Source organism: Dermacentor silvarum, chromosome 6, assembly GCF_013339745.2.
Source record: "Dermacentor silvarum isolate Dsil-2018 chromosome 6, BIME_Dsil_1.4, whole genome shotgun sequence".
NCBI classification, from domain to species: Eukaryota; Metazoa; Arthropoda; class Arachnida; order Ixodida; family Ixodidae; genus Dermacentor; species Dermacentor silvarum.
The window spans coordinates 166054520-166126608 of record NC_051159.1 but is presented as its reverse complement, the minus strand read 5'-3'; the positions used below and the strand labels follow the sequence as shown (position 1 = coordinate 166126608).

General features: G+C 43.8%; 2 protein-coding genes across 2 annotated transcripts; both read right to left on the bottom strand.

The window, feature by feature from the left end:
* Positions 1-43729: 43729 nt before the first annotated feature.
* On the bottom strand, positions 43730-49109 carry LOC119455212 (uncharacterized). The gene is made up of 3 exons (XM_049669182.1): positions 48591-49109; positions 46179-46338; positions 43730-43902 (listed from the first exon to the last, which is right to left on the bottom strand). The coding sequence occupies exons 1-3, from the start codon at positions 49107-49109 to the stop codon at positions 43730-43732; spliced, it is 852 nt and encodes a 283-aa protein (XP_049525139.1).
* Positions 49110-52227: 3118 nt separating this feature from the next.
* On the bottom strand, positions 52228-60717 carry LOC119455211 (uncharacterized). Its single transcript, XM_037716632.2, has 4 exons — positions 60629-60717; positions 57944-58537; positions 55061-55220; positions 52228-53990 (listed from the first exon to the last, which is right to left on the bottom strand). Exons 2-4 carry the CDS (start codon positions 58514-58516, stop codon positions 53818-53820), a joined length of 906 nt encoding a protein of 301 aa, XP_037572560.1. The 5' UTR covers positions 58517-58537; positions 60629-60717; the 3' UTR covers positions 52228-53817.
* Positions 60718-72089: the final 11372 nt, after the last annotated feature.

Here is a 72089-nt window from a genome sequence, read left to right as displayed (position 1 = left end):
CGCGTGTGGACAAGCAACGTTTAAGGAATCTCATATGCCATGGGATATGTGGCAAGATGCACGATTGAGTGCGCTGTGGTAAAATTTATGAAGTAATGATAAGCTGGCAATTAAACAGCGGTGGGAAAGGGTTTGTATGCCAGATTCCGCTTTTAACGAAGTTACGCTGACATCGTATGAAAAAGCAGAGTGAATGAACCGGATGGCCCGATTCTGAAATGAGGAAAGTCTGTCGAGGGCTCCAAATGGCTGATGCGTAATGTGGTTTGGGTCGTATTAGTGTCTTATAAGCTAATGGTTTCACATGCTGTGGTGAGTTTTTCAAGTGACGCAGTAAGAACTCAAGCGATTTGTTAGCTGAGGAGCTAACATTAGTGACATGCATACACCAGTCGAGATCACTTGACATTACCACCCAGGTACTTATATTTGGTTATACACTATCAATTTGCTGGTTAGTAATTTCGTATTGAAATTCTAAGAAGTTACAATGGCGAGTGAATGACATTGCTTTACATTTGGTAGGGTTTAGGACTATTAACCAACGTTGACACTAATTTTGAATGTTGTTTAATTCTTTCTGAAGGGCGATTTGATCATTATTGTTAGTAACTGAGCGATAAATGGCAGAATCATCAGCGTACATGCAGATTTTGCACGATACGTGTAAGGGTAGATCATTATTGTATAATAAAAATAGGAGGGGGCCTAATACAGAGCCCTGAGGGACGCCTGACGTTATGGGTCAGGAGTCCCTCAGACACCGACTGCATGCGATTAGTAAGGAATGGTCCGATCCATGTCAAAATTGCACGATGTAGATTTAATAGTGAAACCCTTAAAAGCGGCGACCTCTCGGTTCAACTTCGGGCTGTCCAGAGGGCCTGCGAGAGGGCGGAGGGCCACGGTCTTCCGGTCCCTGCGTGGGAGCGGCCCGCGACTGCTACCGACTCCCCCTGAAAGGGGGCGTCCAAAAGCAGTTCCTCAGGACCTGAATAAAAGTTCTTTGTCTGTCTGTCTGTCAAAGCTTTAGGAGCAGTCGTTGATAAGCTACTTTATCGAATGCTTTCGCGAAGTCAGGAAAATTGCGTCAATTTGTATGTTAATATCGAGATTTGAATGTAGGTCATGAAGAAAATACCTAATTGTGTTTCCCAAGTTAGTCCATCGCGCAATCTGTGCTGGGATTGGCCAACGAAATTGTTAGTATCAAGAAAGTTAATTATGTGGGTGTATATGACATGTTCCATAATCTTACAGGGCACCGACGTGATGGAAATGGGGTGGTAGTTCACAGGCAAGCTTTTATTGACCTATTTCTAGACTGGAACGATATTGTCCACTTTCCAGTCTCTTGGTCTCGCAAAATATTATCTTGGCTTCGCAAAATAATGAACTGGTCCTAACACGTGTAAAAACACACACGCACACGCGCGCACACACACGCGCGCGCACACACACACACACACACACACACACACACACACACACACACACACACACACACACACACACACACACACACACACACACACACACACACACACACACACACACACACACACACACACACACACACACACACACACACACACACACACACACACACACACACACACACACACACACACACACACACACACACACAGAGATGTGTTCCGCCACACAGTTCTGCACAGAAGGATGCTTATTTTCTTCTTTCATCCGGTGCCACATTTTTTGTTTGTTTTTTATTTCGTGGTTAAACGCAACTCGTTTCAAGTGGCCAACAGCGTACCTCAGCTAACATGCATCACGTTAACAAATGCGAAGCCTTCTTAGCGATTGAAATTAACTGTATAACTATAGCAAACCCAAAAGGCTTAAACTATTTATTACGTTCCTCTTATAACACATCTGTAGTCATTAACGAACTTTTGACAATAAATTTACGACCATAACACGAACACTGACATACCGTCACGCGCGTGAAGAATGGCGCGCATTCGCAGTTCAAATTTTTTTCCAGTGGCTCACAGACGTGGCACAACTGCGCCATCAGAGCGCAGCAGAAAGTCCATAAAATGACGAAACCATGTCAAGCCCATAGTCGGGGTGCTTTGCGTAGATCCGCTAGCTCCTCTGATCAAGCGGCCGTTCATAAACAGTGTTGGCGCGCGCCAGATGCAGGTGCCTGCGCAGAAAAAAAAAAAAAAGGAAATAAAAGGTCAACTTCGTCGGGAAACTAGTTGGCGGGGTAAAGGGGGAATGGCTCGGTGGTGCTTCCGGGAACAAAGTTGTCATAAACCTGACCTTTCTCTCAGCCACTTTCCAGCCTTCTATGTCCACAGTTGTTATTACAAGTGACGCACCCTCCCCGGCCCGGTTGCCTAATAATGTCATCCGGGTAACGTCGCTGGGGAATGCGGAGTAGAAGAGGGAGTCAGCGTGGCGGTTCTTTTTAATAGTTCTGAAAGGCAGCTAACGATGTCACGGGAACGCTCCCGGCGCTTGTATCCAGGTCGACGCCGCTGGTAAACAGCGCCGCAGCGAAAGCACCTAAACCAAGGGGGCGAGAGCGATGCGCCGGAGCGGAAAGAAGTAGAGCCCGTAGATGGAGGGTCGAAACATCTCCAACTCTTAGAAAAGTACAAAGCATCGAAAAGTGCAAGAAATCACTCCAAAAGTGACCTTCCTTTCGTTCTAGGCAACCACTTCCTGCGTCATCTAAGCTGGCAGGGATAGCAATTAGATTAATATGCATGACTTCCGAGTATTCGGAACAATTTCCGGTTTCCGGAGCTATTCGTGCACGTGTCTGACTATTTGCGTGTTCTTTTTTCTTATTGAGATGCAGTGTTTTTCCGTGTGCCCTGCGCGAAAGCGTGAGTGAGCGTCGAGTTTCAATTACAAAAAATGAAAAGGAGAAGCGTAGAAATATTTGTATATACTTGAAGAAAAGGTCGAGTTAAAGTGTGTTTGTGAGGCACCCAACTGCTCAAGGATGATACCTAGTGAGCAGTCACTGTTATTTAGTCTGTAATATATACCTTATAACTCTCGCATCTATCTCTATGTTTAACTATTCACTCAGCATTTGCAAGGCATGACAAAGACCAAAAAGATCAAGAGAACCACAGCCAAAGGTCAAGGAACAAAGCGTCATTGAGCTTAAATTTGAACATTGCCCCATTTTAACGCTTTCGTGTATTTGCAGAACAAATGGGTAACATACATGACCCCTTATAGTGGGTTAGACATATTGTAAAACAGTGGTTGGACGAACAAGTTCAAGCCATTTGAGATTGTTGTGCAGTCTGTCTGCATCGCTACCCTTCAATATGGATCCGCTGGATCCGCTCCAATGTTTTGTTTGTACACCGATATGCACTAGTGAGACATTTATGCGCTAATGGTGATGTGATGTGGATAGTGCATGAGACATAGCATAATGACACCTATCTTGAAATGAAGCGAAAGTTCTGACAAATTTCATGGCAACCATTCCTCTCTAACGCATGAATACTGAGGACTGAAGTGAAAACATCAAAAACACGGAACCACGCTAGTATAGAATATCTTCATCCACATCTTCTTGTCATTGTAACTATAAAAAAACTGGAGACAGTGACTCGTCAAATGTACGACGAGAAGGTGGAGGGAAAACAAGAGGTGAAAGGCAGAGAGGTTAACCAGATTTAGTGTCCGGTTGGCTACTCTGCACAGGGGGATGGAGTAAGGGCAGAAAAGATAAGAAAACAAGAAAATAAAATAAAGGAATGCATCACTTCGAACATTTTTCAAATGTATCTTTCTTTTTCTCATAACTCAAGCTGGCCTCTTAGCGATGAGACGGCTCTGGAAAGCTTTGGAAGGAGATCACGAGATACTACCACGATTGTGAAATGACGCAGGTACGCAAAAAGAAGAAAACAGTTTGCACACGATAGGACGCGGCGCTTGCGTAAGGTTGTGTCCTGTGTTGCTTTTTTTCTGTGTGTGATCCTGCGTCTTTCTGTGTTACAGCGTCGTTATATTGAATAAGCCCCAGCTAGTCCCTGTTTTCTTTTTATCCCAGCGGTGACGAGAGCTGTAATCACACCCCGGAGCTTCGGAGCACTGGATCTACCGTACTAGCAAATCAGTTGCAGTGCTTAGAGTCACCCCCATTATGCCGGATGCAAATGGAGGTCTCAGCTTATGACAAAACGTTACGTATGTAATTTCTATGCATCTCACTGAGCTTATTGAGGTGGCAGCTTCAGATGTCGAGAGTTGCAAAATCACCATGTTTTGCGAATTCAAGAAGGTGCTACTAATAGACGGCCATGGCGAGTTAATTTTTTCCTCACAGGTGTACTAACTTTAGGAAAAAGCAATAAAGAGGGGGGGGGAGTCACAGGTGGCTAGGGGGGTGGAGCAGAAATGGTGACATCAATAAAGGCTTAAGAACTGTAAACAAACACAACGTAAACGATTGCTTCCCGACTATTGTTGACTTCACAAAAAAAGAAAAGAAAATGTTTTGCCATCATGTAAAATTCGCTGCTTCTTCTCGTTGCAGGTATTGCATGAAAAGGCGCAATTCTGGCTTGAAAACACAGAGACAAGCCAAAGAAAACAGAAATAAACTAAAAAAAAAGACCCAATACCGTATGGTCTTGCACCTTGTCTCATTCACAGATGGACAGAAGCGCCCAGTTGACGCAACACCAGGACCATGTCAATAGCACAGTAGGAAGGACACGTGCTTCTTCATCCTAAGAAGAAGCAGAATCAGTCCGCTTGATCCAGGCATCGTTAGCCTCCGAGTGCGCCGATATCACCTGCGCGACTTCGAGCCATCTTTACAACGCTGGTCAGAGATGACGTCGTAAGTTCGGCACGAACCGTGGAACTTGGCACGTGGAGGGATTGTGACACAACTTCATCGAGGGATTGTGACACAAGGAACTTCACATGCCAGAACAGTAGCATTTTTTTTTCACTATGTGCGGTATTACTTAGAAGTGCGACCTGCTGAATTTCCACCCAAGGAACATATCTTCACTGAAAGGAGGCAGCGCCAACTTGGTCTCTTGAAGCTTAGGTTTTCATTAATGTAAATATGCAAGCGACCTTTCTTTTATTCACCTTTGCAACGCGAGTGCCCTACTCCCCGATACCCTACATTACACAACTTCTCTGGCACCTTTGGAGAACTTCGGCGTAGCGAGTCCTCTTGGGGCATCGCGAAACCAAGCCTTTTCGAAGCCCTCTCATTCCTTCCCCCCTCCAAGGCCCCCCTCCCCCTCCCCCCACGTTTTTCCGTTCCGCCCTCTGGCTGTACACCATCCCTTGTTTCATACAAAGCTCCTGCTGGTACGCCAAGAGTTAAGCGGAGATCACTTCACGTCTGAAAAGTCATGTAGCGTCTATTTTACGCTGAAAACGGCGATTTAGAATGCAAAGAAGGTATTCAGTGGCGCACGCAATATGTACTTACGCAAAAAAAAAAAAATAGTCAAGACATGAGGCTAAAGGAACCGCAAAGAAGCCGGCTGGGTACTCTATTCAACAATGTTCTTCGGAACAATGCAGCAGCTTACCGTGCTTTCTGCCGTTTCATGACAGCGGAATCTATGCCATTTGAAGGACCTCTTTGTCACCAAGCGCCAGACTGGATCCTACGCTTCTTTTCTCAAGATTGGGTTGTGAGGGAGTAAATGCTCCTTCAGCTTCTGCTTTCTTGTCATCGCTGTAAGCGAGAGAATGTTGGGGTGCACGCGTTTCAAGACGTTAAAATACCATGTCTTTGTAGTCAGTGCCTGCTTGTCGATCGTCTTCTCCGGTCCTACGCAGAGTGCATGTGGGATTATTTATTCAAGACAAGGAAAAACGGTGGTCGCCTTTGGCGTTGACTTCGGCTCGCTCCATACATATACAACCATTGAAATTTTGCATTCGAGAAAGTAGGTGCTGGGAGAGGAAGCTTTTGAATGAACGTGAAGAACACATCGCATATGTTGCGAAATTTGGCGCTGCCTTCCGGTAAACGGAATGCAGCACCAGTTTTTTTATACTTGAAAGCAGCCGTTGCCGTCCCGTTAGTACGAGAGCAATGCTATCTTAAGGGTCAAGAAATGTTGCAATGTGTTTGTGCACTGCGAGTCAGACACGTATTCGCTGGGTTCGCTGAGAGGAAGCTTAAAAGAGGAGTCGCGTTCTGATGCAGACAAGATGCCGCAATATTGCAGAACTCAAAAATAACCAAGAACTGGCATTGCCCGCTACAGTTTCTCTATACGAAATAACACCCGAAAGGGTTTGCATACGCGCCGAGTGCGGAATGCCGCCGAAGCTTGGAAGGCAATGGTATCAAATATGGTTAACACTATTAGTTCAATGTATTAAGAAAGCCACAAACCTTGTAGCAAACCCCTAGTTCTTTTTTTCATTCATGTAACAGACGCGAACGCGAAATCAGGCCTGTAAGTGCCCTTTCTGCCACGCAAAGGCACCTGTGCGTCTGCTCTGTACTATTTTAAATGGTTTTTTTTGGAGATATTAAGGTAGAAGGAACCTCGGCTACCCATTTTCTGTTTCATACAGCGAAAAATAAATGCATAATATAAACATTTAATGAATGAATGAGAAAAAGCGATCATGGACATAACCGTATCTTTTGGAATAAGAGCTCGCTTTTCGTCTTCTTATTAGTGCCATGCGCTATACAGTATGCACTTGTGGTCACCTACGTAGTATGGCATCGTTGTAACCAGTATGAGTTGCCCTTGTAAATTGCGTAATCTGCTCTTGAAGAAGCCTCTTTGGTGTGCCTTTGTAGCAAACTAAGCAGAATGCCGTAATCGAGCAAGTTGGGAAAGTTGGTTTCCGTTCATAAGGAAAGTAGAGAGCACTCTCCTCGTTCTTGTCCTCCTTCTCTTAATGAGCTCGGTGCTTTCATTATGGGCGCAATATGCCCTTATAGAAACTTAGGTATATAGCACGCCCTTGTACTAACCACCATAGCATGCTCTAGTGGCAACATACGAAGTGCCCCATAGCCGTAACATACGTAGCATTCCATTGAAGTACGTCCTTGTAGTTCCCGATGTAGTTAGGTCTTATGCTAACCTCCGTAGTATACTCTGGTAGTAGCATACATAGCACGTCATGGTAGTAACGAAAATATTAAGTGGCCTTCTGCCTAAATTATTCACAATAAAAACATTTGCTTTAGTTTTGTCAAAGATTGATAAATGCCATAGCAAATATTTGCGTAACTCTACGTTTCTTCTGAATCTAGTCACCTGGCTTGGGATCCGCATAAACATAACTTGCCTAGTGTGGTCTTGTAGTAACTCACTGTTGTAGTAACCTACGTTGGAGGCGCTGATAGTAACATCTGTAGTACGCCATTGTAGCCAACACTGCAGGCGTTCAACACACACACACACACACACACACACACACACACACACACACACACACACACACACACACACACACACACACACACACACACACACACACACACACACACACACACACACACACACACATATATATATATATATATATATATATATATGTACGTTGTGGTAGTAGTGCCCATAAAAGTAGATTTTAAGTAAAGTCAACCACGGATAAAGTTTACGTAACAGGCAAAGTTTACGGAAGATGAGATCTGAGAAAAAGCTGAATCTCTCCACAGGCTCACACCGCTAGCTAGTATTAGCATTTGCAGTCACAACTAGTATATGCGAACATCATTGGGATGTGTGGTTTTACTGGATACTGTTACATGCTCGTCGGAAATTCCACCTTTTCTGAAATTCTGTCGTCCGTAACCTTTTGTGGTTGACTGTACATTTTGCAGAGCTCGAACTCTTGCTTTCACCTTATGAACCCTCAATTGCTTTTAGTTCACGAAGGCTTACTAAATGCGGTAGCCAGTCTTTTAACGCCCTAAAACATGTTTCTGAATCTGGACATCTGTCCTCAAAACTGTATGCACTTGTTGGTATCTATGTGTGTACACCATGGTAGTTAAATACGTGGAGGGAGACATTTACATACATTTTGCATTACAAAAACAGACATTCACTTTATAAAAGAATATTACATGCGACAGCAAATCTTTACATGCCTCGCACTTATTTCTTAATCTAGATAGTATGCCCTTGTAGTAACCTACACAGTATGTCGTTGTAGTTCCCGAATTTGTAGGCGTAGATGGTAACCTGCGTGGTAGACAAATGTTATGTAACTTTATTTACAAAGTGACACTGGGTGTTGCATTATCCAAACTTACTCACTCTCCCTTACCTATTGAATTATTTTAAATTAAAGCTCATAAAATTCCATACCGTATCTTTCCGTGCCATTAGCCTTTTTCCTGATTATTACCTGTCTTGAACGCTGAACCAACGTAACCATGTGGTATGCCTTTGTAACCTACGCAATATACTGTTCTGCTTATGATGCCAAAACAATATGTGTGACAGGGCATAGTTGGTAATCCTTAATCAACAGGAGATAATATGCCCATTTCTTCTGCTGATGCTCTGTCCATTGGTCTGTTTTTGTTTCTTTTACAAAGGTTAATGTGCCGTTGAGTCACCTATGTGGTATGCTATCGTTGTTAGTAGGCGACTGTTACGTATTACTTTGCAAAAAAAAAAAAACACTGGCTTTCGTAATTCAGTTAGTGGTAGAGCGCCCGCCTCGGCTGCGGGAGGCTATGGGTTCGATTCCCACCACCGCCGGGCACCCACTGGTTCAAATGGGTACAAGCGTGCCCCGGTCTGGCGTTCGGCTTTCTTCAGGTGTGATGCGCTTGGGAAAGGAGCCTGCGCCCTGAATTCCCGTCGAAACCAACGTGAGCACGGAAAAACAAGTGATGTCTGGGCCGCTCCCATGGCGGCCATTTCCCATGTGGCGCCCCAAGCACCTATTGAGGTGGGGGCGCCTTCAGGTTGAGGTCAAACACCCCTTTCCAAGCGTTGAGGTCCCATAATGGCCGAGCACCAGGCCGGGAGCGCGCTTGTACCTATTTTACCGGTAGGTACCCGGCGGCAGCACTGGCCTCCCACAGCCGCGGCGGATGCTCGTCTACAAGGCCGTCTGTGGTTGGACAAGAGGCGCCCAGAGACAAGAGCTGAAATCTCTATTGGGCCCTCTTGGACCGCAGCGATGGCCTAGCGGTAGAGCATCCGCCTCGTATGCGGGAAGTACTGAGTTCAAATCCCGGTGCCGCCGGGAACCCACCGGTTTTTCTAATGGGTAGAGATGTCCCCTGGCCTGGTGCTCGGCTGTCGTAGGGGTCCACATCTCGAAAGAGGGCCCAATAGAGATTTCAGCTCTTGTCTCTGGGCGCCTCTTGTCCAACCACAGACGGCCTTGCAGACGAGCATCCGCCGCGGCTGTGGGAGGCCAGTGCTGCCGCCGGGTACCTACCGGTAAAATAGGTACAAGCGCGCTCTCGGCCTGGTGCTCGGCCATTATGGGACCTCAACGCTTGGAAAGGGGTGTTTTACCTCAACCCGAAGGCGTCCCCACCTCAATAGGTGCTTGGGGCGCCACATGGGAAATGACCGCCATGGGAGCGGCCCAGACATCACTTGTTTTTCGTGCTCACGTTGGTTTCGACGGGAATTCAGGACGCAGGCCTCTTTCCCAATCGCATCACCCCTGAAGAAAGCCGAACGCCAGGCCGGGGCACGCTTGTACCCATTTGAACCAGTGGGTGCCCGGCGGCGGTGGGAATCGAACCCATAGCCACCCGCAGCCGAGGCGGGCGCTAGCCATTGCATTTACCATAATGCAATAGCACAAAGGGCCCTTATTCATACAAACACACCATAGCACAATGAACAACCGCAGATGGCAGTACAATGGACATGCTTCCATAAGCTATTCGTTGAACACGCAATGTGAGCTCATCGAAATGTGCACCATGTATGCACAAAGGGGTGCATTTCCCACCCTTGTGCTTGAACGCATCTTACTGTTATTTTCTTAACGAGAACGAAGTAACAAATACGGTATTTTACTCATTTGTTTTACGAATCGCTCTTAAACACTCGCAGAGATTGTGATACAGCAGAACATCTTATTCGGATAATTAAGCGTTGAACTCAAGGCATGATATTGCTTATTCGGATTCTTTCTTCCTCTTCTTCTTCCTCGTCATCATCACCAACTTCTTCTTTTCACGCCTTCACTTTTTTTGCGCGCAAACGATTGCAACGAGGCAGTAGTTCTCCACCCACTCACCCACCCTACTAACCAAACACAAAGAAAAGGCTCAAATGAGAAAAGCATAAACAGAGGCATCGTTTCACATAAAGGAAAGGGCTGCCATAACTTAATTGGAATGCGTTAAGTTGTTGAGTAATTTCCGTTCCGCGTTCAGTTTAACGAGCTTATACATTTTCTCGCTGGTGTGAGCCACGCGCAGCACGAAGCACGGGCTCATTACTGCCTGTCGATTATTCATAAATCACTACAAATCAAGCATCGCTATTTCACATTTCTTGTTGAACCCTTAGGTGCTTCGCAAGGGTGCAACTCTGTCTCCGAGCTAGCATTTAGTTGCTTTCAACAGTGCCAACCGTTACGATCAAGTGAAAGGTCGTTAAGATCAAACGCGCGCTGTTTCTTAGCAAATAACGTGCTTAACAAATCATTCGTGCATGAAAGTTTTAACTCGAGGGAAACTTGTTCATCGCTTGCGTTTTCCTCTACATTAAGAAGAGCAGTTGCAGGGCACTTGGTATTCGCACATTACATGTAAGCACCGTGCCGGCCAGACAAACAGAGCGAAGCTTTCTTTGCCTAGCCCACCAGTCGTACGCTTATCAATCGGTCCATATCTCGAAGGTTGTATATATCCGGCGAGATGCTATATACAGGGTCCGGAAACTTTTTTATACCGTCCATAGGACGTCATAATTGCCCTAGTGAGGTCACGAAGCAGCGCCACTCCCTCCATTGGAGGTTGCCATGGAAAAAAGTAATAAATGACAAGCACTGCATGATTCTCAACAGTTTCTTTCAAATTTCCTCTATTTGGTGCCTACCCTGATTCTCGGGCCAGTAGAGAGAGAGAGAGAGAGAGACAGAGATAAATGAGATGCCAAAAGCAGTGCGGTTAACAGGAAGATATATACCCGGTTTGCTACCTTGCACTGGGTAAGGGGTAAAGGGAGGCTAATAGTAAGCATGTGTCATTCCGTATGGGTGCATTTCTGGCCTGTCCCCCCTGATCGGTATGTGCCAGTGTGACACAAAGTGTACAAAGACCGTAAATGAACACACATATCTGCACTGTGACACAAAAGGTATAAAACATATGTGTTGTTCTTTTATCTGCATGCAGCGCTTCTCGCCATTATTGCCCCGACAAGTATCAAACGTCGTCTTGGTCCTCGTGTCATCGCTGCACCGACTTCTCAAAGCGTGCAACTGCCTGCACTGGTGTTTGTATTTCGTCATAGCTTGTGAACTGTGCAGTGCATAAATCTAAACACTGCACGACCTTCAATGTTGTAGCCTGTGTGATACGTAAACATCAAATGACCATACACATTGCGTAAACTGAAATGAAATATAAATTGCAGGATCGCATTTAGTTGTGTACTATTTTATTAACTGCTTCACACTAGCTTCGCTTCGCTAGATTACAACACGAAGCACTCGATCTGTATAATTCTGTTCTTCTTTTTATTGTTATTTAGGAGGGCATCTGAGTTTTTTTTTTAAATCTAAGAAGTGCTTCGTGTGAGTAACACATGGCGACTGCAGCGAACATCTTTGCAGACGAACACGTTGTAAATTCTGCGACTGGAAAAACAGCACCTATATGCACATTGATTTTGTGGAGGCCACGAAGATGACTTTAAAACTGAACCTTATAAATTAGTAGCTCCTCCCCTGTCGAGGAAATGGGGGTAAGCGAAGCTTGTCGTGTGTTTCTTCGGTGTTCCTCCGAACGAATTGCACTGACGAGTACCACGTTGTGCTAGAACCGCAACCGGTCACACGAACTGCAGCTGGCTCCGAAGTTCCGGTTGAGAAACTCGCGATGAAACCTGGCCGCCGCACCGGGGAAGTTGGCGCTAGCATAGCCGAGGCGTGCACCACCGTTGTCGGGTTCCTGGAGGGCTAGGCGATGCTGACGTATGGCCTCAACACCGCGCTCCCGCAACTCGTGGTCCGCGGCTCTTCGCTGACATTTCACTTGGGCTTCGGAAGCTTTCATGCTAGAATCGGCAGGTTAACAAATAGCTCTTTCCCGAGCGTGTTCATTCTGGATGGATTTCCATGAAATTTCTTCAAAATTAAATCTGTCCATTACGCGAGACAATAAATGGCTCATACCCCCTTAAGCAATGACTCATACGTACGTAAACGCGGCCTCCTCATTACGACGACAGAGGAGAAGTGAAATTCTACGCTGGAATCATTAGCGGCAACGCAGTCAGCTGTGGAAGCAGATGACCACGACGAACACCGGAGCAGTGGCACAAGCGCGTGCCGATCATCTGTGCAGCTCTAAGAGACGCTGGTTTATTTAGCGTTACATCGCCGGCGCAGGCTAGCGTATACAAGCTTCGCTTGAAAAACGAAGTTGCGAAATGCCCATGCGTCGTCTCATAAAGATAGACTTACGCTAAAAGTATATCGCAGACAGCCATCGTCAGCAAAAGAGTCGTCTAGAACACATTTTACTGTCATGCTGCCTAAATATAGAGCATAAAAGCATTTCGCCATTCCACCGAAAGCGACCAATATCGCGGCATCTAGTACTCATTTATCGTCACGCGTTCATAAAGTTGCAAATTTGTCATGTTTGGCTCACTCCCGATAATATAAAGGCCAGCGTATTACCTGAATCCACAGAAAATGAATCAGTGTAACCACGAAAAAGAAAAACAGAAGATTATGTGTGGTCTTTTTTTCTTACTTGGTGTAACTCTAATTGTGTTTGAAGTGCTTATGATTGCCTCTGGCACAGAATGGAGTTCGTATTTGAAAAACTAAAAAAGACAGACCTTTCGGACGAAAACATGAGCATTTGACGAGAGCGTTAGTTTTCAGAGCATTAATTGGTTCAGAGGATTGATTGGTTCCTTGAATTTATAAATTTTCTTTTATTTTAGTTATGACGACACAAGAATGATAATTTCATCTTGCGGACGGGACATTACTGGCCAGCTTTAGCGCTGAGCGTGACACTTGTACCTATTCGATAATGTGATTCTGCACCACCGTCATGTCGACATAATAATGATAATTTCTGAGAGCAGGCATCTGCTTCCAGGAAGCTAGGACACAGTTGGACATTTCTGGCTCAAGGTTCCGCGTCATCATGCTTTCATATACAGAGTAGCAATTCGTAGAGTAATGCCGCTAGAAAATGAAATAAATAAATCCCTATGCGAGGCTCATATCTTAAGTGCATCTCGCACTGATATACTTGCGGCAAACAAGTTTTTTTTTATATTTGGAGAGGAGGAGAGGATTGTACTGTCCAGTGAGACTGACAGCAAGAGGCCTTTCCTGTACTGAAAGCGGAACTGCAGCTGACACAGTAGAATGAAAGAATGAGGTACTAGAAGGCTTCTTCGGAAACTGCGAGGGAAAGAGGAAGAGAGAGGTGCTTTTCGGTTCGTGTCTCAGTGTGGAACGCCTGAAAGCGATCCTGCACAATGAAACGCAACGTACGCCACGTGGCGTGGAGTCTGTGCTTTCATGACCGGGCCCCAAGAGAATCTATCACCTCTATATATAAATTTGAACGGGACAGAAATGTTATTTTCCGGTTCAGATTTGCTCGAAGACTTGATCAAGTGTACCGGCACTCGATTTCGTTCGGTTGTTGCAGAAAGTTGCGTAATAAATGATGAACATCTTTTCATTCACGAAAGGAAAGAGAACTATAAAACCATAATGAATTTGCAGCATTGATGGTCACTGCTTCTTATGTGAAAATGAGAAAAATATTGACGACATAAAAAATGTGACAGGTTTAGCAAATCAAGTACTAGAACACCTAAAAAGAGCGCACATCGTTCGGACAGCCACCAAGATTCTCCACTGTATTCCGTAACCCCACCGTGGCGCTTTCTCCGATAAAAAAAAAAAAAAAAAATGTTGCAGTTTCACCCGAAAGGCGAAGCATCAATTGCGATAGCAACTTAGTAGAGAGCTATACGGAGTAAGGATATTAGTTTTATCAGCTGTATAAACTTGGACATAAAGCAGCACTACAGTGCCTAGAATATGCACTTTCCTCCTTTACAATCACCATATATGTAGAGCAAACGCGACTTCTTCAGACACACGAAAGGCCGTGGGGGGGAGTGGGGAGGGAAGGGAGGCGACGTTTAGCTGCGGCACGAAATGCCTATTTATATAAAAACGTTGTGAGGCGAGAAGGTGGTCAAGACTTCCGACGCTGCTCGACGAGTGTCCCGTTCTGATCTCGTCGAAAACCTCCGAGCCGCCCCCAGAGGCTCCGGCAACAGTCACCAACGCTGCGCGCGTTTTGTGCGAACGCGGGCAAAACGCCGACATCGTCGACAACAGTTCTGTGTGTTGCCGGTGCTGCTGCATGTCCAAGTTGTTGTTGTTGTTGTTGTTGTTGTTGTTGTTGCCTCAAAACAAGTTTGTACAGCTGATAAAACTACAATCCGTCTTCCGTATAGCTCACCACAAATTTCCTATCGCAATTGACGCTTCGCCTTTCGGGTGAAACTGCGACAACTTTTTTTTTTTTTAATTGAAATTATTCGGCAACAAATTTGCAAGAATGACCATGCGGAAAAGCTGCAGGTTGCAGCTTACGCGGAACCTGGCCACATCATACACAGGGCAGATTCGTAGAGGTTGACCGAACGCACACCTTTCAGATAACACTATTAACAAAGATCAAAATAAAATCCGATTACATATAAAAATGATCGCGGAAAGATTTAATATAGCTTTTTGAAACAGGTACGATAGATATAAAAGAAAACATGAATGCTTCACGGCAACAAAGCCCACCATACAAATATTTCGCGTAGTTTTTTGAAAGGAAGCAGAATTTGCGCTACCCTAATTTGCTTTCTAAGTCACCTGCTAGGTGAGCTCTTTGCAAACGGATATGGATCGTTCTCCCAAAGACGCTGACATGACAATGTTATTGAAGCAAGTGATTTAGCTAGAACTTGAATCACATGTAAATGAAAATTCGACCCGAGTGCGCACGTGAGAAGCATCTTTCCCGGACAGACACCCACGTGCACGCGCATATATAGGAAAGTGAAAACTTACGGTGCTATAAAGGGTTTCGATAAATGCTACGTGGCCGGGGTTGCAGCTCAACTTATTGAAAACACTATGAGTATGAGAACTGAAATCCAATGGTTTCCTGCGCAGATGGGAGAAGTGGCCGAGACCCGGGCTACCCTATCTATCTATCTATCTATCTATCTATCTATCTATCTATCTATCTATCTATCTATCTATCTATCTATCTATCTATATCTATCTATCTATCTATCTATCTATCTATCTATCTATCTATCTATCTATCTATCTATCTATCTATCTATCTATCTATCTATCTATCTATCTATCTATCTATCTATCTATCTATCTATCTATCTATCTATCTATCTATCTATCTATCTATCTATCTATCTATCTATCTATCTATCTATCTATCTATCTATCTATCTATCTATCTATCTATCTATCTATCTATCTATCTATCTATCTATCTAACCGGACTATCTAGGACGCAGACAATTTCCATTGCCACATGCAAAGCTGAACAGGGCTCAGGCAGTTTCACTGCGACTATTACAAACAGGAACTTATCCCACGCCGTACCACCTTGATAAAATTTATCCAGAAAGAGCGATAAAGAAAGATTGTCATGCGTGCAATGGCATCATTGGGATCATACAAATGCTTGCGGGATGCCCTGCGACTCTGACCAACCCTGAAGAAGAATGGCTCCATTGGAAGAAGATGCTACAGAGTTCATCTTTTTAAGATCAGCTACGGGCTGTCCAGAGGGCCCACGATGTCGCTGACGGGCTGGGCCTAACGGTGCCATCGTGGGTGCGGCCCGCCTCGGCTTGCAAGAGTCGAACCTCAGGACTCTTGTAGATAAAAAGGTGTCACACACACACACACACACGCACGCGCACACGCACACACACGCACGCGCACACGCACACGCACACACACACACACACACACACACACACACACACACACACACACACACACACACACACACACACACACACATGGAATCAGGTCTTGGAAAGATACGAAGCGCCGCGTTCGTTTCTAGCGTTTGCCACACTCTTGCTGCAGTTGCGTATTTGCACTAGCAACGCAATTATAGGCACAGAGTTTAGGAGCTATGATGAAGCACTGCTAATCACGAGGTCACGGGTTCGATTACGATTGCGGCTGCTGCAATTTGATGGAGTGAAATGCAGAACGCTCGTGTACTTCGATTTGGGTATGCGTTATAGAAACTCAGGTGGTCAAAATTAATGCGCAGTTCCTTACTTAGGCATGCCTCATAATTATATCATAATTTTGGCCACGTAAGACCCTAGATGTTAAATGTTTAATTATAATCACAAATTGGTGGGTCTTTCGTGAAAGTCTTAACTTGAAGGCTGGTGCTTCAAGGTTGTTCCCCTATAGGCTGCGGTCTATAGTTACAGCAGTGAAAAGCTAGAAGCTGAGTCTGCTGTGACCATCCTACGCGTTTCCCCATCGTAGTCATTGTCATGCTACTGCTTCATCATGGAGCTTTGCACTCATCATGTATACAGCGAAGAAAATCAAAACTTGACCCTCCACAGCCCGTGGGTATCAAATAGTGCCGAATTCCTAAAAGTGAGTTCGCTTCGCTTAACATAACCATTTCTAAAGCTTAAACTGGCAGGGAACGCTGACGTTAGAGACTAGCTCATTCATTAAATTATGTCGCACGGTATGGCCGCGAAAATGAGGGTTGTATTGCTCGCCGTGACTCGATCTAATATATTCTTGAATACTTTACTTTTCACATGACGTCACGTCAAGAGCGATGCCCCCCTGAATCGACACGGGCAACCTGCCCACGGGAAGTTATGGCATCAACGTGTGCTTTTTGTTATGCTCGAAAGTAACGGTAGAGATGAAAGCCTATTTAGATGCTGCATTTATGTGCCCTCCCAAGTGCATTCTGCGAATATCCTGCTGCAAAAATAATACCTTTGTTCAGTGGCACATATCAGACGAGACGGGAGGTCGTGCGTCCCAATGGCTACTCCCAAAAAAAGCTTTAAAACAGCTTGGCTGCAGTGGCACGTTGAATGGACACTAAAGAGAAACACTGAATCCGTTTACACATACAAAGCATAGTTTCAAAACTATGTTATTAATTTCGTGGTACGAGGTTCATTATTAGAAGAGAAAATGAAAACTTGAAAATAAAGAAGAGAAAATGATAATTTCGTGCAGAAGCTCCAGCGCCAGCACCTCAGTGTGACGTCACAAATTCCAAAATAGTTTTTGTATGTGCACCATTGCGGTACAGTCTTCCCAAAACTTGCGATCTCGGCAGCGTACTTGAGCTGTGGAGTTGGGACGCGCGATGGGTAGTCGGCATCAGAGAGCGGTGTCGTCGGAGATGGGAATAGAGGCGGGTAGTCGGCATAGGAGAGCTATGTCATCACAGGAGCTGGCAGGCGAACGAGGGAAAGTGCGTCAGATATTTATGCACGGATGGCTTGTTGCACGGCCGGAGTCGGTGTTGGGGCAGGCTCCTGGCTGTGAGGGAGGAGTGACAGCTGGCGGGCCACTTACTCGCGAATGAAATCCTTCAGCTCAAGGACGAGAGCAGAAGGATCGCTATGGTCAGCGGCAACTGCAATGGCCGAGACGGAGTCAGCCTGCGGGAGGTTTTGGCGGGCGATGTGACGTTGGCGGCGCAATTCGTCGAAACTCTGACACAGGTTGAAGAGAACGGCGACACTGATTGGACTCTTCGCAAGCAAAACGCGTCATTCTCAAGACCCTTCAGAATATGTTTGATCTTCTCGTCCTCCGTCACCGTTGGATTCACATGGTTGCATAGACCCAACACATCCTCAATATAGATGGGAAAAGTCTCGCCCGACTGCTGTGCTCGCTGGCGTTGACCCTGTTCGGTACGTAGCTTGCGGACAGCGGGGCAGCCAAACATTTCGGTGAAATTAGGCTTGAATGCGGACCAACTCGAAATGACAGATTCGTGATTCTTGAACCATAGGTTGGCCACGTCAGTAAGGTAAAAGATGATGGTAGTCAGTTTTGTTTGATCATCCCACTTAGAAGAAGAAGAAGAAGAAGAAGAAGAAGAAGAAGAAGAAGAAGAAGAAGAAGAAGAAGAAGAAGAAGAAGAAGAAGAAGAAGAAGCAGATGTTGAGCAGCAGCAGCAACCAACAACAAAATTACTACATAAGCTACCTAGTGGGACTTGTCAGACAGTGCGTAAACATACTTTCCAGTCGCTCATCTTGCACAGATACGTCTCTGACATATCCTAATGAGCCTGGTCATATGATGATGTCGTATGCTCAGTTTATTTATCTTAGTTTTTACACACACACACACACACACACACACACACACACACACACACACACACACACACACACACACACACACACACACACACACACACACACACACACACACACACACACACACATATATATATATATATATATATATATATATATATATATATATATATATATATTTGCCCCACGTTACAGACACACAGATTTCTGAGGGAGGCAGCTCTATAATGCTTCCGCAATTAAAAAGGTGGCGTAATTATCATAAGGTCACGTACTTTTATATTTCCACAAAATCAATGGGGCCACAACTCGGCTTAATATTTCCTTTTGCATTTAGAGTTAAGATATGAAGCAAATTTCAGTGAGATTGGGAAAGATGATTTCTCCACTTTTTATATGCCGTCGTTTAAAGAGTAGAGAGCAAGCGATTTTATTTCCCGAACCTTGCGCAATTTTTTCGCAACGTGCCTTCCAAAACTTAGCCTGCTTTTTGCTTTTACATCTGACGAGGGAAAAAGATTTTGATCCTAAACGACGTAAAATTTCGCGAAAGGAAAAGAAATATTCCGATTCTCCCAGCAAAGTGAAGGTATAAAAATAAACGTTTCTATTCGTCCTAGAGACGTATTTTCTTTCGTCGTTTAGGAACTGTGCGCTCAAATAGTCATTACATAAAAAAGAAAAAAAAGAAAGAATGAAAAACACTGCTACATATACACTACCTCACTTTTTCTGCATAATCATTTTGGCATCGATTTGCTTTTCGAATAGGATACCTTCAAAGTGAGCTTCACCACTAGCGCTAACGAACTACTCCTGAAAAGTTCCTACCGAATGCTGATGAGATTATGAAACTACATGAGCGCGAGTTGCGGAAACAAGAGAATATAGGGGTTAGTCTCAGCCTCAGAATGGTTTCAAGGTATAAACCAGTAAAACATAATAAAGTTGTGCAACCACGCTTTTCTTGTGGCAGAAATATTCGTAAAGTTATGGAATCGGTTGCAAAACACCCACGAAATTTAAAGACACAACTGTTCTCTTTCTTTCGTTGTGAGAATTAAAGTTTTCTCACTGTGTTGGAGAGAAAAGCCACAACTTCTAATTAGGATGAATATTCGAGCAGTATATTTTTGACCTGCCGTTCAAAAGATTGTCGGGCAAGCAAAACAGAAGTTAGAAGGCTGCGACGCTTAATTAGTAATGGCCCACCACTCGATTCATGGCCGATTCCCCTGAGTCGGTTGTGTGATTTCACTAAGGAACGAGAACAAGAGCAAGTAACGACACAGAGTGATGGTGTGCCCGAAAGAAGATGTGAGGATAATGTAAGGGTACTGTTCCCCTATTATGTATCTTTCTTATCAACCACCGCTCAAAACTGGCCATTAGTGGTGATAAGGTAGCTGGTACGTAGCTCTTATTACTGACGATGCGCCGAAAGGAATATGATGAGAATTTAGAACAGCATTGGAATAAAGTCTATGCATTATTTCAGTCGCGGCTTCATTTCCTATTGTGCGCGCCGCCATGGATGCCGACATGCGCCCACTATGTGCACTCAGGATGAGGAAGTCGAAGTCGAAGACGGGTTTATACGGCGGTGCTATATATACGTGTGCAGTCAACCGTTCGCTTCAAGCTATAGTGTCAAGTTCTGGTACGCAGTTCGCTGTGGGAATATTTCAACACACGCCCACGCCCTTGTTATGGTCTAGGATGTCGCAGTGTCTGGGCTGAGCGTAACCCAACGCGATACTGGCGGGAGTGGGCACGAAGCTTTTCATCTGCGCTGCTGTCGCTGGTAGCGGCCCGTTCTGATAATGCAGAAACACTACAGGCCAGGTGAGATGTCCACCTTCTTAAATCGTGTCGTGGCAGCGTCACGAGACCTCACAGCCTACCCCTACAAACTTGCACTGACTTGCACTATTTTGGGCCCAGACACGTTCGCATTGGAAGTGCCAACGATTTCAATTTAAATGTCGGATGCACCAGTCAGTTTGTCTTCACTAAGATAGGCCGTTAAGCAATGGGTCACAATAAACAATAACGAAAGTTGGACCAATGCGAAAGCTCTGAGAAAATTACGCGACAACACAGACTTGAGCGTACAGCCCTGCGTCGCTCAAAATTTCGGCACAGTGCCAAACGGGCCAAGGCAAATGTAGCCGGAACTGCGTTCTGCCAGAAAACTGAATTAAGCGGCATAAATGATGTCGCGTGTATTGCAAGGGTCAGGAATGTAAATAGAAAGCTTGAAAAGAAGAAAAAAATAGCGTTCCAGGTAATTCCCGGCGCAGAGACAGACGAATGTTTTAATAAAGACGACCAACACACGTAATTGGGTTTGTCTTCACTTCAAATTCTCGGTATTTCTTTCTGCCTTTTTGTTCGGTGAACTTGGATTTCAGTGTTGAAAGTAACTTTGTGGGCATAAACGATTAAATTTTTGAGCTTTGATTGCATAAGTGGTCGCACATCCAACGCTGTGGTGTGGCAGGGCTGCAACAGTGATGGGGCATGCGAATGCAGTGAAGGTGGTACAGAGAGAGAGATAAAAGGCGAATACCTACTTTCTCCTAATGATAGAACTGCTTCTCGTAGCAGAAGGGGAGGCGTCTACTATTTCTAAACTTCGTTGTTATTGTTAGCGTTTTCATTTATGGAACCGGGACATTAATATGTAGCTTACGGAATGATGAGGAAACGCTTGCAGGAGGTTTTAACAAATGAGGCTATTGTCTCCCTAAATCTCAATTTGCAGTTAGAGCACGAAGAAACCACAACGACGTCCTTTATATAACTGCAGAAGTTTTGCATTTTGACAGTGGCTTTTATTAGAAGCGACAATGAATAAAAGAATATATGCGGAAACATCTGCAACGCAAATCGGCTGGAATGTACACACCTTTAGTCAGCTATGTTGAGAATGAGGGCCCGGATTCACAAAAACTTCTTACGCTAGAATTTTTCATAAGACATAATTTCAGCCTATCCGTATGCCAGACGTATTATTAGAGAAGGCGGCCAGCCAATGGCAAAGCGAACTTACAAAAGAAAGCTTTGTGAATCTGATCCGAGCTTCGCAAAAGTAAATCAAGGACCTTCAAAAACACTGCTTATTCATAAGGACCGCCTAAATACCCCCCCCCCCCACGGCCTTTCGTGCGTCAGAAGAAGGCGCGTTTGCTCTACATATATGGTGATTGTAAAGGAGGAAAGAGACGCCTACTTCTGCAGCCCTTAAGGGAGCACGGCACAGAACGCGCGTTTGTTCTCCGCCGTGCGTTCACTCCCCGTGAAAGCGCGCGTCCCTCGCGCCCTTTCACTCGCACATACAGCGTTCGGCGGCGCGCGGCGACGATTTCATCTCCATTGACGTCATACGGAACCTCACGGCGACGGCGACGCCGACGGCAGAAATCTGCTTTGGAGTGTCCATATAATTGCTATATATATCGCAATAAAAACCTGCACAAGCGACTTCGGCACTAACTAGAGTACTAATAGCGCCTTCGCCCATCTGTAAATGAAATAAGTAGCAGAACGCTCGTGCTTCCGACCTCTACAACTAATCCCCCAGCTAAATATAGCTCCATCTAACTAGTGTAATCTAACTAGTGCCTACGGTTATCTTGAATTCTGAGCGGTGGTGATTGTGTGCATGCGCTCTGTCTCTCTCTCTATTTTCTTCTCGCCTTTTGTCTTCCCCCCCCCTCCCCCACATCTCAAAAAAAAAAAAAAAAGAAAAAGAACTACATGAACTCGCCAGCTAGAGAAAGTTTCATGAAAGGCAAAGTAAACGCGACTCGCCTGTATACTACTAACAACCAACTATCAAGTCCATCAGCCTATATCAATACGGATTTTTTTTTTCTATCTAGCTAACGTCTACGCCTTTCGGCGTTCTTTCTTCTTACTCTCTCTCTTTCACGTGCTTTCACTGCACCCCCCCTTTTTTTCGAGCAACAGAGAAAAACACCAGCGGTCACGACCGGCGCCCTTCCCTTTTTTTTTCTTTGTCGTTTTCTTTTTTTCCGAAGTGGTGGCGTTGTTCGCCATACTGTACTTGCGAGATTGAAGGCGAAATTGAATTGCGGCTTCGGAAGTAGCCGATACAGGAGAAGAGGGATGGAGGGGTTCATTGTAGATAATGGGACAAAAGGGACTTCCCTACGAACTTTTCGATACTCATCGCCCACGTCTGGCAGCACAATTGTGCGTCGCTAAAAAGAGAAATCGCGTGCGCAGGAAATGCGTGGCCGTTTCCCCCAGCAGTGAAATCGACAGTAATATTCCATTTAGCCGGATAATGCCGCTTCGCGCCAGCCTATTTAATGGAAGCATAACGAAAAGACTTTCGCTCTGCGTCTCTGAAACTCTATCGCGCAATGGCTAAGGGACATTATGCAGCTGAGGCTCCTGAGCCGCCCGAAGGGGATTTAATTAAGTCTGCTGCAGCTGCCTTCGGAAAAGAAGCCTGCAACGGGAATAGAAGACTGGACATTGGATTGGCTTGTCAGTGTTGCTTCCTTCTTCGAGCCAGATGTATCAGAGAAATTGAACGCGAAGTGTGCAACATTTCTGATTATATTGTGTCATGGTAAACGGCAGTGCAAGTTTATGATTTTTAGCTATGGCTACAAGCAATTAAGTTTATTTGTAGAGGACTACGTTATCAATTGAAATTAGCCTTTAATAATGCAAATATATCACTTATACCAGTACTAGCTGCATGAGGTTTTACTTTAAACATGCGCATTGCTTTCGTACATTGCGATGTTTACAAGTTTCAGCTTATCTGCATTGAACTTAGCGATGTAATTAGAAGGCCATCGTTGAGGATCGTGTGCTCAGGATTTCAGTGCGGGAACCATCGCTATTTAAAATTACATATGCGCTGCCTCGAATTTCTCCTTGTCGTACTCGAGTACTATAATTTGGTCACCTTAAGTATTTTCCTTGGCCATCAGTAAGGCAATAAAAGCTTTGCCCACCCAATTTAGGACTTCTATAATACTGCGACAGCCTAACACAAGGTCCTAAGAAATAAGAATACGCTCATTCGGTTCCTAAGGAGAGAATTAACAATACCATTATTTTACAGATATAAAGAGTCTCTCTGTTAAAGGGCATGGCATTTTGTCATATATTTTTCCGGACGTTTTTATCTGCCAAAATATTCCCTACCGAAACATGTACACAATCCGCTTCCGTGCAAGTGCTTCCATGCATAACTTGCAAGTGTGCTTCACCACACACTTCCTTTGACGTACCCAAGATGGTGGACCTCGGACTAGAATCGTAAGTAATGAGTAAACATGCGGGATCGTGACATCATTCCTGCCGCCATCTATTTCCCACATCGTCGAAGCTTTCAAAACAAGTGTGTCAGCCTCAAGAGCGCTAGTAGCGGGAACACGGCCATGTTGGTTGGGTGAAGTTAGCTGTGAGTGAGTGAGTGAAATAACTTTATTGAGGTCCAGAGAAGACGCAGGGGACACCCCGCGCCACCCGGCTAGTCCCACGTAGGGACTGGCAAGCCGAGCTTGACGGCCCGATCGCGGGCACTCTGCCTCTTGTTGGACATATGCCGCGGCATCCACGAAGCTTGCCTCAATGTGGTTGTTACGTACATGTTCGAGTAGAGTATACCCCTGGCCCGACGTCTGCCGACGTTGTGTGCGGGGTGCATATTGCGGGGAATGGGCGCGATGTGTAGTTGAGATCTGATGTCGCTGGGAATGCACACGGCGTCGGGGCAATGGTCGAAAGGGTAGAGGTCCATCTCATCGAGTATCTTGCGGCCCGCCGGGGTGCCGGATAGCCTGAGCAGCTGTGAACGCTCTTGCGCCTCTATTATTTCTTCGAGCGTGTTGTGCACTCCGAGCTTTAACAGGTATTCGGTGTGAGTGCTCACAGGTAAGCCGAGGGCAAGCTTGAAGACCTTTCTGATGAGGGAATTTAACTTGTTCCTCTCTGCAACATGCCAATTATGCATGGCTGCCGAGTATGAAAGGTGGCAGAGCACAAAAGCATGTATAATGCGGATGAGATTGTCCTCCTTGATTCCCCGGTGCCTGTTGGCGATCCTCCGGATGAGGCCGAGAGCACTCTCCGTTTTGGCGATGATCCTTCTGAGTGCGGCACCATTGGCACCGTTAGACTCGATATACATCCCCAATATTCGGAGCGAGTCCACTCTGGGCACCGGGGTCCCGTCACCAGTGAAAAGCCGTATTTCGCTTTCGGACGCCGGTTTCCAATCACGATGGCCACCACCTCTGGGTCTTTTCTTGTAGAGAAGTAGCTCAGACTTGGATGGAGAACATCTGAGCCCAGTGGGGCGTAGGAAGCGCTCGGTCGTATCGATGGCACTCTGCATGGCGTCCTCAACTTGGCCGTAAGCAGAATTACCCACAAGTTAGCTGTGTGGGTAATTCTGCTTATGGACTTTCGCATATCGTCTATTAGGCATGTCGCGTGTCATCAAGATGTCGAACCACACCAACTGTTATTTGACATCAACAATTACAGATGTCGAGGGTACAGGCTAAAAGCTCGAAAATTGGCCTTAATGTGGCTGAAACTCCGTAAGGTGTGCATAGTAGTCACGCAAAATAAACCAATGAATAATATCTGTAGCAGAAATGCACACGCATCACATACACGCAATTCAGCACAAAATACACGGCAGTCTTTCGATTCACGGCCGAGTTATCTCTTCACGAGTACGATCCCCCTCGAATACTTTGCACGATCGGGAAGAAGCATGAGCATCTTTATGGTTAAATGATATTAGAATGCGTGATTGCGTTAAGAATGCAGGTGGGGTCACCTCGTTGGTTGTACTGCATATACATATTCTTACACTGATCTGCACAACATCGAGGAAGAGGAGCACGAGCTTGAGGCTGAAGAAGACGACGCTTCAGTGACTGACCGGTTGTGTCAATCCTTGTCAATAGTGTACATACTGTAAATACATTTCCAGTCTTGGTTCTTCCCTCCGTAACAATATATAAAGCTATCTCGCAAATGAATTCCATAACGATAAGCTCGAAATGGCACTGGCCCCAAAACAAAGCGGCTGTGAAATAATACCGTCCGTGTGGCGCACAACGTTCGAACTTGGAAGAGAGGCGCCTTCTTTAATGTAGTAGTAGTAGTAGTAGTAGTAGTAGTAGTAGTAGTAGTAGTAGTAGTAGTAGTAGTAGTAGTAGAAGTAGTAGAAGTAGTAGTAGTAGTAGTAGTACTAGTAGTAGTAGTAGTAGTAGTAGAAGAGTAGTAGTAGTAATAATAATAATAATAATAATAATAATAATAATAATAATAATAATAATAATAATAATAATAATAATAATAATAATAATAATAATAATAAACGGAATGTTTATCAATAAAATGTATATTACAGTGCCCAGGAACAATTACGGAGCTTTCGTACTAGTGCACTTAAAAGTAATGCGGAAGATAAAATGTATAAAGAAGACAAATGTGGTAGACAAACAATGTGAGATAGAAAAATAAAAATGGGAAACAGAATACGAGGAGGTGGACGTACAAGGTAGTTAATTACAAAATATGATTATTTACATATATACAAAACACAGCGAATGAACTCGGAAACATGTCAATAAAGGCAGAATACTTATTACATGCTTTTTGGAGCCGAGCCATAGGACAGTCTCTAATGCAGCAAGGCCGCACAGAAAACGGCGAATTTTGCTTTGGAATGTTTTCACGCCACGAAAAATTGTACATGACCAAGAAACTTAGGGGAATGCATAATGCCATGGACCACCTTAGAGAGCAACAAAGGTCTGATCTAATGCGTCTTTATTTTAGAGATGTGAGTTAAGGTATACTTGCGAGGGCTGGACTATGGTCGCCAGAAGGGCAAAAGTGGTGCTTGAAAATATATATCAATTTATTCTGGACACATTCAACGAGGTCAAAATTAGATTTGCATCTTCTGCTCTAAAATACAGAGGCATACTCTAGTAGGGGAAGGCACACAGTAGAATACAATTTCAGAAAGGCAACAGGGCCGTGGAAGTCGTGGGATATACGACAAACAATACTAAGAGCGCAATGGGCACGTTGTTTCGCATATTTATCATGCAGAAATACGCGTAGCGTTTTGTCGAAGATCCTTCATTTCATCGACCATGGGCAATGGAGCATTCCGAAGGGTGCATGAAAATTGCACATTATGTATTCTTCGCGTCTAACTTAATACTATTAATTATGGAAGCATTCAAGAGTAGCTTATTGCCTCTGCAAAAGTTAGAGAGTGAAAGAAATATCTATTTGGAGGTCAATGCAGTCGGGAACACTGTCGCCAGTCTGAAATAGCTTTAAGTCGTCAGCATATAGAAGGAAGGAAGAGTGTAGAATTGCTGACAAAATGTAAATTATGAACCACCAGAAGGGAAGAGGGTCATGAACGGATCCTTGAGGAACTCCGCTAGTGATCTCATAGATAACAGAGCTCTGCCTAGTGATGCAAACGAAGCAGGATCTATTGCTTAGATAATTAGGTACCAGTGCAGTGATGGAAGAAGGTATGTCCATTTGCGTGAGCTTTGTAATGAGGAGCTCATTGCAAACTACATAAAATGCTTACTTAGGCCAACGTAAAGAGCGTCTAATTGACCACTACTATGTATCACACGGGAAGCATTGGTCATAAATGTGACCAAGGTCATTGCTGTGGAGCACCCTGATACACAGCTTAGCTGTGCATCTATTAAACTATTCTTAGCACTAACAGAAAGCAAGGAATGCAATACACATTCAAGCACTTTCGACACAGCGCAGAGGATAGATATAGGCCGGTACCTTCCAGGCGCTAGGAAACGTACTAGACTTTAGGGAACTGTTGAAGTTGGTTGTGATAACAAAAACAAGTATGCTTTTATACTTCTTAAGCAGTGCGGTAGGGATACCATCAGTGCCGCAAGAGAGGGGAGGTTTGAGGCGCTTTATACATTTCAAAACATTCAAAAGAAGGTCTTCCTTGACCGATAGCGTACACACCGGACCTAGACTGAGAAAGAATGTTACTTGAGGTAGAAGCATCTTTTACACCCAATACAGAACAGAAATGTTCTCCAAAGGCATCAGCAGGGTTCGAGACATCAACATTTTCATCAACGAGACATACATCTTCGGCCTTTTTTTAGAAGAGTCAGAGCACACGTAACTCCAGAAATATTTTAATTACGTGTCACGCTCGCTTCAAAACCTATAATGTCGTTGCACTGATCATTGTTAAAAGAATTTGCCAAGAAAATGACAGACATAAATTTAAGGTCCCACTTATTTAGGCCTGCTTGCCCCTCTTTTCTGTGTGCATGGTCTTTGAGTTTTATTGATGTCTTTAGTAATTTAGAAAACCAAATAGGGAACTTTGACTTTTTGAGCGCTTTTGTACGTATGAATATGCGCATGCCATCTCCATCACCACGAACTACAAGTCAGTGTTTAAAAAATAATGGTACAAGCAAACGTAGCCTCTAAGGGAAAAGTTGAGGCTGCGCTTCGGGTTGTCATCGTAACGGATGCTGCATTTCTGTGCTTCCTGGGTTAAGAAACAATTAAAGGAGGTTGGAACTTGTCTGGAAGAACCAGATGAACGTGGCTACGCATGACGGAAACCGCATCAAGATTGTTGAGACAAAGATCTAGAACGTTGCCACAGCAGTTTCCAGTGATGTTTAGCTGCTGCATGGGTTTAAAAGAGATAAAGTCAAGAAAGTAGGGGGTGGCATTTTTGAGAACTGTAAAATTTTTTTTCTGAGAGTAATATTATACCATCAAAATCCGGGTACAATAATTACTCCAATAAATAGCACTTTGTAGTTATTATCAGAAACTATAACGGTTTCAATTGATGCCAGGATAAGACCAAACTTTGCAGGAGTTACGTCAGGTGCCGCATAAAATTCACAAAGGCAACAGGCGTTCTTCACTCGAACAGCACATATATATTTAAACAGACTCATGATCGCACTCTAGATACAAGCGCCATGTTGAAACGCATGCTTGAAGTACCGTGGTAGCGTCGTCTGCTACACTGTGCGGCGCATAGAAGCCGACGAGAAAGAGGTTTGGAGGAGTGCGCGTGGCACGTGGAATGCGGTGCATGGGCACGGGAGAAGAAAAAAAAAGAAAAGAAGAAAAGAACCCTGAAGACAAGCTAGCGCATTGTCTCTTTGTATAGCAAGGCTTATCCGTTCCTGACGACGAAACCTGCTCTTTCCTTCGAAAAGGCTCTCGCGTTTACACGGCAGACACATTCTACCGCGCGATTAACAGCGATAAGGATGCCACCACCTTTACACCTCAAAGTCGAATAATGTCAAATCCCTCTTAGAAATATGTTATAATACGGAGTAACATATACAGAGGAGAGAGAGAGAGAAACGAAGCGGGGAAGGTAGGGAAACATACCGAGGAACATTCCAGGTGAATACCAGGTTTTACCTAAAGGTATCAGAATAATAATTTGATACTACAATTATCAATACACACGTTCACGCATCCATGAAAAAGGACATACACAGGCGCTGGGCGAACTTGAAAACGGACATACAGAGGCATGTGTGCCTGAACGTGTCTATTTCAAGTGCGCTGCTAGATCAATATCATGGCTCGCTAACTATGCCATCAGCATGTATTAAGCAATATACAAAAGTGGGCCGATCACATATTTAAGTAATATAAACGTCAAAAAGCTGTTTTTTTCACAGCTTTGTGACCATTCATTTGTGCAGCCAAATATTAAAAAGAAGTGGAATATAATATTCGTGAATACGCATCCCGCCCCTCGTACGCACAATATATACGAGAACACGCTCACGTGACCGGAGCTCTTGCTCAGACTTATAAGCGAAGGCTACATTATTTTGTCCAGATATACTTTAGCACAATTGTGTTAAGCAATATGTGAAAATGAGACATCTTCGAATATGAAAATGCTCTGGTTATAGCTGTTGTGTTAGTCGACATACCAAATTGTAGCAAACATTTTAAAAGAGAGCTAACGTTATTGTGCCAGATATTTGAACGGAAATAAAAAGAAAAGATAACAAACCTCAGCAAATGGCATTCTAAAGAGTATCCTATCGGCCATCGCATTTGTAGAGGACACAGTGATCTGACGTTTTTTGTTTCATAACGCTTGTGTTCCATTTGGTCGTAAAAAAAAAAAAAACGATATCAACAGCAGATCTGTGGCAGCACGTACCGCAATGGTGCCGTTTTTACAAGCGCAGAGGAGCTGTAGCTGTTTCTCTTATGCACTTACTTTCCGGATCGCATGTTTTCCTTCACTCTGTCTGACATGCTTCGGCTATTCGCTTCTGCCGCTTCAAGTGCTCGTAGGCCTCGGAGTCTCACGACGTGATTTCCCGTCGACTGGCTGTTGACGATATCGTAATCGAATGATCCGCCAGCTCGGCGAAGGCAAAGCACAGAGAAAGCCGACGGATCGAAGCTCCGCGCAACCGGAAACAGGGGGCGCCGTCACGCGCGTTGCATTTGGCTCTAGATGACGCTAGAAAGAACGTGGCTCGAATGCCAGGTCGGAGTTGGAAGCCCGGAAATCACCCGCTTCCTTCCGTGCTGGTACTGGTTTGATGCAGCACATTTTTCTTTTCATTGTAGAGGTATTAATCATTGACTGACACGACTACTATGGTCCACAGATTTGTAGCTTCCGAAGCTCTGCATCAGGCGTAAGGGTAGCCGCTGGGGCGGGCACGGGGTTAATCGCTACCAGCCGGAGTAGTCACCCCTGCATCGAAATCTCACTGCGCAGCTGGTTTCGAGTTTCGTATTCGTCGAAAAGTAAAAACGAGGATAGCAGAAGGCGAGTGGAAAGGGGGGGGGGGGGGCACGCCAACAATCTCATTCTGAGCAGGGCAAGTCGTTTTGTGAATGCCCAATCTTTCATTTTAAATGCCAAGCATTTCTTGCCGAACATTTGCCACTTTAAGAATATCTATCTATCTAGCCGCCTACGTCTTTTAGCTCTCATGGTCGTTTTGTTAGCTTGGCATGTACTAAAATCGGCATAGTATGGGAAGAGTGCATGACGAATATAAATGATAGGTCATGACATCAATGTCATGACATGCGTGTCATGTAGGTCATGAAACAGCCGCCTACGTCTTGGAGCTCTCATGGTCGTTTCGTTAACTTGGTAGGTACCAAAATTGGCATAGTATGACAAGACTTCCACAGCTACCTTGTTTCTCCACAAGAAAAGTAGTAAGTTACCTATCAAGAAAGGAGTTAGCCAAGCAGACACAATCTCTCCAATGCTATTCACTGCATGTTTAAGGAAGAATTCAAGCTCTTAAACGGTGAAGGCTAAGGAGTGAGGATCAATGACGAATATCTCAGCAACCTTCGGTTTGCAGATGACATTATCCTATTCAGCAACAATGGTGACGAATTACAACAAATGATTGAGCACCTTAACCGAGAAAGTGTCAGAGTGGGGTTGAAGATTAATGTGCAGAAGACAAACATAATGTTCAATAGCCTGGCAAAGGAACAGTACATCAGAATCACCAGTCAGCCTCTAGAGTCTCTAAAGGAGTACGTTTGTCTAGGTCAATTACTCACAGGAGACCCTGATAATGACAAATAAACTTATAGAAGAATAAAATTGGGTTGGAGTGCATACGGCAGGCATCGCCAAATATTGACTGGGAGCTTGTCACTGTCGTTGAAAAGAAAAGTGTGCAATCATTTCATTTTACCGTTGCTAATTATATATGGTGCAGAAACTTGGAGGTTAACAAAGAAGCTCCAGAACAAATTAAGGACCGCACAAAGAGTGATGGAACGAAAAATGTTAGGCCTAGCGGTAAGAGACAGGAAGAGAGCAGTGTGGGTCAGAGAGCAAACGGGGATAGCGGATTTTCTAGTTGACATTAAAAGAAAGAAAAGAGCTGGACAGGCATGTAATGGGTCCATGTAATGCCATGTAATGGGGCCATGTAAACAGCCACCTACGTCTTGGTGCTCTCGTGATTGTTTCCTTAACTTGATAGGTACCAAAATTATCATAGTATGACAAGAGTGTATGACGAACATATATGCTAGGTCATGACTTGAATGTCATGAAATGCGTGTCATGTAGGTCATGTGCGCGTGGCCTCCGAAATGCACGGCGCGCCGGTGCGTGCGAACGCTGAGAATTGTTCATGATTCAGCCGCCTAAAATGACAGTGACCCAGCAAAAAACGATTAACATTGAAAAACCACTGGAATGGGTTCGGACGTGGGCAGTAACTGAAGGAAACACTAAAGGATGACGGCAGAAGCAAGGAGGTCGTAAATTTTTTAAAACCTGCTTGGGTAGAAGTCCTAGTCGTTAGCATGACTGAGCAAAAGTGACAATGACTCAGCGAAAAAAGAATAGCACTGAAAAACTCCTGGAATGGGTTCGGACATTGGCACTAAGTGAAGCAAACACTAACGAATAATGATAGAAGTCTTAGTCATGAGCATGACTAAGCAAAGATGACAATGACCCAGCAAAAGAAGATTAACACTCAAAAACTACTGAAATGGGTTCGGACGTGAGTATAAAATGAAGGAAACACTAAAGGATGGTGGTAGAAGTCATAGTCATGACCGTGACTGAGCAAAAATGACAATAATTCAGCGAAAAAAGATTTAAACTCAGAAACCAATGTAATAGGTTCGGATGTCGTACTATAAGTGAATGAAAATGCTAAACAGTGATGGTCGAAGTCGTGGTCATGAAACCAGGTCTCTTAGGGCATAGCTAAAAGGACTCTTGATGACTCATGGCATGAGTGTCATGACATGCGTGTTATGTCATGCCTGGCGGATGATCTCGAGCTTCCACATCTTTCGGAACGGGACATTGAAGCCGTTCACCGCACTTCATTGAAGTTCAGGGCTAACGCAGTAGATGATGAAAAAGAAAAAAAAAACAACAACAACACAGATAAGGTTTTCTTGATCGCTTTACATCTCGCGCTACGAGAGATGCTTGGCTTCGGAAAAAAGCTCAACTGAAAAAAAAATGAGTCAAAAATTTTTCTCAATGAAAACCTAACAGCACAAAACAAAAAGTTGAAGATGCGAGCGGCTGAAAAACAGTATAAATTTGCTTGGCACATGAATGGGAAATTCTTTGTGCATCGTGGTCCTCGTGATTGAGTCATCACAATTATCCCAATGGAAGATCTTGATCGAATAAGATAGAGTCAGTATGCATGCTTTTGCATGCGCATTTTTGAATATGGCAATACTTTTCAAGAATGCAAGTATTACGATAAGCGTTCCTTCGAACAGAGAAGAGCGTTACGTGACAAAAATCAGATGTCCTTATTCCGTTTGAATGCACAAAGTTTAAAAAGCAAGCACGAAGCAGTTTGCATGCTCCTAAATGAATTAGAGCATGAGTGTGATATATTAGCTTTTTCTGAGACTTGGTATTCGCGACGGTTGCGGTGTAGTTCACTTTTCAAGGTTCAGGTGTTGCTCGCTGTCCCGGGAAAATAAGAAAAGGCGGCGGTGTAGCGTTTTATGTGAAACACAACCTATGCTGGGATGTAATTTTTGGGTTTTCTGCCATACATGAACACTACGAATCTTTCATGATCCAATCTGCGAACACTATATTTGTGGTTATTTACAGGCCTCCATCCGGTGTTGTAGCCATTTTATTACATTTTGTCGAATGCATGTTGCATTTTCGTGCAGAGCTCGGCTATCCAGTCATTGGCACAGGCGACTTCAATATTAACCTGCTTTGTTTAGAGTGGACGAAAGAAACATTTTTGAACGTTTACATTTCCGTTGGCTATGAAAATGTCATCAATGTTCCAACCAGGGTGACAAGTAGTTCTGAAAACTTACTTGAATTGTGCTTCACGACGCGAACAACTGAAATAGAATCGGACGTCCTCATAACGGATGTTAGTGATCACATGCCCATATTCCTATTCTTTACACGTGAGACTAAAATACGCCCGCAGTCTAAGAGTGACACACGCCTAAAATGCAGACTGATAAAAAAAAACACGATTGCTCATTTCTAAGCATTAGTCAGCGAAATTGAATGGTCCGAGATATACACACTGACGGATCCTGTTAAGGCATACAGCCTTTTTTTAGCAAACTCAAACATCTTTATTACAACGTATTTTCTCTTACAGAAATAAAAAGAAGCAAGAAATTCAGAAAACCGTGGGTTGATACCGACACTTCTAAAACGAATTAATAAACGCGATAGGCTTTTCACTACCTTTATAAAGACAAGTCAACCAGAATACTTCACAGAATTCAAAAAGGTCAGGAATATGTAAATCCGTGATATCTAGTTGGCACGTGAGAGCTATTATGAAAGCACGTTTACTCATGTCGTTAATGATTCAAAAGAAGTATGGAAACATAAATAAATAATCGGCTTCCGTATAATGAACAAAGCTCTGTTATTGAGGTCATTGATAAAGGTGTATCACTGGCGGGTAAGTTTAATCAGCATTTCTTAAAAATGCGGTGCGTCAGATGCCTTCGGTACTGATAGCTCAAATTATAAGTAATACATTCCATGTAGCATGAGTAGGTCACTATTTCTTGTACTAGCAGCTGAAGCTGAAATAAGTAGCTTATTCCTGAAATTAAAGAATTCCACACCATGTGATGTGAATGGCATAAATGCAGATGCAATGAAAGCTGTGGCCTATGCATATTAGTAAACCCATATCTCACATATGCAATTTAATGTTGTGTACTGGTGCATTCCTCGAAGAATGAAAAATTGCACGAGTATCGTAGTTCTTAAAGGGGGAGGCAGGAACGACTTGAACAATTACAGACTAATTTGCATTCTGCCAATATTTTAAAAAGTCATAGAGCAGGTTATAATGACAGAATTTTAAATTTCTGCACCCGAAATCATATTATAACAGAAAAACAGTACGGATTCCGAAAACATCAGTCTACTGAAACGGCGCTGGTGCACAATAAAGAAAGAATAATAAGTAACATTGAAGGCAAGCTGTGTACAATAGGAATATTTCTAGACTTCAAAAAGGCGTTTCATTCAATTAAACACGACATCTCGTTACAAAAGTTAAATAAGTATGGGATAAGAGGAACCGCTCTTAATCTAGTCAAAAGCTACTTAACTAACCAACTACACCAACATTCGTTATTTCGAATCAGCGTTGGGTGAAATCAAATTCGTTGTCCTTAGGGGCAAATTCGTGGGCCGCTTCTTTTTTGTTATGCAATAATGATATTACAAACGTGCCACTAACACCTGATATAATCATATATGCTGATGACAGAAATGTTTTCTTTTCTTGTGAAAACCTATGTGCTCTCCAGCAAAAACAAATACTTGACTCAGCAATCTTTCAGAATGGCTTAGAGTAAGTAGGCTCGAATGAAAGACTAAAGAGACAAAATAGATCGCTTTTCGGCCTCGAAACAAGTGTTTTGATGATAGCGTACTAATAAAGTTCCGTGATGAAGTCATCGTACATTCCACATGCCATAGGTTCCTTAGGTTTACGCTTGAAGAAAACTTCAACTGGTCCAGTCATGTCGACAACATAAAAACTAACATTGCCATCGGCATTGTTAATAAATTAAAGCATCTATTACTTTCTCAATTGAAGAAGCAGTTGTACTATAGCCTAGTGCATTCATGCCTCCAGTACTGTTTATCTGTCTTGGGTACCACGATGAAAACTAATATTGATAGTTTACTAACCTTACAGAATTGCATGATGCGTATTATTGAGAGTGCGCCCTACAGAGGTCACTCTGCTCCTCTTTTTGAGAAGAATGGCTTATTAACACTAAGAAATCTTATTGACAAAAAACAGCCATTGCAATATTTCAAGATATCAGGCTTAATAAAAGCGCCTTTTTCAGAAAATACCTTCCGAAAGAACACACATATAAACGAGGCACATAACTTACAACAAGGGCAAGATACGGGCAAATTACAGCATGCAAAAGCAATCATTCATTGTTGCAGATTTTCTAAATCATCATCCTGCCATACACACTATAGTATAAGAGAATCACCATCTCTAGGAATCTTTAAAAAAGTGAACATGTATTTGTTGCTTCAAAAATGATTGTTTATTTTGAAACAGAAAATAGCACTCAACATTGCTGTTACGTATTGCATGCACCTTCCATTATCGGCGTACGTATTCACGGTATGTAGCTTGCTTATCATGTGTGCTTGAGTGTTTTGTGTACGGGGAAAGGGGACTGACACTCAGTCAGGCATTCGTGCCTTTTTGTCAGCCTCTTAGACAGACCTCCTTCATATTTTCTGTAAACATTCATTCATTCATGTAGGTCATGAAACAGCCGCCTACGTCTTGGTGCTTCCATTGTGATTTCGTTAACTTGGTAGGCTCCCCGCAGATTGCTTCGCATAACATCGATTCCCACAGGGCATGGGATTTGCGGGGTTTTTTTTCCTTATGGTCCAAACGAGGCCGCTGACGGACAAACTATAAGGGAAACGGAGCATTACGTTCTTACCTTCAAACACTAATTTAAATAAATGGTGCGCCCAGTGCATGCAAGCAGTAGTAGTAACAAATGTATACAAAAATTAAACGATGTATTTTTACGCCTCGACGAGTATTTGCTACTAGCTGAAGCTTATTCTGCAATATAAGATGTCAGCTAATGATTAGTGAAATTAAAGCGCTAGAAAAGAAAGTAAACCAATATACAAGGAACCTACGCGCGTCTACAGGAAAAAAAAAAAAAACAAAACAATGATACGTTGGTATGTATCGAGTGTCGTGAGTGGTTTGCTCATGCCCTTGAACATTTCAGCTTCTTTGCTTGTAGGAGTCTAATTTTAGCTGAACCAGACGCCAAAAGGAGCGCTGTTTCTGAGGATGAAAGCCAAAATAATTTTATCGCGTTACATACGCCCCTCTACAACGTTCGTCCCCTCCCGCTATCTAACCCTTATATTTCGCGAAAAGGACAACGCACGGTTGCTATACAGGAAAGCACTGGTTTTTCCATTGAAATTGTTTGACTGGACCAGTAGCCACAGGAAGACGCTTTTTCAATGAAAAGATAGAAGGAGAAGACAAGCACAAAATTAAAAATAAGTTGAGAACGTTAGGCTGGGACGATGTAGGTCGAACCATTTCAGAGCTCTCGCTCCCGTTTCGAACGACGCAACAACCTTTAAAAAGATATTTTTTTATGCTTCTTAATGTCGTAGCTGCTGTAAGAAAAGGCATCAGATAAGTGAGCTTACTTTTGTGAGGAAATGAGTCCGAAATGAAAATGCCGTTAGCGCTTCGAACAATTTCTTTCCTCAAGTGAAGCTCTTAGACGGGAGTTTTACCCGGGAGCTCAGCGATAGTGCACCTTTCTTCCTTTGAGCTTATAGCCAGAGCGCTTTCGTACAGTTGAACTACGATTTCGAAGCAACGCTCATTTATTTTGATGTTTGTTGAAATATTTCCGAGCTCTCGCAACAATTCTTTCTGTGTTCGAAGTGGTTCCGAGTCTGGTCGAGTGTTTCAAGCAAGGGTGTTAAAGCGAAAGCGAAAATGATTTCGGGAAGTTCACGTCTTTCTACACTTCTTCCTTTTATCCCCCCCCTCCCCTTTCTTACTTTTAAACCACTAGGGCGGTGTCAGGTTAAAGAGTAGCACGACTTGAACTGGCACGATTGGTTTGTTATATAACGTTGCCACTGCTTCGTCGGTGGCGTTTGTTCGCACCACTGGGCGGTTTTGTACAACCAAGCAGCGCCATGTCCAGAAACGAGCATTTAAAAACACAAACAATAGAAAATAGAGACGTCGTGTATTTGCTGTTGACAGGTCCACTTGCGCGATCAATGGACCCGCATCAGCGAGCCGGATGAAAGGCGCATTCCGTGGCGAGAGACCACGCCAAGGAACAAACAACTGCAATCGCAAGAATTATTTAGGTTCCTCAAAGAAAAAAGAAGCTTCAGCTACGGCCTTCAATTTTGAACCCTTTAAGCCCTGAATTACCGTTGCATGGCTGGAAATAGTTCATTCTTTCGATATGAAGTCGCCTCCTCTCAAATGTATGAAATATACTAAACAGGCACTGTGCACTAGTATGGGCGAGATTTCGTTGCATAACTATAATCAATATCATAATTATTGTCGACATTCGCCAAAACCTACACCTGTTTTTTCTAATATATTTCACATAATGCCTCTTTTAGGCTCAATGAAAGTAAATATTTGAAAAAAAAAATGCAATTCGGAAAGTGTTTTCTCGGATGAAATTTGTGAACACGATGTGATGCATGAATCTGCGAAAGCCCTTCAAAGTAATGTTTTTAAGGTATTACACAAACTGCAGCACTTGATCGTATTCACAACTTTGTCAGTAGGTGCAAATACAACGCCGATATTTTTAACTGTAGCAGTTTTGTTCAGGAAAATTTAATTGATGCATTATGCTTTGTAGTAGGCATGTAAATCATTTGATTCCAAATGAAATTACTGGGGCTGAAAGGACCACAGACATCTCAAACTCAGAATTAGTCTCAGTGGAAAATATGTGAACCGATTTACGCAAAAATTATTTAGTAAAAAAAAAAAAGTCAGACCTGGTGGCAACTACAGCCACATTTTCATGTTCTTTCAAAACCATAAATTGAAAAAAAAAGCTGCAATATTTATGTTTGCAATGACACTCTGGAATAAAAGCATGCATTTTTAATATGAAAATTGTATCTATGAAAGGCTTCAACAAACATTTTCCCCTTATCAATTATAGATGAGGAGAAGAACTGAGATTTGCAAACAAATCGAGTACACGCAACTTATAAGGACATGTAAGCAGTTTAGCACAATCCTTTCCTTGCCTCACCGTATGTACTTATTTGTAACTTTCAGCGGGGCAGGAATAGAATATTTAATGAGAACTGCTTAATTCTGTTTGTCCTGGTACAGTGTATTTTTGGCGATTTCTAAGTAACAATGTGCCTTTTAGCAGCTGCAAGGGAGTTATTTCGATGATATCTTTGGCTGTGCATTACAATAGATCGCCTTACTTGTTTTACTTATAAAATATAGTTGTAACAGAGGTTCCAGAACTTAGACTTGAATTTAATTCGTATTACCGCCGTAACATTTGTTTAAAAAAAACTCAGTACTAAGTGCAAGAGAGTGAAAATTGAGATCAGGAAATTTAACGCAGGGAGAAACATCAACCCTTAACAAAATCGCTACACAAGATTGCGTCCAACAGCATAAATGGCAGAGAAAATACTGGAGCCACAAAAACACCTCGAAGGAATGTGCATGTGTTCGCTGGAAACCTATCGTGGCGCTAAGGCTTTGCACAATAAAATCATCCAGATCGCGCCTTAACGGTTGGCCTAAAATTGGAAATGTCGAATCTTGCACACGTACTTCAAACATTCCCCCAAAAAGTTCGAGAACCAGTGTGGCGACTTCCAAGAGTGCATTATATAGCTATAGGAGTGGTATGTTGTGGGATACAGAAATTCACTGATCAAGGAGGACCCGTATCTCAGTTCTTTCTCATGTCCCTTAGAGAGTTTATATGCTATACCTCCGAAACTGTACGACTAGAACGAAGCTTGCAAAACTCGGGCATAATGAACGACACACAAGCCCGTGTTACCTAGAACCTCAGAGTGGCTGACAAGAATGATGGTCCAGCAGACGCGTTTGCTCATGCACCTAGTCCTCGCGCAACTTCAAGGGTCTTCGAGCAAGAATGCAGGGCCTAAAAAGCTTTTAGCCGTGGGCACAGAAGATGGATCGTCTCTCTTTGCGGGTTGGTTTTTGAAAGCAGAGAGATGTATCGCAGTAGGGCCAACTTCCCTTAGCCTTTGCTATAATATAAACACCGCTAAAAGAAAACAGCAAGAGTCATTCATATGGCGGTGACCCATAGTTTTGGATAGCGCTGTAATAGTTCAAATCCAAGGTATGGTATGTGACCTTGGAAAGGGCTTTTAAAAGCGTCATCTCAAAGCCTGTGCTACTTATTTACTTCTGAATTTCGATGTTTTTTATAAAGAGTTTATTGGAATAAGGCATCTGGCAGTGAACAGCAAGTGAAAAAAAAAAAAATGTGGTTGATCCCTCTTATATAGGAATCGGTATAGAACACGAAAGTGAAACGTGTCTTCACAGAAGTAGTGTAATGTTTATTGCACATTGATATATAATGTCTATTGGTGTTTTGTGGCTAAAGCGCCCTTAGGCGTTGATGCACCCACGCTGACGCCTGGTGGCACGTCTCCTCCATCACGACTACCAACGTCGATGACCATGAGCAACCGTCGTGCATATGGAAGCTGCACTACGCTGCACACGCTAGCACAACGCGAAAGACGAAGCACGTAACTGACACACTAATACAACGCGCAAGACAAAGCACGTAACTGAATCGTCACCGAGTCAAATCAGCGCGTACAGCGCGTCGTAATTGCAGCCTCCGCGATCAACTTCAGAAACATTTTCAGAGCTAATTGCGGAGGCCACGCTCCGCTGTGCTGAGTACGGTGAACGCCACTACCAACGCCACCTAGGTGGCGTTGGTAGTGCTTCTTGATGCCAGCGTCCCTTCGAATGCTGGCATCGAGGCGTCGTAGTGCTGAGACCACCGAAGCGTTCACTGTCGCTGCGCGTTAGTGTCATAATGCAGTACTTCTCTTTTCTGCTCGTAGGCGGCGGCACCGCCCCGAGCAAGAGCGCGGGTACACGGAGGAGTGTTAGATATATAAGGCGCGTCTGTGTAGCTCTATAGTGCCTGGAATATTCCAGGCACTATAGTAGCTCTCTGCAAATGCGTTTGTGGCGCAATGGGTTAAACGCTCGGCGATCTATCGTCGCGGACCGAGAGGTCGTGGGTTCGATTTCCAAATTTTGCATGTTTGTGGAACTTTTTCTTCTGGTTTCTTTCTTTGTATTATGTTCTATGACGTATTTCCGTTACAGAAATACGTCAGTGAAGTCTTGGTGGACCCCGGCATAAAACACTTTCGTGTTAAAAAATGTGGTTGATCCCTCTTATATAGGAATCGGTATAGAACACGAAAGTGAAACGTGTCTTCACAGAAGTAGTGTAATGTTTATTGCACATTGATATATAATGTCTATTGGTGTTTTGTGGCTAAAGCGCCCTTAGGCGTTGATGCACCCACGCTGACGCCTGGTGGCACGTCTCCTCCATCACGACTACCAACGTCGATGACCATGAGCAACCGTCGTGCATATGGAAGCTGCACTACGCTGCACACGCTAGCACAACGCGAAAGATGAAGCACGTAACTGACACACTAATACAACGCGCAAGACAAAGCACGTAACTGAATCGTCACCGAGTCAAATCAGCGCGTACAGCGCGTCGTAATTGCAGCCTCCGCGATCAACTTCAGAAACATTTTCAGAGCTAATTGCGGAGGCCACGCTCCGCTGTGCTGAGTACGGTGAACGCCACTACCAACGCCACCTAGGTGGCGTTGGTAGTGCTTCTTGATGCCAGCGTCCCTTCGAATGCTGGCATCGAGGCGTCGTAGGGCTGAGACCACCGAAGCGTTCACTGTCGGTGCGCGTTAGTGTCATAATGCAGTACTTCTCTTTTCTGCTCGTAGGCGGCGGCACCGCCCCGAGCAAGAGCGCGGGTACACGGAGGAGTGTTAGATATATAAGGCGCGTCTGTGTAGCTCTCTGCAAATTCGTTTGTGGCGCAATGGGTTAAACGCTCGGCGGTCTATCGTCGCGGACCGAGAGGTCGTGGGTTCGATTTCCAAATTTTGCATGTTTGTGGAACTTTTTCTTCTGGTTTCTTTCTTTGTATTATGTTCTATGACGTATTTCCGTGACGGAAATACGTCAGTGAAGTCTTGGTGGACCCCGGCATAAAACACTTTCGTGTTAATAAGATGTAGTGATGACTTTGGGAGTATTAGTTGGATCAGTTGCGCAAGGAATGTGCGTGATGGCCTTGGCTTCTCGATTTTCCAAAGTGGCATCTGGAATGCATCACTTTGAAAAGCGCCAAGCTGGTTTTCTCGCAGTACACATTGCCAGAAATATAGCGGTATAAATTTATTCTCGTATTACATATCTGCAAGAGAGCCATAGGAATGTGACAGCTGCGCCGTAATATTCATAAGAAGTGGTGGCCGCCATATTTTTGATGTCTGTGCGTTCAGGAAGCGTCAGCGGGACGGTTTTCTGAAGGATTTAATGAGCAGGAATGTGAAAAGATGCATAACTTATGCACCTACTTTTATTGCGATAGCAATTATACAGACACTCCAAGCGGATTTCTGCGGTCTTCGTCACCGTCGTCGCCGTCGCTGTGAGGTTCCGTATAAAGTCCAAGGGCGATAAAATCGTCGTCGCGCGCCGTATGTGCGAGTGAAAGCACACGTCGCTTGCGCGCTTTCACGGAGAGCGAACCCACGGCGGAGAGCAAACGCGACCGTCGCGCAAGAGGCCGTGAGAGAATGGGAGGGAGGGAGTGAGGGGGTGACGCCGTGCTGCGGCACCAACGGCGCAGGGGGAACTGGCGACTCAGTCTCGCACGCGAAAGGAGGAAAGCGGGAAGGCAACGCGGGAGGGAGGGGTTGCGTCTTCTATTATGCCCGCAACTGCGCACTTGTACTTTAAGCTGCTGCGAGCGGTCGCGCGCACCGTATCTTGAAAGCGATCTCCACACAGCTCCTACCTTTGTATGCGCTGTGCTTTCGCCGCTCAGTTGCCGTTGAAGTGTTAGACGCCACGAAACTTCGCTCGCTGCAGCGGCTGCGCTTGCTCACGCCAGCGTTTTGACAGCGGTTGTGTGCGATCATCGAGTGGGATCGTCGAGTGTTCGCTTGTGCGCGCTGACACCATGCTTGTTAATTCCGTTAGTAAGCGAATGTGTCCAAGTTTACACAGCCAATAAAACTACTATCCTTACTCCGTATCATCATCATCATCATCATCATCATCATCATCATCAGCAGCAGCAGCAGCAGCAGCAGCAGCAGCAGCAGCAAGCAGCAGCAGCAAGCAGCAGCAGCAAGCAGCAGCAGCAGCGGCCTATATTTATGTCCACGGCAGGACGAAAGCCTCTCCCTGTGATCTCCAATTACCCCTGTCTTGCGCTAGCTGATTCCAACTATACTCCGTACAGTTCTACTAATTTGCTGTCATTAGACGGGCATTAGAGACTACCGCCCATTCTAAGTGATGTTCTGTCCTTTAATTGGATATTGATAAGTTTATAGCATTGCACATGTACTGTCGGCTGTAAGGAGCACGGTTCGCCATTAAAATAAGCTACCCTAGTTTCGAAAGGGCATTCAGATCTCACTAGTTAGGCGGAATTTCATCGTAAGACCGTGGTATCCCATGGCAGGCAAGCAACAACTCTAGCTGTACCTGTCAACAAACTGTTTACGACCAATCCTAAGGCAACAAAACAGTTATTTCCAGATACCGTGTCTGCCGCGGGCACGCTTGAACTTCTTCGAATCGCTAGAGAGTGATTAAATGTTCGCTTCACCAACTAGGTGCATTCAGCACACGAATACACATGAGTAGAAGCTATAAGTACTTTTATTTAGAAATGCAAGGGCATACTTTTCAGACAGAATAGCAATATGTAGACAGCTCAACCTGCTCCCGTGATGGGCTGCAGAATTTGTGGAATGTAAAATTGCAATCTGAAAGTACTACGACGCTCCAGTTACGGTCACGTTTTACTTAAATATGGCTAAAATGAGAGGCACGGTGACTTTAGAAATGCCTCGTTCATATACAGATAGTTCTATATACCATACAGGTTATCAGAACAGTTGTAATTATTGAAAACACAAAAAAATGACTGCGATGCACATCGCGAATAGGAAAGAGGCGATCTATAGTTCTAGGACTGCCAAAATGATATTTCAAGAAAGCTCACATTTCACCATGTCTGCAACCAACAAGGATGTCTGACGCTAAACTGGAGCTTGAGCAAATTTAGTTTGCTTGATGTTTCTTTGTATCTCGTCATCGTTACAATCTTAAGATAAAATTTCGGCCTTCCATTCGGAATGTCAGGCGCCTGCTGGTCTCTCATTATGCATCGGGCTTCCAGGCGTGAATAACGTATGTGAATCGGTAGTTGCTGATTCGCCCTTCCGCAATTGCTTCTGCTCTCGCAGCAAAAATATCAGCGGTGGACTTTGCCAGTTCTTTCTTTTCTTCGTCGTTTAGATATGGATAGATTGGGTTGTGAGGAACGCTGCGATCTGAAAAGTGATAATAAAGAGAAGTGAAGTAAGTAAGTGCTCGTAATGTATGCGTGCAAATCTGCAATATTCGGGAAGAATAGCATCCAGTCTAGGTGCCGTAGTTACACGCGTGAAAGCCGTGCTTTCATTTTCATAATTCCTTTTGCAATGAAAAGTCGCAAACGCCTGTAACAGTTATAAAAACGGGACGCTACTTTAGCATAACATTTCTTTACGTAAACTGCACCGTGTTCGTGTTCACAAAAGAAAAGATAAAAAAAAGAGGCGACGCATTATCGGCTGGAAAAATCACAGAAAAAGGGCTGATAGGATGGAATAGATGGCAAATCACATCGGGCTAGAGCTTCTTACAAGCTATAAGGGCTTATTGCATCTTTTACAACAAACTGACATTTTCTACCTTCTAATCTGAAAATCAAATATTTCTTTAATATTACACACCAAAGCTGAGGCTGCAACTATTGCTCATCGCCCTGTAATATCAGCTTAGATATTGTATATTTAGTTCGTTCAACGTATGGAGACAGGCACCATTGAAACATGCTGCTGTACGTAAAGGAGGCTGTCATGGGGAAAGTACCCGAAAGTTTGTGCGGATGCGAATCGGTCGACAAGCGAAAAAGTAAACGACGAACATCGAACATTCTGGTGTGCCCCGGGCGAGTAGTACCGCGACAATGCAAATATTAGCACAGCTAATCAAATGCATATAACGCTGTTCCACAAATAAAACAGCTTAAAAAATAAAGACAGCTCGAACCAGGGAGCGCAACACAAGGTATACGGAATGGAAAGATGCCATCGTAGCATTGGGCACTGGAGGATGGTCTTTGGGCTCCTGGCCTGAGCTCGGAGACTTCATCCGAGCCAAGGCAAGCCTCTGGGGGAAGAGTTACCACCTCCTTGCAGCTTCCTCTGGGACTGGTGTACCTGACGCTGCTACCTGACGTTCATCTAAGGGCCGCCAGGAAACTTTACGTGCTCTGTCACCATTGTGCCTACCTTGGCGACCGCTAAGGTGCCTCGACAGCCGCGAAGTGGTACCGTCGAGGCACCGTACACACCACTGTACCACAACCCCTCGCGAGCCAACGTCCTTGAGCTATACAGGGTGTTTCAGCGAACACTTTCAAAAATTTTCAATGATTGCCTGTGGCAGATTCACTAATTCATAATAAAAATCACTGATTAAGTTTTCAAGTAATTACCTTATGACCTATATTGCAATTTACAAATTCTAGCCCTGGAGTTCGCAAGGTGGATCCCCTTCGAACGAATTCTCAGGATGACACCACGTTTCCAGATAATAATTACCTGGACTTTGCGGAGAAATCCGTTGGCGTACCAGTTATATTTGTGCTTCATTGCACAAAACTGACTTTTTGTGCGATGAAGCAATCTTATCCGGATATTGCGTGAACTGAGAGTGACTTTTCTTTGAGGAAGAAGAAGAAAACATTTATTGTGGGGATGCTTTGCCCGCATACCAGTGCGTGGAGTCATCGATTTATTCTTACGTTCACAGTGCGCTTTTTGTTTGTGGTGTAATATGTGTTACTCTTTCAGTACGTAAATGGCTTCGTCTTACATAACATTAACCTGCGGCTTTGCCTAGAAGAAACATTATTACACTCAAGAACCACAGGCGCGGAACGTTTTCTAGATCGGTAACGCAATAAATACGCCTAGTTGCTAATCTAGGATCATATCTGTCTCTATCATTAATCTGCTCGAGCGCTGATTTCCTCTAAACCTCGTCTGTAAATTACAGTTAAATATAATTATCGATGTTGCAGACGACTGAAAAGGCCACGGCTTCTCTTGCTTGTCTGTTTTTTTCTTTCTTTCTTTATTCATGCATGTGCATGGAAACATACAAAGCGGTTGTATTTGCGACCGCAGTCCAAATCCTGACTAACAGAATACGAAGCTGCAAATTTGTCTATTGCAGTTTCAAAGCTAGTGGAAAGTTCACAGTTGCCCAATGACGTTGTGCTCTACTGTCCGCTAAATAAAACATTTATTTTTCATTCATTTGTGAATAAGTGTGATTACAAAGAAATGCCATTATGATACTGTTACTGTGAAAGAGCGTAATTTAACGTCTTCTTACCTCAGTCCACTTCAGTGTTCTTACGAGAGGTGACTTAAAATTAGTGGGTTAATGACAATGTACTGTAATTTGAGTTATTAGAGGGAGAATTACCTCTAGTTAGAGTGTTGGAGAAGCACATAGGCATGCGCGGCTTTCGTCGTCGCATTGGTTTACGTACCAGAAGCATCCTTGAGGTTTGGAATGTTGACTACTGGCAAGCGTAGCACTTCACAGGCGAGAGGCTTCAGTTCCGTCTCGTTCAGAATACTCAGCAGGTGAGACCTCATGAAACCCATATCCGTGCTGCGAGCTGAGTTAGGTACCTTTTCTAGCAGCAGCTGCGTGTAAAACAATGGGAATTAATCTACTACGCTTAGCTGACCTAAAAAAATGCAATAAGGGTAGACGGTATCGACTACACTTAGTTGCTGACGACCAAATTGGCAAGCAACAAAGCCCTTAGCAAAGTAATTTTTAAGCCAGCTGCTCATGAAGGCAGTGCAGTAACTTCGATTTTCTATGACAAAACAGAAAAAAATGGTCTCTCTCTCTATCTACTCTACTCTCAAGTAACCACATTACTGTGCAGTTTGACATTATATATCCTATATATATTATGTTGTGGCTCCACTGTGCGAAGAATTTGACATAACGATTACTTGCGGTGACACAGTCGCACAAGATGTTGGTTCGCAGACTTGCCGCTTAAACTTGTATGATGCCCGTAACTTATAAATTGAGCTACTTAGCTTGGCTGGCGCATTCTTCCATTATTAAAAGGCATAACTCGTGGAAGAGTTGAGTCACCAGTGTAATTAAAAACCTAAAATGCCAGGAGCAAACTTACATTTCGGATGATTGTGGAAAGCATGAGAATTATTGTTGCCCCACTCAGCCGTCACATCGCATTAAAATCTTCATGTGAACCTCAATCTGTTTGCAGGTACACGCACATGCACGCAAATGAAAGCCCACCAAGACGTTGCAGTCGGCCCCTGCGAAGTCAGCTTTTCTAACACAAGTAGCAATTGAAATACCAATTGGAATATGAACGTTTGCACACACTGTGCATTCGTTGGCTGATTGTGGGGCTACTCACAAAAATCCAATCTAAGTTAATAACGAAAGACAGCGTATATATTCAAATATCAACAATTTATTGCTGTTATTTTAGCATATAGGCAATCTTCATTGCTGTTTAAATAATCTTACTGATACCCCTATCCTCGCCATGGTAGCCTAGTGGCTATGGCGTTGCATTGCCCAGCTCAAAAATATGTGGCGTCCCAGCGATAAACCTTGAAGTCATAAAACCAATCCCTCGCCATTGCTATTTGTTGACCGAATCCTTACCCGCAATACCAATGTGAGTTGGGATGCACTGAAACTTTAACGTGAAGTTGTTGTCATTGAGGTCTTTCAGGAACGCTAATGACTTGCATTGGAACTTGCTTGACGGTAGACCGCAACATAGTTGTTGGAACACAGGCTTCGAGTCCGTATTGGTAATGGCGAAAATCACGAACTGAATGACCGTGAATGCGCAGCATTTACAGATTTCTCTAACGCCTTGAGATCAAGTGTCCGAAGTCATTGGCGTCACTCTTTTGAATAATGAACCGAAAGTGATAACGAAAAATCAAAGCAAAACAAGAAAAGGTTCAGCTACAACGTGAAGTCACATGCACGCGGTACCGCATATCAATGAAGGAATTATCTTGTATTCCGAGATTCTTGATGCATATATACCCGTACCACTAGATTTGGCCAGAATGGCAAAACAAAAGATTTCAAATTACCTGACATTGCAATGCCACTGAGGATGAAGAATCAACAAAACAGCGGTTTGAATAAACTTGTTCATTTTTAGGTAAACAAAGAAGGTTTTTACCCGAACGAATTTGATACATGGTTACTTTGTCCCCGCAGGTCGAGATGCCACTTTACGCATATACTCGTGCCATTTTACCAAAATATTAGTTTTTTCAAGTTTTAAAGATACTGCTTGGCAACAGGAACTTATTACAAAAGTCATTTTGTCACTAGTCTATTGATGAATTTAAGAAGGCTAAATTCAACGTCCTAAAATGTAGTGAAGTTACAGAACCATACATCTATGCTCTCTTTCGTTGGTTTTGGGTTCCACCATATGTCCCATACGAGACCGAGTGGTTTCGTTGAGGGGAAGCCTCACCTACTGCATCGAATAAGGACAGGATGAGCCTACAAGCCACTGTGGTTATTGAAGACGTGACGTACCGATTCTCCGCTCTGTAGAACGCGCAACAAAGCAGGAGACATCGAACACTTTCTTTGGTCATACTCAAGCTACTTGACTGAAAGCCATGCTCTCTTAGAGAGATTACACAGAAGAAATGCCTTCGAAATGCGCGCCTGCAATTGTATTTACAGAGGCCCGGTATAGCGCGGAAATAAGCGTCACGTATTATTTTTGCATTCCCCAGAGACACTGGATTGCTGGACGTGTGGCTACTGTGCTTGTCAACGATGCTATACTGCAAGGAGCCTCCCAGGCCGAGCCACTGTTGGCTCAATAACCAGGCTAAACCTGACTGTAGCTACAACCCACCAATACCACCACTACATGCATCCGTACCTCGGAATATTTCTTCCACTGGGCCGATTCAGCAAGAGCCATGTACACTTCAAACAAAGCGATGCAGTGCTCGAACACGACAAAGCACTCCCCTCCCGGCGCCGTGAGTTTCTCAATATTCTTCATAGCCTGAGCCGTGTCCTTGACCCACGGGAGTAGGTTGAAGCAGTAGACACGTGCGAAAGTTCCATGTTCCTTCACGAATTCGTCCACGTCACCATCGACGACGTCGAGATGGAGGTAGTCTATTTTTTCATGCCCGTTGCGTTGCCTCGCTGCATCCAGTCTCACCGCCGAGTTGTCAATAGCCACAAGTTTCTGACACTGATGCAGACAGCGCGGCAGAAGAAAGTTTAATGTGAAGCTTCCATCTCCGCAACCCACATCCAGGAACCGCGGTTTCGCCAGTGTGTCGACGCTAGCGTCAAGTGGGGTGAAGGCGTTCATGAAGGCGTCGAGCACCTCCGCAGTACGCTTCTGGTAATGTACCATGATGGCGCTGTACAGCTCAGCTGGCTGCAATGCGACGTTAGAGTGGCGTGTAGTTGGTTTTGTTTCCGAAAACTGAGCGCCCCACTGAGATCAATTGGAGCTCTGGAATAAAGGAAAGAGGCGCAGGACACCTTTAAGACAGCAGTTTCCCGAATCAAAGATGCTTTCAGCGGCAGTGTAAGGAAGGCCCCAAACTGCAGCTTCACACTCCCATACACCACTCATAATGGGTGAAATGTGCATGCCTAGCATGAAGGCCTACCTAAAATGGTCGGACAAAGTCTCACACTGTGCGTGTTATAAAAAATCCCTGTCATTTTTGTTGAATCAGAAGGGTGGCATCTGCCATATACGAATTGGCGGCTAGCTTTCAGGCATCAGCTGCGATCTCGCAAGTGTTGTACATGCTGTGTTTTTTAGGGCGACATTTTCAATCCTGACAAACCTGTACGTGGCAGCTGCACAGTGTAGGAAAAAAAAATAACTGATGTTCCATATGTGGGGACATGGTGAGGGAGTGAACAGTTACGATTATTTTGAACCATTCAATGACCAATCAATCATAGTTCAAGCACCCAAATCTCTTTTAATTGCTGTGTCCTTGCTATCTCATTCGCTGGTCCATTTTGGGAGTGAAAAATTGCATTGCCACGCATGGATTATTTAGAAAAAGAAACACATGCTTCATGCAGTGGTGTCCTTGGCGTGTGCTTCAAAAAAGAACGCGTGACTACGAGTAAGCACCGATGTATGCAACCGTAAAGTATTCTGCGCAAGCACTCGGTATCTATTATAAAGAAGAGCCGCTAGACTTTATGCTGCAAGACATGTATGCATTCCTATTTTAATAAATACATCAGTATTGAAGTTGTTAAAGAGGGGCTACAGATGACAGAATGTTGACTAGAATGAACTTCATGAGGCCAAGTCTTTTAGAAAATAAAGCTCGCATAACTTGTATTGAACCCGTGTATGGCTATTAGTGTGGTAAAAAAAAAAAAACGTCGTTTTTACTGGAAAACAATCGGAAAAAGTACAAAAAAACTCATACGAAGATGTCCATTACAATTTACCAGAAAGATGTTCAGCACTGGTAAATAAATGTACAGAAAAAATTTGTAGTCTTACATAGATTGCTGTATTCTCATATCAGGCGTAAGATAGTACGCTCAAACGCTAAAATCGCACAAGTTCGGGATTGGCAGAGGGCTCAGCTTTGTTATTTTCCAACAAAGCCGGGCTTTAAAGTACAGTTGTCCAGATAATATGAACAGGTTTTCTTCCTACATTTCTTGTTAAGAAGCTCTAAAGGGACTACATCTGCGCTTTAGTGGTTCGTTGGACATCTGGTTCTCTCTACTTACTTTTCACATCACACCATTTTATAGCATGCGCTGTTGGCAGCAAAATATAAGATTTGGTCCTCTGGGCTTCCTCTTGCGAATACGTTTATCAATAGCTTCGGGTTCTGCCGACGTCGTATGATGCTCTAGAGAGTTTGATCACATCCGTTATCGCGGTATTCAGTCACTGAAGCGCATCTGTTACCAGTGAGGCTGCAAGCAGACCAGAGAACTCTATATCATATGGATATCATATTGAGCCTCTGCACCACGCATCGTATGGTGAATAGCTCCTTGATCGTCTGACTCCCCGCCCGTTTTCTCACGTGGGAAAAATGGCTGTATTATTTATGGACATTGCTGGAATATCTGAACATGTTCCTTCAGTTACGTTTCCGCCTCCGAAAGATAAGTCCAAACACGTAGTCCCCATTTGCCTCACAATCCCTGACATACACAAAAAGTCTGATATGCCTGTTTCAGCAATATCCCAATTGGCTCAGTCGCACATGTTCGAAAGATTTCCAGATTATGTTCAAGTATTCACAGATGCATCTGTAAACAGCGACGGTCAATGCGCCTCTGCAGCTTTTTTTCTGCCCTTCGACTAAAGTACGACGTATATTTCACATAACTCATCGAGCCTCGTCAACAAATGCGGAGCTAGCAGCGATTACGTTGCACTGAAATACGTGCAAGAGGGGTTAAGCACGTCGAAGATTGCCATCTTTAAGGACTCCCGCGTTGCTTAGCAGAATCCAACGCAGTCAGATTGATTTTCCAGCTGATTCTGCAAACAAAGTCTCATCACGTGGGGTATTTCTCGTTGCCCAATGGATACCTTCACATGTAGGGATAGTCTGAAATGAAGAGGCTGGTCGGCTGGCTTAAACTTGCACTCATAACGAGTGTGCCAGCCCTGAAATGTTGTGCAAGCTTGATGGCGCTCGGCTGCTGATTCGTCGCCATCTACTCAAGCAGCATTCAGACCAGCGCGTCGTAAATGGAACGTTCCCGCCCCGTGTTCGCGGTCGAGGCTTGCCTCGTCACGCTAGATCACAACTACTGAAGCTAAGGGCTGGCTGTGTGAACGTGTGCGAACGTTTATACAGACAAGGACGCGTGGCCAGTCCATCGTGTACGTCTTGCGGTTGCTGCGAGACACTTCAGCAACTGATATTGGAGTGTCCCGCTTTCAGTGCGCAGCGCATGTCACTAGTGAGGGACTATCATCTCCTTGTCCTGCGGTGTACCACCCTAGACGAGTGTTTGTACCCCATTGGTTGTGCGTCTCGACGTGATGAGGCTCATCCCGTTCTCCTTACTTTACTAATATTAAGTAACTTAGGTTCACGTTTTTGACACAGACACTGCTTCTTCTGTTTTCTTTTTTAAAGCGTGACCTGCAGTGACCGGCCCTACGGTGTGTGACCTGTACTGTGCATTCTACTTTATTCTTTGAGATTTGTCCTCTTGCTCTTTCTTTCCTCTTTCCTCCCCTTCTTTCTATCTTCAATTTCTATGTTTCTATCTTCTCCCTTTCGAAAGAGTAGGCAGGCGATATGCCCTTTCCAGTGGGAGTTGCCAACCGGCTCCTCGCTTTTCCTTTCCTGTCAAATGTACATATGTTTTCAAATAATAATAATAATAATAATAATAATAATAATAATAATAATAATAATAATAATAATAATAATAATAATAATAATAATAATAATAATAATAATAATAATAATAATAATAATCTGTGCGTTCCATTTTTTGCGTAGTTTCCCTCGAGAGGCTGCTTGAACCAGGGATATACTGAGACACGTTCAGTTCTCCAAATATTTTACAGTGCCCCAAGCCCGTAGTTCAATCTGACTCTTGGCTCGTACAAATAATTCGCACGAAGCACTTGCACAAAAGCTTACGCGGACAAGACACTGAAACAAAGAAAGCATTCAAAATAAGGTAACCTACAATTTTGTTTAGAAATAACATTTTTATTTCATTTTGTGCAATAATTAAGTAGCCGAGTCGGTGACTTTCCATTTGTACATCGGCAACTTTTGTTAATTTCCCACCTTAACTACAAACATTTACAGGCTATTATTAAGTACTTACTCCGCGTGAAATAGGCGTAACTATTTGTCCTCATGATACGAATCTATTTACGGAATCAGTTCTTAACAAACCTCAGTATTAGGGTAAGCAAAGACAAACGCTAAAACAGCTCTTAGGGCTGAATTTATACATGCAATATCACAGCAAACATGTATAGGGGCTTCACAACACTGACGATACACCAAAAGGCGAGCAGATGGAAATACATGGTAAACAAGATAATAAAAAAGAAAGTCATAATTTTGAATTACCTGTAATTGGATAAACGATGCTCGCCCTTAAAAAAAACGTGCTCGGTCACATTGGTTTCCACAGCAACTCAGGTCTTCACAAGAGCACTCATTCAAGTGGAGCGAAGAGTTGCACGCCGGAAGTAACAAAGGAATAGAGATAAAACAGCGCACACGCACCCCTTGGTAATTTTCTTGTGTATTTGAATAGCGTAGTTTTCGCTTCTTCCGTTTCATGCCGTTTCGCTTTTCTTGCTATTATCCGGCATGGCAGCTGCTGCAACCACTACACATGCTATAGAGACTCAATAACAAACAGCAGTCAGCTGCATTGCAGACCAAGTACCGTACCTAACGCCGTACATGCATCCTCTATTTTCACTGAACGTAAGCGTTGATAAAAAAAATGTTTTTGTCCTCTTTATAACGATTATCGTAGTTTCTCATGTCTCACTAATTTAATTCTCTTCAGCCGGATGTATCTCTCCTGTTCACAAGGCACACAGCGCCCACTACAGCCTTGAGCAGTTCGGAGATCAAATACAGCTAAAGGCGAAGAACCTTGGAGTCCTCTGTGTGGGTTATGCCATTACTGCAATCTTTTTAATTTTATCAGGACCTCGCTCCGTTCTGTCAAAATTCTCGTGTTATTTTTTTCCGCACATCGCTGTGGTCTCGGAACAATCAATGCCAAGTAAAACCAACTTTTCATGTGGCGCAACCTATAAGGGGACGATATATATCACCGCTTATTTTCCCATCACATTGTGCTCCGCTTCAGCGAATTCTTGATTTACTCTACGTGGCGCCCAGCACATATTTCCCGTGTACCATGTGCTTCGTTTCTCAAATTGCCTTGTTCCTTAAAGGCAGTAGTGATCACCAATTATTTGCAAATTTGACTCAGAGGCAGTGCGTCTTTGAATGACAAAGCGGAGCGCTTGTCTCTCTGTCCACTTATAAGCGGAACAGAAATATTCCGTTATCCCTTTAAGGAAAGCCGTAGCTCTGTCAAGCGCAAGTGTTTGGTCATAGCGCAGGCTTGTAGGCGTGGATTACGTAAGTGAATCTGTGATTGCTGATTCGCCCTTCCGCCATTTCTTGAGCCCTGTTCGCAAGGATATCAGCTGTGTACTTAGTCAGTTCTTCCTTGTCTTCATCATTTAAATGTTGGTAGATTGGGTTGTACGAAACAATGCGATCTGAAAATAAAGAAAACAAGGGGAAAATGAAGATTTAGTGTCGACCTGAACACAGCAGTGCAAAATGTTTAAACTCGCCAAGAGGCTCATCTCCCCCCTTGCCCCCACGTATAAGTAATGTTTAGAGCCCGCATAGCGTGAATAAAATGTAATTTCAATCTGCTTCGACAAATGTTTGCTGCTGAGAATTGGGTTCATAATGGCTACTATTTTAGCAAATTCAACTTTGAGTGTCCTGTATATTAACACTTGAGATGACTCAAGAAATTGTTTAGGAACTTGACCCGCCAAATCACAGAAGTTTCAAAATTAAATTGTGGGCTTTAACGTGCCAAAACTGCACAATATACTATGAGGGAAGCCGGCGTGGTGGCTTCAGATTAATTTCAATCACAGTCGAGGAACTGGAGCTGAGAAGGTCATGTATTGCGCATAAAGAATAGCCGATGGTTTGTTACAGTAACAGAATGGTGTGCCAAGGGAAGGAAAGTGCAGTTAAAGAATGGCTAAGGATAACGTTGTGGGCTGAGATAAGGAAATTTGCTGGTTTCGAACGGAGTGGTCTGATGAAAGACAGGGGCAATTGGAGATTGCTGAGAGAGCGATTGTCATGGTAGCGGACATAAAATGGGCTAAAGATGATGATGATGACTATTATTGGAACGTTGAAGCTGCTACGTGATGATGTATGAACTTGCCGATTGCGCATGGTACGCGATCTTCGTCATGTACTGAAGAGAAACGTTATTTTTAGCCCTCAAAATTTCTCGTGCAGAGGTAGGTATACAATTCTGTAAGCATAAGCAGAAGCACTGTAGAATTATGCTGTACAGACGCGCTAAATGTGATAAAACAAGGCAACAAGGCAGGTTCCCTTCGTCCTTGTTTTTTCGTATTTCCTATTATACTCTCCGTCTTCGAAATACAACTTCTATATACTGCAGCAACAAGAATGAGTCGGCGTCGCACATGCAAGGTTCAACTGGTAAAGGAGAAACTAGCTCGCCGCTTACAGTGCCGAAGAAAGACACAAACACACTTGGCTTTCTTCATCGCTTTGTTTCGCGTACCGGTTGCATCCTTGAGGTCTGGGACATTGACTGCGGGCAAGCGTAACACTTCGCAAGCCAGTGGCTTGAGTGCCGTCTCGTTGACGATATGCAAAAGGTGAGATCTCATGAAGCCCACGTCCGTGCAGCGAGCTGTGATGGGCACTTTATCAAGGAGGACCTAGATACGAAAACAACCAAAGAGATGCCACGCGACAGGGTGAGTGTGCCAGAAAAACAACATCATGTGAATAGGTCCCATGGTAGCGAAAATAATGGTAGTAAGTCGGTACTTTGCTAATTTAAGTATACGGAAAGTGACATTGAAAGAACCTTGTAACGACCGAAAGCTGAGAGAATTAGTGGGGATGCGTGATTTAAATGAGCAGGCATAAGAAACATAGACACAAGAGGGACGAAAGGGACTGCCTTTACTACAGCACACACGGATATCTTCTTTTGCTTTCTTCCTTTTACGCCACAGTACAACATTTACGTTGACAGTTCGCGTTTGTGCTGCCCTCATTCTCTTCCTTTGTCCATGGTTTTAAGCACACTTTTTCCAATGACATATTGTGCTGAGCTAAAGAACTGGCAATCAATCGCTTCATCAAGCTGATATAAAAAGAATAAAAGGACTATGGTCTAAAGGAGCGAACAGTTTTCGTGCTGCCCATATTCCGCCATAGCCACAGCGTTCGACGTATTCAACATAATTGACTTGCGGCACATTACCGTCTAGTGAGAACCACTGCACCCTTAAATTCTACACGACACATTAATCGCATTGTTCTACGTGCGCCGGGAGGGAGTGATTGACTCGGCAGGTTTGAGCCGTGATTCTTTACTATAGGCGGCAAAACTCGAGGGTTTTGAATATCAGCTACTATAAAAAGTTGAATAAACAAAAAGAAAGTTTTATTCGTGATCCTTTTCGGACGTTTGATGTTTCTTCCCCCTTTTCAAAACTGATTTCATCCCTCTGATTCGTTTGGGAAGGTTATTCCTGCGTTCTGACAATACTCTACACCCACGCTTATCCATCTGTAGATTTGCAGTATACAAAGAAAATAGGTTAAAGTACGTATAACAGCCATGTTGCTGGCTTTTATTGGTCTACTTCTGGCCAATCACACTTGCCATTTCTCGACATCACTTGCAGTCCGCGTCGCTATTCTTTATTACAGCGTAAGCTCTTATGGGCACATTCGAATAGCCGTTTCTCGTCGCGATGATGCTGCCGCCGCCCCGTAACCGCTATCGCCGGAAATGCAAAAAAAAAGAGTACCCGCTCTCCGCTGGGATTCAACCCAGGCCCACTGCGTGGAAATCGGATACTTTACCACTGAGCCACGCAAGCGCTTGCTATCAGGCAGAGGAAAAATTCCCTTTATACGCACCCTATAGGCACGCGCGCAGGCGCAGATGACACGAGCCTCCGCCAGTATGGTGCCGCCATCTAGTTAACGTGCCTGCAACCGCCGCGTGCGACGATATGCGATTCAGACGAGGCGCGCAATCAACGCTATCCCGATGTTAGATGTGCGCCACGTATTCTGGGTACCTCTTCGGTACACGTTATGGCGTCTCCTCGCAAGGTACAAACCGCAGCTGAAGAAGCGAATCGTAGAGCTGCGTGCGCGGCTACAACCAGGCATTATTGGGCTCAGCAGACTGCTGTGCAGAGAGCATTACAAGCCGCAACTCGCCGTCGTTGCCGGGCGGAGAGTTCAGATTGTTCTCGTCAAAATCGAGGCGAACACACTTTGCCGCGAAGTCCTTGTTGTGCGTAGTGTCGAAATTGGAGCTACTCTTGCGCCGCTCAACCAGCTAACGCTGTGACTGTGTTGCGTGTTCCGCACAGGTCTGTGATTTTTTTTTCATCATTTCTCGCCACGATAGAATGTGTAAGTGAGCGTGTGAGTGAGCGAGTAAGTGTCAGAGAGTAGATACACAATGTCGAAAGAGGGAGAGGGGGCATATGAACGGGGGGACAATACTACGGGTAAATGTTGGCCGAAGGCCCATAGTCAGGTATTTTTTTTTCGGGGCGGAGGGGCACTTGCTGATAGCCTTGACTTTTAATAAAGCACCTATTTTGCAGTAATAATTTTCGGTAAAAATCGCAGTATGTGAATTATGTGACTTTTTCGAGGCTCGAAGAAGAGGGGGGGGGGGGGTGGTCGGAAGGGTCGCAGAGGCGACAAAATCGGTAGCGCAGGCGGCCCTCTCTGTTTATCGGGCGCCGACTGTCGGGTGCGGCGTCCTCTGCTCTTTTGTGATGCTTCTGGTCGCTTACGCAGCGGCCCGTTCGGCCGATGTAATCAGCGTCGTATGAAATGGGCACGGAAAGATCTGCTCAGTCTTGCACATGATGAGCAGCTGTGGACAAGTTTCCTTGCGCAGTGGGGTCGCGGAAGCCCTGCGGGAGAACCCCCCCCTTCAAAACTTCGGGAGAGACCCCCCCTGGCTACGGGCCTGGTTGGCCGCATGAAGCCTTTTTTTCCAGGTTCTCACATATAGCATCAAATGTTGTTCCACGCAAAGCGTTTGTTAAGGCACGGAACGCTTGTTCTAGTCTTAAAGGTATTGTGGACACAATCGCGGTTCTTGTCATGAGGTATAATAATCGCTTTGGCGACCCCATTTCATTGCAAAAACAACGAAAGCAAACTCTTACATCAAAAAGTTTTTCTAGGTCAACCTGTACAAACATTAAACCACACACACATGCACGCACAAACACACACAAACACCTACCAACACACACACACAATGACGTCATCATTTAGTAAGATATACTATTGAAGAATATCTCCAAATGCCTTCAGATGAGGGCATATTTCATTGTGTTGGAAAGAAGGAGGGACAGTAATACAACTTACAACTTGCATGAATCCTTACCTCAGAGTATTGTTTCCACCGGACAGATTGTGCAAGGGTCACGCACACTTCGAATATGGGGATGCAGTTCTCGAAGGTGACAAAGCACTCCCCTCCTGGCGCTATCAGCTTCTCAATGTTCCTCAAAGCCCGAGCCCTGTCCTTGACCCAGTGGAGCACGTTGAAGGAGTAGACACGGGCGAAAGGTCCATGCTCATCCAAAAATTTGTCCACGTCGTCTTTTACGATGTCGAATAGGATGTAGTCGATCATCTTATGCGCGTGGTGAGACCTCGCATATTCGAGCATAGCCGTCGAGTTGTCCACAGCCACTAGTTTTCGACACTGACCCTGGCAGTGCGGCAACAAGTGGCGCAGTGTGAAGTTTCCTTCACCACAGCCGACGTCGAGAAACGGAAGCTCCGATAATTTGTTGTCACTGGGGTCTATCGTAGCGAACGCATTCATGAAGGCGTCGAGCACTTCCGCAGAACTTTCCCTGTAGCCTCCCATGGTGTTGCTGAATAGTTCCGCTGACTCGACTTCGACAATAGAACGTTGAGAGCTATTTCCTAGCTCCGAAACTGAGGCCATGCTCGCAAACCAAGCGCAATTCTGCAATAAGAACGAAACACAGGAGGTCCTTGAGACACCATCGCCTTGACTCATATGTGCTTGGTGTCACGATGCCTAAGAAGCTATGGCACGATGTAGCCATAGCTTCGGTTGCGGCCTGAAGAAGCCACAACCGAATATAAGCAGAACACACACGCCGATAACGTTTTTCTGGCTTTTATTTCTGAGAGGGGTTCTAAATACTAGCCTCGGAGGCCTAAGTGATATAATTTGGTGCAAATGATGATGATGACGATAATGGCCTCATAAAGATACTCATACCATAACGGAGATTGGCCAAAAATTATGTGCTTAAACTTTTAACTAATGTTTTGAAGTAGTACATATTCAATAATAAAAAAAGAAAACACACACAGAAAAACCAACCAAGAAAAGAACATTTAAAAACATATTCGTTAAGTAGATTGTATGTAACCGCAAACAGCATCAAACACGTCCCTGTGGCTAAAACCCAGGAATGACGCACCGAAAGTTAATATTATATCTGGTGAAAAGATTAACCCAACTTTAGCACGCGGAATTTCTAGAAGTCTTTTTCTTAATAATTTGTATCGGCAACCTAACAAAAAATAGTGATCTAGGGATCCTGTTTCTTGGCAGAATGGACACAGAGGCGATAACGTCAAACCAGTCCTGTGCAAATATAGGTTTAAAGGGGGAACAAGGCAGAGTAAAACTTTGTTACTCCTTCTTCTTTATAGCATATGATGCCACAAAGCCAGTTATGATTATGAGGCACGCTTCAGTGGAGGGCTCCGGATTAATTTTGACCATCTCGGTTTCTTTAGCGTGCACTACAACGCAAGCACACGGGCGTTCTTGCGTTTCGCCTGCATCTAAATGCGGCCGACGTAGGTAAATATGAAAGATGAAGCACTAAAGTGTGAAATATGAGCGAAAATATACAGATTCCCATAGGTTCCTTCGTTTCTGGAATCCTACTGACCTTTAACAATAACAGAGTTGCGCGTGACATCTTGCCTGTATAACGTCAAGGACCTAATAATGTGCTTAACGGCGCATAGACAACAGGCCGAAAACGCATAGGGTATCAAGCGACATGCGAAGCAGAGATGTGAAGCTATAAGTAGGGGCCTACAGAGAAGTTAAGCATCGCGGTTGTTTCGACTTCCTATGACATCACTCTTACTACTCTGATAAGACCTTACAAGATCATACAATGGCTACTTCGTCGTTCCACACTGGTCTAGCGTAGCATTTTCTGTCTACTTCTGATATGCTCGAGGAGTCTTTTTTAATGAAGTAACGCCCTTTAGCTGTTCAAGATCACTCATATCTTAAGATGCCTTTAAGACAAAAATAGGCGAATATGTAATAATATGACACGGGTAAAACTTTCTAATTTTCTCAGCCAACTTTGGGACAAGTGTTGAGCTCACATGAGTTTCTTTCCAGAGGAATATCTGCTTTTCGGCCCAAATGTACACGGTAAAAGTTGTTACTATTTCATTCACTGGCGTATTTTGGCGTAGTTGAGTGCGCCGAAAAGTGCGTTCACCGATGCCTCCGGTGTAAATGAAAAGATCCCTTCTGCGGAATCCCGAGATGTGGAGGAAGTATAATGAAAGGGAAAAATTGTCATCCACCCGAATGTAACACGAAGCTACAAAGGAAACCCATACTGGTTTCTCAGAAAGAACGCTTCGCAGTTCCCATGTCACAGTTCACATGTCACATGTGACCCATATATGCATTCCCATTATCATATGGGATATCTCGTATAAAAGCTCCTGTGTGCCAATAAATACATGATGTGAGGAGATGTAGTTATAATTACTAGGAATACAGAGTTTTTAACAGGAATAAAGTTATTTGTTGTCAAACAATAGTAATATTACGCTCTTGACAATGCCAACGCAATTTCTAGAATGTAATCCTTCATGAGACAATACCTCTAGGGTGAAAACGCGCGAACATTAAGCAAGCTGTGTGAGCCATTTCTAATTACGACGCGTTAGACAACAAAAATAAATCACCTGATGAGGTACGCAGTGATTAAAGTAGACAATTGCAAAATAGGTACACAAATATGAAATCAGTTTTCTGTACCTGTAACTCTCTGAGAAGTATTCGTGTTTGACTCGTAAACCGGGCGAGCTTGTTGCCTACGGGGATTTATGTGCGCCCAAGAGCTTTTTTTTTACTTGTTAAGTGCGGAGTTCATCAGATGTTAAAACAGAGAAAACGCTCAATGGAAACGGCACCCAGCTATTTTCAAACAAAAATTGCACTTTAACAATCTGCAGGTTGGCGTCTGTGTGTGCCGCATCCGGTCTAAACCTTCATATTCAGCGGTTATTGCTCTTCCGCGCGGCAGCTGGCTGCGGTTAGCACACGTTTTGCCCAAAACACTAGAATTTGGCATAGCAGTTTCCTGTGCGCACCGGCTGACGTGCCTGACACCGAAGAAAAGTGCCCCATTTATTTTGATGACGATTAGTCACACAGTCATCGCATTTATAGCAATTATTCTCTTCCTAGTAAATAACGCACGTTATGAAATTCTTATGGCTTTGTCTTGGTTCTTGCCCAGCAAGCATAGCGGTCTTACGAACCTCTCCCAAACAACGCACCCCTAGAAATCCGACGCCTGGCCAGGGGAGTGCTTGCACCCATCATATTAACCGGTGGGTGTCCGGCGGTGGGGATCGAACAACACACCCACCGCAGCCGAACACATCTCTGCACACGCATGCTATATTGGCCACTCCCACGCACAAAAGATTAGCAAATCCAGCAGTTTTTCAGATTTCAGTACATTCATATGGGAACGGCCCTTGTTTGTTTTGGGAGTACGTGCTGTCAGCGTTATAGAGCCTGCTGGCATCGAGAATCTGGTTGCTGAAAACATGGCTGATGGAACATAAGGGACAGTCTCTTACGGGATATCGACAACATCAAGAGCCGAACGTGGACGTGACCCAACAGAGGGATGCGCCTGTCAAGCGATATCAGTGACACCAATATGCTAGAAATATCGAAGACCGACTGATGTGGTGATCCACGCATGCGCCGTCAGAGCGAGAGCATGACAATGGCGGTGGTGGCGGCGACTGTGTAGATGCACCTCAAGCGTCCGTAATAACTGCTATCGCACTAAATGCATTCACTCGGCTCACCTAGTCAGGCCCCAATTTTAATATGCCATTTTTGTTGGCATAAATAGTTGAAGCGCGAAAATTTCTGACACCATTGAAAGATATAGCACATCGTGTAGGGCATGCAATGACATTGCGCCGACGCCACCTGCGGTGCCCGTAAGGAGTCCTGGGACCAGAGCCTTTAAAACGTTACAACTTTCAGATTGTAAGCCCAAATATTCCTTTGCAATTTTTTTGATTGTCTGAGTTTGAAGATTTCAGAAAAGGTATACCGTGTGAATAAAATCTTTTATGGCTGTTCTTGGCGCGATACAATCGTCAAAAAGGTTGCGAAATTTTCAGAAATATTTCAGTCAAGACCATAAAGCCTGGTCAGAGGAATACTTTTTTTTATTCACTTGGGTTGCCTCGCGGCACATCTTTAGGATAAATGTAACCATGAAGTCCAGATGCAACAAAAGCGACTTTGGCATTTGAAAAATACAGACTTAACATAGCACACCCAAGCATCTATACGGAACATCATGGCAATGGCGACAACGACGGTGAAAATTCACCTGGAGTGTTCATATATTTGCTAATACAATAAAAGGTACTATATATGGTAGAAGTGGGCTTTTATGGCTCTCGACGCCTCTCTCATTTATTACCTTCGATATTGCTGCAATAACTTGATCATGCACTGGCCTACAGTGATGAGCTCGATGCAGAGGATGTTCAGACTGCGTTGCCGGATACTTCAATGTGAGTCCATAAGCTGACTCTCTCGATACATCAGCAGACGACTCATAGAAATGAATATGCATCCTATGCTTCGATAAGGAACGAAGCAACTCATCTTCTCTCTCTATTTTAGAACAGCTTTTTTCTGGAACGACTCTAGTCTTTTCCTAGCACTTTTCGCACTTAGTAACTTTTCAACTTAGCGCATAGCCGAAGGTGTCTCTTTCGAATGCTATCGCTAAAGAATTGCTTCAAATTACGTTTCGTGGAAATATTCAAAGGCGATGATAAATAAATAAATAAATAAATAAATAAATAAATAAATAAATAAATAAATAAATAAATAAATAAATAATAAATAAATAAATAAATAAATAAATAAATAAATAAATAAATAAATAAATAAATAAATAAATAAATAAATAAATTATTCACCATGTCCAAAAACAACCATTCGGTCGGAGTACTGCCACACGCATAGATAAGAACAAGAAAAATACTGCAGAGGACAATAAGTAGAGAAAAAATAATAATTTAAGAATTGAATACCGCACATATCTTGGTTTATACCAGTAATATATATCAGATATAAATAGTGCTATTCACGAACTATTTGTACATTTTGACACTTCCCATATTTACAGGAGTTGCGAAGTTTTTAGGGTTCCAGAGGGGAGAGGAGAAACATCAAGTTTCTAAAAAGCTTTCCTTAATGTCATGATTAATCATACAAGTGAAAGCAGGGCGCTACGCGTTTACTCTCAAGGTCTGTTCTATAGATAGAAGGATAGAGAAAAAACAAACAGAAGGACGGCAGGGAGGTTAACCAGGCAATAAACCTCTACGGGCCCGCAAGATAGACTGTGCTAGGGAGGCGTGCCGTTTCGAAATTCGGTTCAAGTTTCGTTTTCTGACTTGCGTTTCATCCCCTCCCCACGCTATCTCTTTAAATACATTTTGCCTTTTCTTTTGCAAGCTAGCTCTTCTATGGAAATATGAAGAGATCATATGCGGCTCAGTTAAGCCACCTGTATAGCAATCCCACTATGCACAGGGCTAGTTGAGTTAAACACACGCATAACAGCAGAAATAAATTATGAAAACTTGGAAACCCACCTTTTTACAATGTCCCAGTCCGACACCTGGCGCATCTTACGAGTCCTAAAACATGAAGAGTGTATGCCGAACTGGTTCACAGAGAGCACAAAAAGAATCAAATCTTACATGCAGTTGACCCACATCTTGAGCACCAGTTAGACCCTCGGATTCCACGACGCATCGACACCCTCTTACATCGTCTTCGCCTTGGAACTGCTTACACAAAGCACGTTTTTTTTTACGAATTAATTGTGTGACCTCTCCAACATGTACCGATGGCCATGACGACGGGGATGTATACCTCCTGCACCTCGACTCTCCTAGGCATACTTCACATAGACAGTGTCTCGAACGAGAACTCTGTTTATTGTTTCACTTCCCAAAGTGTTAGGCCTATGGTCATCAAACGTGCTGCATCACAAAGCAATTAAATCAGCTAGGCTATCGCTTCTTTGAAGAAACTGGCATTTGCAACAAATACTGAGTCTACTGTACTGTGTGTGCCTCAGTCTTGCATCTGAAAGTTGTGTTCCTAACACATTTGCGGATTTGTATTTTTCAAATCCTATATTTTGAAGCAATTGAAAAGGGGTAGCACCCCGCCAGAAATTGGTGACAATTCGTCTGTTTGTGTTTATTTTAATATAGATTAAAAGAAAAAGAACTAAAAATGGTACTAGGAACTTTTGCAACAACTTGTGCAGCCCTAATATTTTTTCCACTTTCCGCCATTTAAACACTGCTGTTTTTATCAGGTACAAAAGTAAAACAACAGTACTCATTTCCTACTTTTTACCACATTAACCCAAAAGTTTGTTGCCGCCGAGAACTGCGCATGGCGTTGTAACGACTGCGTTTCGGCCACGGTGGAAGATATGGTTTCGGCGCATCTGGTCGTCGCAAGATTGGATGACTGCGCTCGCGCGGCTTTGTTTCGCGACATGTGCAAAAGGTCGCGTGGGACGCTGATTAACCTTTGTTGGCGTTCGAATACAGAAACCTTCACTATAGGCTATGAGGGACGTAGCAGTGGAGGGCTATAGATTGACTGTTATTACATAGTTTATTTTAAGGTCCACGGAAATGCAGTTGCACGTTCGTTCTTGCACTGTGATATCCATCGCAATGAATGCACTGGGGCCGAGAGTCAGTCACTGTCATCGCGTTGGGAAGCGGAGCAATATCCCTCGTGAGTCGCACCTCTTGCTATGGCAGCTGGTTAAAAGATATACCCCATCTATAAATAACCTGGGAACCCTTCTTATTTCTACGGGGGGACAGGGAATAAGCAAACTTTGTAAAGTGTATTATACATGGTTTCTGCGCGTATGGATGCTTGTGCGTCCGTCAGTGTGTATGGGTGTATGTTGCCCTGCTTTTCATCACTTTTTACCACGAAATACTAGATGTGCATGGAGGACTTTTAATTTAGCTAATCTCCCGGATTATTCGGGCAGGTACACGATCCCTGTACATTCTGCTGTCAGTCTTTATTGCGCATCTTGCCCGTGTAAGCATTGATCGTGCTTTGCTTCAGATTCTTCACCACGATGCATTGGCAGACGGAGCCTGTATAGTGACAGTAACATTTATGAATAATATGTTTTCACATTTTATAGCCAAACGTTGTAAAATTACCCTTCAAAATGAAAATACCCATTCAAGTTTCATGCTTGGAACGTCTTTTGTTAGGAATTAAAGTTGACATCATTCGAAGCAAAGTTAACTACGGCAAACTAGAAGCACTCGCTGTGGTAGCTTAGTTGACATGGTGCGGCGTTGCTAAGCTCGAGGCTGCGTATTTCATCCCAGCCACGGCGGCCGCATTTCGATGGCAGCAAAAGGAAGACAAGCTTGCGTACTTAGCTACGCATTAAAAAACTCCAGCTGGTCAAAATTAATCCGCAGTCCTCCACTGCAGTACACCTCCTAATCATATTGTGATTTTGGCAAGTAAAAGCCCGGAATTTCATTTTATTTTTACGCACTATAACCAACTGCTGTGCCAAGTGTCGTAACACGACATCTAGCTCTGAAGCGTATATGGCCTTGTCACCTTGCAGCACCTAAAACATATGGTGCCCGGCGCTGAGGTGCATGTAGCTCCGGCAGTGAAAATATATGTATGCACTTCACTTCAGCACCAGACCATCAGAACTTCATTGAATTCAGCGCCAAACATCAATAAGACTGGCGTCACGTTCAGGCATAAAGGCAGATAATCAAATCATCCAAACTGTAAACGATGTCACCTATTGTTTTAGGCAAAGTGTACCAGCTACGCATCAAATGCGAAAGTGGGTACCTTTGTAAACGTTGCTGTACCTATAATGTAGGCATAGGATATCAGAAACGTTTTTAGGTAGGTTCTTGTACTCTTATGTGTATTCTGTGCTTCTAACATTCACTGTCAATATGCGCTGAGGGGTTTTAGGCTACACAGCAGCGTTCATTTTCTGAATAGAAACCGAAGGGTGCAGCCCAATACAAAAGCTGTTTACGGACTGACAGGCATTGTATCTTCATGGTTGGGGGAAGCGCGAGGCACGAAGACGAAGAAAGTGAGACGATGAAAGGAAAACGAAACGAAACGAAACTAAAAAAAAAGAATTAGGGTGCGAGCTATAGACTGAAATTTTATTGTGAAACAGAAATTTTACAACTAATCAGTTACTAATCAGACAGCTGTGGCTTCTCAGCCTACAATCGTCATTGCCGTCTACCTGTTTTGTTTAGTTCACAAAGAAGGAAAACATCGTTGCCAGCCAGTTTCTTTTTGACCACTTTCTTTCACTGATTACATGATTTGAAATCATGTGATAGAACTTGGTGTATTTATATACTTTATCGCTTAATAAACTTTCGCTTGATAGGCTGTGTTTGTCATCCTGTTTTCTTCGTCTTCACTCTTTGCGCCACCCTCAACCATGAATATAAATGAACTTGCCCAATTCTCTGCTCTTCTATCATATCTTCGTCTTGTTTTAGCTGAGTGGTGTACAAAGGAGCGCCGATGGTATTAAGGGCAGTGAGTTAAGAACTATAGCGCACTGCGTTAACACGCTTGATGTCAGTTTAGTGGGTGTACACGAACGTTCAAGTTAATTTGAGACACAGACAGCAAGGTACGAGTGACCCAGAACAAGAATCTGGCTTTCTGTCTGCCCACTATCCACCCTACCTTTCCGGTCGCACACACTTATCTCGTTCTCTTGAGACTGTTCATTTTATGGTGCTGTTCTCTGTATCTTCGTAACCAGGCACACTCCACCTGTCGGTAATGAACTGGAGAATATATAACAATTTTTTTCGTTAGAATTTTTAGTGTCTTCGGAGGGGGCTTGCTGGCTGCTTATTTCAATGCCGTTTTTACTAGTCTATGATTCTTTTCTAATAGCCAGGGTAGTCGGTCCAGCTTGACGGGAATGTACATCATTGTGTTTGAATAAAAAATGTTTTGCCTCTATATAAAATATTGCTGAGTAAGGAGAGGAATAGGGTTGGCTTGCCAACTGTACTGTGACGTTACATCAACCAAACTTCCCTAATATTCAATATTTCTTTTTAAACATAGGGGCCTATATTCGCAAAGTGCGGCAGAGGTGATAACGATGCTCTGAATATATAACATTACCCAAGCTGTTTCTTCTGGGAATTCAAATACGCGCACATGCAAGCAAGATACGTTAACTGCGCGAAAAGGAAGTAGAAAATCGCGCTGAAAACTTCGGGAGCGCTATTCGTATACTAACGTGTCCTTGCGAGCAAGCAACCCACTTTAGGTTCCCTCTCTTCGCCTTGTCGTCACCTGGGATTTCGAGCAGTAATGACTTTCAAACTTGTTATTCTCCTGAGGATGCGCTCACTTCCTAGTTCTTTTTTGCGAGCCTGCAAAAGAGAATGGGCAAAGTTCGCCTCATTTGAACAAGCCGCTTGGCGCACGGTGTTATCTTTCAAGAGAATGTGGTGGAAACGCTGCTTTTATCGAGGTTGCAGGAGGCGTATATAAAAGATCCATGAGCCTTATTTTGCCACAAGAAGAAACGTGATCGCTTTACCGGCACCTGAAAATCGTCTACCATTTACTCCTTCCTACAAAAGATAGACAACATAATTGGACGCCGCCGAAGTTTAGAAATATCATTCGGCGAATAAACCTTGGGACTCCGAAAACCTTGGCGAAGAGTTAGACGGCAGTGATGAAATGTAATTGAGAAAGAAGCTGCATGGGAACTCTTTTTCTTGCTTAAGCTAGAAAAAAAAAATGTTTTTTTTTTCTCGTTCAGCATAAGACCTTTGGAGAAGGTACTTTCTTCAGATGCATAAAACATGAGAGAAAATGAGAAACAGGAAGTTCAAACGTAATTGGCTTGAACCCTAGAAAGCGTAGACAAGCGTAAAAAAATTAGGCGTGAAGCGGAACGGAGACCGTGTTTTACGATGCCAAATTTAAAGCTAAGAGCGTTTTCAGGTAACAGTAGAATTAGACGGGAGCGAATGCTGCGGGCTGAGACAAATAGTGTGCTGATCGATCGTTTCACTATATATATATATATATATATATATATATATATATATATATATATATATATGAAATAAAGGGGGAGAAACGCGCTTAAAGTTTCAGTGCTTTTGGCAAGACCAAATTTTATGGATGTGATATCGCACGAAAAACTGGCCTCCGTCTTGAGAAAGCTGACTTGAGTGATTGATTTACGGAGAGTAGGATTCGAGTCAATCATTTCACAGTACAAGCTCGAAACCTGCTATCGGTATTTCTCACATGTAGCCTAGAATATGCGAACGACACAGTGTACTGTTATACTGGCTAAACGGTCACAAAATTCTCAAAAATTCAACATTTTTTCACAGATACCGTGGTCCGTAAAGTTTTTACACCGACTGCACGAAGATACGACTACCGATCCCACAGGGATACAGTGAAATCCATGGGAATACTGTTTTAGTGTTGTTGCTACGAGGAAAAGAGTACGTTTTTTTTCTTTCTTCTCGTAAGTCGGTTTACCCCTGATCTGTACTTTAAGGGGTTGAGAATTGGGGTTTACCTCAGCCGTGAAGACCACTTAGAGTGCAGATCACTGGGGTTTATTTCTGCCGTGAAGGCCATGGACCCATTGCGGTCACTCAATAATAAACATTTTTTTACCACCCAACTTTGCTATCTTCAGAAATCTCAAAAACCTCAAGACACAAATCTTCAAAAACCTCAATACACCTTCTTGCTGTTAAAATATAAATTGTTAATAAAGACAGTGGGCTGACCCCAACCATGTGAGTTTTTGACATTAGGTTCCCTGCTCGCGTGAAAAAGAAGCGTATGTCAACAGCTCCGCAAAATATATAAAGAATACATCTGCCGAGAGTAATGCCCGGTGCTCTGAATATAGAGAAGGTTGAATAGATCGATGAATAGGCTACATAATTTAAACATTGCAATCTGAATGACGAGCTCTTTGAAAGGATCCTGACGTACTACGTTGCGGGAGGTGGAACAATGGCCGGATTTCAGACAACAGCGGCAAGCATCTGCGCCGGAGGTGCATGGATCTAGTGCTAAATTATTCGCGCACACACGGTAAGGCAAACAAAATGGGGCAACTGAACAACGCTACGGTGTGTGAAAAAACCTGCCGCATTTACCGCAAGGCATTCGCCGGCCGCGCGAAACGAAAAAAAAAAAGCGCCACATGGCAAGGGGTCCACTCGCTGTATAGCCCCACTGAGAGATACTATCAATTTGCCAGCATCAAAGCTCTTTCGAAACCACGTGAAACAGAAGTGGTTTGGGTGGCATTGGTCTGAATGGCTGTCGACAGATGCCAGAGTAGGCACGGAGTGCCAATCACTACACCGCCGCAACAGGAAACCGGTTCTATTGAAATATCGCTGTTTCTATAGTACCGTGATGAGCATCTGTTCAGTCTTCACGGGGTTTATTCGGGTTATTGGGCAGTGTACTAACATAAAAACATATTCCTTTTTACGCGGATCGACGGTGTAGATTGGCATTGAGAGTGTTCATGTCCCAAACAGCGTTGCCAAATTAAAGCGCCTGTATTTTAACTGCTTTCTGTATCTAGCCATTTCTACTGCGTAGACCAGCGGATGCACCAAACATTCTATAAACATTAACTTGGAAATTTCGTGTACTATTTGGAAATTCTTCTGCGAGTTGTCAAGAGAGGAACGCAGTAACTGAGTGCGTAAGTAAGAGAAAGGGACGGCGTTCTAACATGACGTCATCTGTGCACCACTGTTACTTTGTTGGTGCATGCATATCAAGTAGCGTTTTTGCTGCACGGGATACTGAGAACGCACAGAACGTGAGACCCGAATAAGCAAAACATTTTTAGATAGAATGAGTGCTCCAGAAGATCATAGTAGGCAGCAGTAGTTTACACAAGGTGACATAGAACAAACGCACTTGTGTGTAACATCTCCCATGTTTATGCTTTTTTAAGCACTCTCACTTGTAAATTCATGTTAAATTTCATTTCATTTATTGCAGCTTAAGGGCCCGAAGGCATTACATAAGTTGAGTTAAAAAATGCTAAAGTGGAACACTAAATCTGCTTAGACTGGAAGAAAGTTTATTCGCCCCTGTATGTGCGCTTTCTTGAAGGAAACAAGCTGATTATCAGCAAATAAAATGAAGGCTATAGTTTCCCTTTTTATCTTTACAGGACAGACAGTTGCGCTGCATTGCCTGTGTGTAAGGTCACAGTTGTCACTCTATTTTGAGATATTCCTTTCCTGTTATAGCAATTTAAGGTTTCGAAAGCTTCCTCGAGAAGTGACTTCTTAGCCATGAACGTACTCAAAACTTTACTGATAAGCAGTTTCCGCAGCCTTGCGGAAATTGCAAGGCTCCATTGCACCTCACCCACCTTCTGGTTTTACGTCATTCTTGGTTGCACAGTTTCTTCTTATAGAAAAGGCAATATTTTGGCAACCCTGAAATTTAATCTGCCAATCTATCTCAGTTTCCTATTTATCTCTAGCGTCCCGTTAATTTTCCGGAACATTTTTATGCAGCCTGCGTCAGTGCTATTTTAGGGTAATTTAGCTTTCTTCTTTACACAAGGAATATTTAGGTGCACCTGAGGCTGTTGGTGACACCACAAAGGAAATGAAGGCCTGACTGCTGGTGTGTATTCTGATTGAATTAAATATTGCCCAGTGATGATAACTTGGGAAAACGTGGCATGAGGTCTCTGCGAGGGCAAGAACGCTAAGTGGTGATTGGGGACGCGGTACCGTGACGAATATGCGCCCTGAGGCAATCCACAACAACGTATATTTGGATTGGATGATATTTGGCGAGCGCGATTGTTGCAAACGTTGAAGAACAGTGAGAAGCTCCCAAACACGCGCACAATGTTTGATCCTGTAAGCTATCCAATAAATCAACATTTGCAGGTAGTGCATGCAGTGGACAGCACTGGAACGCTGTAGCGTAGAAATCCTAAAAATAGAGCTATGTGCAACTGAAGCATGGAGCGTGCAGATATGCCCCATGTTTTCCCACACATGAATCTCAGTACATGGCCAATCAGTGACAGTTGTTTCTTCAAGTACCCACAATGAGCGCTCTATGAAATATTTCGGTCGAATATTACACCCAAGAATCGATGGGCATTTCTATAGTTGGTAGTTTTCCCATTAATGGAGACTGGGTATGGATTCTTAGGTTAACGTATCAAGGCAATCAATGCGCATTCATCAGTCAATAAAGTCAAATCTATTAATGAATGAAACTTACCAGCACCGAATAGACATCTATACCGATGGTTCGGTATCTGCTACCAGCTGTTCAGGTGCTGTTGTCAACCCGGTCCGCCCATGTAGGAGCCCGACTGTTTCCTATACCCTTATCCAGAACCGACGCTGCAAGGAAACTTCATTCGTGACTAAAGCTATGACACGCAAATATTGGTCTTCTCCCAAGCTCCCGAAATGTCAACTTCATACACTAGATTTATCTCTAAAGCTACAAGTGCCATCATCAGTTTACCGCTCTGAGGACACATTGTAGTGCCGCCTCTTGCTCAAGGTGGCCTTTACAAAGGCCTACTCGTTCCGCATCGGAAGAGGGGATGCGCACGTGCGACTTTTGTTGAACAAGAGAAACTATTGAACACATATTGTGTCTATCTCTATAGGTACGATGTCAAGCGCTAGCCTTTACGCATAGCCCTTAACCGGCTGGACGGTAGGCCATTTTGGGAAATGAAGATACTTCGCCATGACCGTTTCCGTTGATGACACAGAACGCCACTAAAGTGTTATCGCCGTAGCTCCAGTCGACCAGTCTTGTTTACTATTTATAGGCTCAGTGTGCACCTGAAAACGTGTGTGAAACGGTGCCCCCACCCCCCTCTCTGTTTTATTCCCTATATTCTTTTTCCCCAGTGGAGGTATAGCAAACATGATGTGCGTTTGGTTAACTTCCCAGCCTTTCCTCTCCTCTGTTTCTCTGACTCTCCTTTTCTGCAGTAATTTGCACCACCTGGGTTATTTGATTAATTGATGAAGTGCAGTGATAACGCATTCGCATTTTTTTGAAT

Bases quoted from the DNA above. Each gene is read 5' to 3' on its own strand.
- LOC119455211 (XM_037716632.2), bottom strand. From the start codon at position 58,516: ATGGCCTCAGTTTCGGAGCTAGGAAATAGCTCTCAACGTTCTATTGTC. The intron at 55,221-57,943 runs GTAAGGATTCAT...TTTCGTATCTAG, and splicing joins GGTGGAAACAATACTCTGAG to GTCCTCCTTGATAAAGTGCC. The intron at 53,991-55,060 runs GTACGCGAAACA...CTTTATTTTCAG, and splicing joins AGACCTCAAGGATGCAACCG to ATCGCATTGTTTCGTACAAC.
- LOC119455212 (XM_049669182.1), bottom strand. From the start codon at position 49,109: ATGGTACATTACCAGAAGCGTACTGCGGAGGTGCTCGACGCCTTCATG. The intron at 46,339-48,590 runs GTGGGTTGTAGC...TTTTACACGCAG, and splicing joins TGCATGTAGTGGTGGTATTG to CTGCTGCTAGAAAAGGTACC. The intron at 43,903-46,178 runs GTACGTAAACCA...ATCACTTTTCAG, and splicing joins AAACCTCAAGGATGCTTCTG to ATCGCAGCGTTCCTCACAAC.